This window comes from Pipistrellus hanaki (genome assembly GCF_964339955.1).
Source record: "Pipistrellus hanaki genome assembly, chromosome: X".
Lineage (NCBI taxonomy): Eukaryota > Metazoa > Chordata > Mammalia > Chiroptera > Vespertilionidae > Pipistrellus > Pipistrellus hanaki.
This window is the reverse complement of record NC_140524.1, coordinates 10,347,411-10,399,067: the sequence shown is the minus strand read 5'-3', so window position 1 is coordinate 10,399,067 and position 51,657 is coordinate 10,347,411. Positions and strand designations below refer to the sequence as shown.

General features: G+C 60.1%; 2 protein-coding genes across 6 annotated transcripts; one reads left to right on the top strand and one right to left on the bottom strand.

Moving 5' to 3' along the window:
- Positions 1-3,326: 3,326 nt before the first annotated feature.
- Positions 3,327-5,675, bottom strand: EMD (emerin). Its single transcript, XM_084870425.1, has 6 exons — positions 5,448-5,675; positions 5,192-5,299; positions 4,945-5,022; positions 4,601-4,722; positions 4,115-4,161; positions 3,327-4,032 (listed from the first exon to the last, which is right to left on the bottom strand). Exons 1-6 carry the CDS (start codon positions 5,527-5,529, stop codon positions 3,711-3,713), a joined length of 759 nt encoding a protein of 252 aa, XP_084726551.1. The 5' UTR covers positions 5,530-5,675; the 3' UTR covers positions 3,327-3,710.
- Positions 5,676-10,959: 5,284 nt separating this feature from the next.
- On the top strand, positions 10,960-41,500 carry FLNA (filamin A). 5 transcript variants are annotated; one of them, XM_084870980.1, is made up of 48 exons: positions 10,961-11,095; positions 14,351-14,838; positions 17,916-18,164; positions 18,866-18,963; positions 19,083-19,230; positions 19,731-19,849; positions 20,412-20,489; positions 20,579-20,741; positions 20,849-21,049; positions 21,597-21,734; positions 21,819-21,942; positions 22,063-22,199; positions 22,282-22,475; positions 22,631-22,744; positions 22,829-22,972; positions 24,088-24,211; positions 24,295-24,455; positions 24,536-24,626; positions 24,712-24,881; positions 25,364-25,481; positions 25,577-25,839; positions 26,458-27,055; positions 27,150-27,323; positions 27,405-27,567; positions 27,645-27,805; positions 27,900-28,070; positions 28,493-28,616; positions 28,707-28,863; positions 29,911-30,100; positions 30,255-30,278; positions 32,677-32,924; positions 33,039-33,134; positions 33,311-33,413; positions 33,511-33,651; positions 33,761-33,889; positions 34,077-34,250; positions 35,045-35,206; positions 35,298-35,501; positions 35,578-35,730; positions 35,830-35,952; positions 36,043-36,309; positions 36,426-36,563; positions 36,749-36,864; positions 37,412-37,544; positions 38,932-39,108; positions 39,467-39,685; positions 39,770-39,973; positions 41,006-41,500. In XM_084870980.1, the coding sequence occupies exons 2-48, from the start codon at positions 14,466-14,468 to the stop codon at positions 41,191-41,193; spliced, it is 7,944 nt and encodes a 2,647-aa protein (XP_084727106.1). In that variant the 5' UTR covers positions 10,961-11,095; positions 14,351-14,465; the 3' UTR covers positions 41,194-41,500. The 5 variants fall into 5 exon arrangements, with proteins under 5 accessions (XP_084727104.1, XP_084727106.1, XP_084727107.1 ...); XM_084870978.1 differs by having other exon boundaries at positions 10,960-11,095; positions 14,430-14,838; positions 39,467-39,973; XM_084870981.1 differs by lacking the exon at positions 30,255-30,278.
- Positions 41,501-51,657: the final 10,157 nt, after the last annotated feature.

Genomic DNA, 51,657 nt, shown 5'->3' with positions numbered 1-51,657 from the left:
GCTCAGGCCTGGTGTGTCCTGCAGACGCGGCCCAGGGTGGTCCCGGGGCCTGTTCCCCCAGGTGGGCATTTCCGTCCTTGCTGCCCCAGGTGCCACAGCTGCCTGGGTGTGACAAGGCCTCTGGGGCGGGGACAGGCCCCTGGAGGCTGGGAGCCGTCTCCGTGGGGGGCCCAGGAGGCAGGCATTAGGGAGAGGCTGGGGGGCAGAACTGCCTCCTCTTAGAGCCTGGGAGGAGGCAGGAGGCTGTGGTGTGTCAGGGAAGGGGGTGTGTGCTGTGTGTGTGCAGAGTCCTGGGGTCCCCTGGGCCGAGGGGAGAAGGGCCGCCTGTTCGCCTGCTGGTGCTGCAGATGTGTGGGCCGGGCTCTGCCTCCTCCTGCTCCCCCTCCAGCTGGGTGGCTTCCAGCACCCCCAGATACACCTGCCTCTGAGGACAGCAGGAGGGGAAGTGTGGACCAGGGGTGGGGCCTCCTTCACTCAGGCGTGTCCAGCGTCCCCTGGGGCAGAGTTTAGTGTGGGGACTGGCCACCCAAGCCCAGACAGCAGTCCCGCCCCAGGGCAGTAACAGCGAGGGTCCAGAGCCATTTTTCAGTCCTTTAAGAACCTCAGAGCCCCTGCAGGTCCATCCTTGTGGAGCTGTAGGATGTGCATCCATTGCGTTGTCTTATAGTCTGCCTGCTTGGTGCTGGAACCCACATGCCTCAGTAGGCACATTCTCCAGCTTAACAACTGGCTATTGTGTAGCATGGGGGTCAAGGCAAGGGCACCTCTGTGCCTGTCCAGTGCTTTCTGCCACTCCCCCTGGACCGTCTGAGAGAGGCCAAGGTCATGGTTGAGATCAGGAGTGGTGCTTCTGGGCTCCACCCTTTGCCCCACCAGCAGGGCACTCCTCTCTCAACCTCCCGCCCTCAGGGTGCATCTCAGCTCCTCCCACAGCCACATGTACCGCCCATGCTGTTCTGTCCAAGGCCCCAACAGGACTCAGCTCAGGTGGTACCCCCAAAGGAAGCAGAGACATGGTCTGCTGGACTGTAGGCAACTGCTGCTCCCTGCCGTGTCCCCAGCTCTGGGCGGGAAGAGTGGAGTGGATCAGGGGCCTTAGTCATCCAGTGAATACTGGAGCCCCCAGTTGCTATACAGGGAGGACCCCAGAGCCCTCGGGGGCTGTGGGGAGGTGAGTTCGCAGGGAAGGGAAGTAGTCCCAGCCCTGGAAAATACTAGGTGGAGACCTTCAAGCCTGGGGTTCCCTTGGGGGCCCAGGGAGCACTCAAAAGCCTTTGGGTTGAGGTACCCAGAGTACTAGGGAGCACTCCGGTTCCTTTTGGGTCTCCAGAGTTCTAGGGGTTGGGTGTGGAGAGCCCTTGGGACCACCAGAGGGGTATAAGAGCACTCGGGATCCCACGATGCCCTGGGGAGTGAGCCACGCCCAAGGCGGGTCCTGGGATGGGGATCCAACCTCCTTAGGAGGTATCAGAACTTGGGATGGGAGTGTCCTCAGAACCCCAGGGAAGGAGGCTGGGAGCCCTCAGCAATCCTCCATGTGGCACCTGGGGATGAATGACTATGGTTGCCCATGGGGAGGAAATGAATGAGAAGGGGGAGAGTGTGTCACGTGGGTTTTGCCTCTTTTCTCATCCCAGACACCACAGTGGTTGCCAAGCACACCTACCTAGCCTACCCCTCAGATGGAGGACCAGAGACTTGGAGCCATTCTACCCAGAAGCCATGCCATCCCTCTCCCCTTCCTTGGGATGCCCCTGGCCCAGCTCCCCTTCAAGCTGTCCCTTTCCTCCACCACAGTCAACCTTGCCCTTCGCTAGACTCCACATGCTTTTCGCGTGCAACAGCAGCCCCGGGCAGTGTTTGTGGGGGTTCCCTCCTGACATACTTGAACTTGGGATCAGTTGCTGAAACAAGATGTGTCACTGTGCCCCTCTGGGGTCCTTGTTCTGCCCCTCCGCCTCTTACAGGCTCGTTGATCTGACCATCAGGTTTTATTGTCAGTGATGAGGCAGCATTCCCTGCCCTGTCACTGCCACTCCCCCCATAGAGCATCCGGGTTTAGCCTTGCACTGGGATGGCGAGGGGCAGTGGCTGGAAGTCTGGGGCGTCTGTGCCACAGGTGTCTGTGCACTTGGGGAGGAGCCGGGTGGGAGTGGCTTGCAGCAAACAAGGAAGGCTCTGCAGCTGTGGGAGTGGTGAGAAAAATAGAAGCAATTCATTTCTTTCATTCTTTTGAATATCTTTTTTTTTAATATATTTTATTGATTTTGTACAGAGAGGGAGAGAGATAGTTAGAAACATCGATGAAGAGTAATCGATCAGCTGCCTCTTGCACACCCCCTACCGGGGATGTGCCCGAAACCAATGTACATGCCCTTGACTGGAATCGAACCTGGGACCTTTCAGTCCACAGACCGACGCTCTACCACTGAGCCAAACTGGTTTCGGCTAAAAGTATATTCTTTAAAAATGTGGGGAGGGACTAGGATACAGCAGAGAAATGGCCAGGAGTTGGGGTAGGTGGGTCCCAGTCCCAGCCCTGACCTAAGCTGTCTGTGAGGCCATAGCCAGCCAAGGGCCCCGAAGGCTCAGGAGCCCATGGGTACTTTATGGGCGCTGTGTCAAGAGGCTGACACCTGCTGAGTCCTACCACCTGTGGCCAGGAGCTGGTCAGAGGAGTGATGCCAGGGCCCCGCCTGTCCTGGCAGCCTGGCCTCACCTCTGCTTCCACCTGCCTGCATGGAGCACACGCCTATGTGCTTTCCCAACTTGTGCTGGCAGCGCACCAACAGGATGCACAGCCTCATGGCATTCTACCCTGGGTTCCCTCAGTCCCCACTATAAGTACGTGTACATATTGAAGATTAAATACCCATAGCACAAAACCTGGAGATAAATAAGAACAGTCAGCTGAAGAATCGGATTACCCAGAGATGGCGGGGCATCTCAGATGATGCTGACTGCCCCGTGTCACTAAACGAGCCGCTTTCTGGAAGAAAAGGCCCATTAACACATGCTGCCCCTTAGATGCCAAGGTCAGCGTCAGCTCTTCCTGCTTAAAGCACCTGCAGCCAGCATTGTGCGCGCAGCCTCTCCTGCATTTCCAGCTGGGTTTCCATAACCTATGGCGCCGCAGTTATTTTGAAGAGTAGTTACAAAAGGTCTGGCAGTAGACCCCACGGGCAAAGCACAAATGTGTCTGTGGGTGGATTGTGCCCAAAGCAAAGAAGGAGAGCCAACAAGGCCAGGTGGGGATGTCTGAGACCTAGGGCGGAGGCCCCAGGCAGAGGGGCCCGACCCCTTCCCCAGCAAGAAGAGCCCACACGTTAAAAATAAACTTTTTTATTGTGTGTCCACGAAAACAGAAGTCAGGGTGGCCTTTGGTTAATCCCCCAACAAGGTGACAACAACAGGAGGCATGCAATGACAACAACTAGGTTCTCCTCTCCAGGAGAAGGCGCTTGCCCTCCTGGGCCCTAAGGGTCAGAGGCAAGCAGGGTCGGGAGGAAGGTCAGCCCGGGCCCGCCATGCTGCAGAGAGCCCAAGTCTGCCGCCTCCCAGGCAGGACAAGGTAGGACAAGGCACCCACAAGCTAGAACACACACGAAAAGTCCCCCGCCCCCCGCCCCCCAACAAATACTGCTAAGGCAGTTGGCCAGCACTTCCGTGAGCAGCTGGCCACGGAGCCAGCCGGACCCTCAGGTGTTCCCTTAGAAGGGGTTGCGGTCCTCGGCCTGCATGGAGTAGTAAACCAAGAGCAGGAAGGCAGCAAACACCACAAAAAGGAGCAGCTGGCCCCAGAGTGGGACCTGGCGGTCCTGGCCCAGCCCAGCCCCAGGGGCCTGCTTTTCTGGCCGGATGGCTCGGCGGGCGAGCCACGAGGGGGTGGAAGATGAAGATGAGGACATGGAAGAGGAGGAGGAGCTGGTGGGGTAATAGGACATGCCCAGGGAGCTTCTGGTGATGTTGGAAACTGGGCGGTAGTGCGCGATGCTGTGGTAGGCACTGTCCCGGCCATACACGGGGCGTTCCCTGAGGCAGAGAGGGGAGCAGATGGGCCAGGAGGGTCTGGGCCCAGCCTCAGTCCTGGCCCCTGGCCTTCCCCACTACTCACCTATTCTTGCCATCCTCTTCTGAAGAGTAGAAACTGTCCTCACGCACCTGAAGAAGAGAGTCAAGGTGAAGAGACACTGTCGGGGTCAGCGTGGTCCTTTCCTATCTCAGTCCAAACTCCCCTGGCTGGCCTGTCCCCGCTCCAGAACCCTTCTGAATCCCTGGCCTTATGTCCACGGGGCTTTGCCACTTGCTCAGTAATTGTCCTGACTGCGTGCACCGTACCTTCTGCCCCAGGATTCTCAGAAAGAGCTCAAACCCAGATCCCAGCCCGGGGTGCAAAGCAATGTCCCATGGGCTCTAGTCCAACAGTTCTGACGACACCCCCAAAGGAAGCCCCTGACCACGTAGGTGTCTGCGGATCCCATATCTTCCTGGAGGCTTGAGAGCTACCATTTGCACCCAGGGGCCCCAGCGATTTACCCAAACCCAGCTCTGACCCCCGGAGGTTGTACCGGAAGTACAGGGTGCCCAGCAGCTAGCTCACCTGCTGGTGAAAGGTGTCAGCATCTGCGGACTGGCGGAAGCCCTTGGATGTGCCCGCAAAATCAGGTTCGCCGTAAGTTCTGGTGCTCATGTAGCTCTCCTCATAGTAGTCATCATTATAGCCTTGGGAAAGGGGGGAGGTGGCGGTAGTAGAGGGGGCAGTGGTGTCCCCCACCTGGCCCCATGGTCCTAATTTGAATCCTATCTGGGGCCTGTGACACAGCTGCCCCCCCCCCCCCATGGCTGGTGAGGGACAGTGGGGATTGAGGTCTCAGGTTCTTCCTGCCACTGGGGCCCCCTGAGGGAGTGGAATTGAAGACAGGGCCCATCCCACCGCTGTCTTACCCTTGCTCTGATAAAGTAAGGCATCCTCTTTCTTGGGCAGATCGTACATATCCGAGTCCGCCGAAGCCGAATCTGAGTCTGAATGGGGGGGAGGGGGGAGCAGGACCATTTGCCCCCACGTTCTTTTCCTCACGCCCCTCCCCGCCAGAGTCCCGGCCACACCCGCGCTACCCAATCCTCCCGATGGCGCAAAATACGTCCCCACAGGTGGTCGGGGGGGGGGGGCCTGGGGGGGGGGGGACCTCACCGGTGAGCCGATAGGAGAACGAGGATGTGGACGAGTTGTGGGGCGAGAGCCTTCGCCTCTGAGTCTCGTACTCGAAGATTTTCTTTTCGTAGAGCTTGCGAGTGGAGCCTGGCCAGACATGGAGCGCAGGGGAGGGGGGGTTAAGGGACGGGGGCCCAGAAGCTGGGGAGGGAGTCCCAGGAGGGGGCGCGCAGTGCGGGCTGGTGCCCGGGAGGGGGGGCACAGGAAGGGGAGGGGGCCGCCCGCCGCCGCATACCCACGACAGGCCCGTGCGGGATGTTGTACTGCCGCAGCACAGCGGCCAGCTCAGCGTCCGAGAGGACCGCGTAGTCGTCCATGGCGGGAGGCGGAGGCCTAGCGGCTGCCCGGACCGGGCGACACGGGCCTAGCTACGGTTGCCTCGGAGCTCGGCGGCGGCGGCGGAGTGCCTCGGGAGCGGCAGCACGCGCGTCACGCTCGCGTCACAGTCGCGGGGTGCGCGCGCGCCGCGCAGGGCGGAGCCAGTCCGCTGGGAAGCAGCCAGCGCAAACCGGTCTGGTCTTGGGAGGAGGCGGGGCGGGGCTGGTGAGCCCAGACCTCACAAACGAGCGCGATTGGCTAGAGGCGAAGGAGGGGCGGGGCCTGCGCGGCCCCGCGCGGAGCCGAAGCAGCTCAGACCTGTTGGACCGTGGGAGCTGGCGGGGCTGCGCGCTCAGGGAAAGGGGCGGGGTCGGCGAGCCGGCGTCACGCGCAGTGGAGTTCGGGCTGGACGTGAGGGAGGGGCGGGGTCTGCGCGCGAAGAAAAGGCGAGTAGACCCGCCTGTACAGGGGGCGGGGCGGGGCCGGCGAGCGCAGACGTCACCCACTGGTGTGTTCGGGCGAGAAGTGAGGAGTGGGGCCTCTGCGAGTGGAACCGGCAGAAACCGGCTAGAGCCTGAAAGTGGGGCGGGGCCGGTAGCGCATGGCGTGGCTTGCCTTCTCTGAGTCACGTGGGCTCGCCCCTTCCCCGCAGCCCCTGCTACCCAGAATCGGGGGTTTTCTGGGCCGCCCCTGGCAGGCTGCCCGGGCAGTACCGGGAATGGGCCCATTCTAAGGGTGAGCCCTTGGAAAGCGCAGGTCCCGGACCTAGGGCTGTTGCAATCGCTTTGCGTGCTAGTGCCACACCCCGGAAGCGACCCCAGGCAGAGCCCAGGCCCTAGGTTGCTCCCAGGCCTCCCCCCAACCACCTCCCCCCAGTTCCCTTCCAGCTTTCCTGTCTGCATAGCTCTGGCCTGTGCACCTGCACCCTGCGGTCCCCACCGCTTCCCTCCCTCCCTGCTCCACCCGGGAGGAAATGGGGCACTGGGCCAGGAGGCTGCCAGCACTCCAGGAGCAAGCAGCCTTGGAAGTGGCCGGACGTGCCAATAATGGGCACTGGCATAGGACACCATGTGATGTGTGTCCGCCTGGGGTTGCCATCCACCTGGGGCACTAGGGGTTTCCCTCCTGTGTGAATGGACCCTGTGCCCAGTGTGACCCAGGAGATGGCCAGACAAGAAGCCAATGGGGCCGTTCCAGACCCAGAGTGGCCTGCTCAGGGCTTCCAATAGGCTTGGCAGGCTCTGAGCACCTGGGTGTGCGTGAGTTTCAGTGCCATGAAAGTTTAGCCCAGTGGTCGGCAAACTCATTCGTCAACAGAGCCAAACATCGACAGTACGATTGAAATTTCTTTTGAGAGCCACATTGTTTAAACTTTAACTTCTTCTAACGCCACTTCTTCAACATAGACTCACCCAGGCCGTGGCATTTTGTGGAAGAGCCACACTCAAGGGGCCAAAGAGCCGCATTTGGCTTGCAAGCTGTAGTTTGCCACCCTCAGGGTTAGCCCCCACCCCCACGCCAGGACAGGGGGCCCAGGGACTGAGGGAGGCAAACCACAGAAAGCACCAAGGCCCACTGAGAAGCCTGGACTGTCACTAGGAGTTGGTAAGGGCCTTTGTCAGTCAAGAGCTGTCCCATGGAGATTGGAAAGTGGTCCCATGGAGATTCTAATCAAAGACAGCCAGTGGAGTGTGCGGCCAACTGAGGTGCCTCTCCCTGGGCAGGCCTAGAACTGGGAACATGGGACAATGAGGAACTGTCCCTGGTCTCATAGATGACAGCTGGAGAGGTGGGCTCTGGGTCAGACAGGCTGGCTGGCCTGGCTGGTGCAAGGTCACAGATCAGTTCTCCATGGAGGGGAGAAGGTTCCCAGAAAGAGTGGTAAACACACGGGCCCCTGGACAAAGACTCTCAGAAGAGTCGCTGTTGCCAAAACCTGTTTGGCTCAGTGGTAGAGCGTCGGTCTGCGGACTGAGGGGTCCCAGGTTCGATTCCGGTCAAGGGCATGTATTTTGGTTGCGGGCACATCCCCGGTAGGGGGTGTGCAAGAGGCAGCTAGTCGATGTTTCTCTCTCTTCGACGTTTCTAGCTCATCTCTCTTCCTCTCTGTAAGAAAAATAAATAAAATATATTAAAAAAAAAAAAAAAGAAGAAGAAGAGTCGCTGTTGACTTGGCTTTCAAGTAGAGGTGGGGCCTGCTCTGTCTCCTGAAAGACGCAGAGGAGACGTGTGGCTCCCCAGACACGTGCATGGCCTCCGAGCAGGGAGAGAGATGGCGTTTGGGCTCTGGGCCGCTCAGAGGCTGCCTCGTGGAATTTAGAGTTTTGGCAAGATCAGATTCCCCAGCACCTCTCCAAGCCTTCTTCTGCAATGTTGGCCCTGGTCCCGGAGGCCCAGTCCTCCCCCATGCCACCCCTCCCTGTATGCATCCAAGCTGTTTCCTTATGAGGTCAAGGAATTCTAGGTCTGCCGGCTCCCCAAGGAACACCCCTCCCCCGGCACCTGCCTCGGCACTCGGCCTTTTATGTCCCCCACTGGTGTCCCACTGTGAGGTCCCACCATAGATGGCACCAGGAGTCTGAGCTGTGATGGTCCCCTGCGCCCACCCTGTGGCCTCCTGGAGCCCGAGGACAGCCCCACCGCAGGGCAGACCCATCCCAGACCACCAGAAACCAGGGGAGCCCTTGACCATCAGAGCTGAGAGGCCCCCTGCATCACCCCCATCACATAGGGCAGAAATCTGGAGACCAGAGAGGGAAGAGACTTGCCCAAGGGCCTCAAGTGCAGCGATGCATTCAATGGACTGTTCCCCCAGCAGTTCCTAGTCCTCATGGCAATGACCTGGACATTTGGGGCCTAGCAGGGGTTCTGAGTCCTCAGAGGACTCCTGTTGGAGGCAATCTAGGGCCTCCAAGGAACTACAGCCAGGATGAAAAGGCTAGGAAGCCACCGAGTCCAAGTCCAGAGTAAGAAGGCAGTTTCGCCCTAGCGGGGTTGGCTCAGTGGATAGAGCGCCGGCCTGAGGACTGAAGGGTCTCAGGTTCGATTCCAGTCAAGGGCAAGTACCTCGGTTGCAGGCTCAATCCCTGGTCCTGGTCAGGGCCCGTGCGGGAGGTAACCAATTGATGTGTCTCTCTCACATCGATGTTTCTCTCTCTCTTTCCCCCTCCCTTCCACTCTCTCTAAAAATCAATGGAAGGCTATCCTCAGGTGAGGATTAACAAACAAAAAAAGAAGACAGTTTCTCCTTTAAGGATGGGGAATGGCTTCTAAGCAGTATATCGTACAACATGCAATTCCAGCCAGATTGGAAGTTGTAAGAAAAAATAATAACACGAATACATTTCTCAGCACCCATGTCCAAGGACATACATGTTTTGAGCTATTCGTGTTTTCTGTAAGATCAGAATCCTCTTCAGACTTGAGCACTGGACCAAACTGAACTTTTCAAGGACGTTCGGGAGCCTTTGGCTTTTCCCCAGTGTTTGAATTCTTTGCAACAGCTCCGATAGTAACAAAAGTCTCAAGATGGTGATCACTGTGAAAATGTGTGTGTGGAAGGGAGATTGTAACAAACCGCATAAAACAATGAGTGTTTAGCGAACCAAAAGCGTCTCTCTCAAAGAGTGCCTTGTGCTCCAACCCTGGAACCATTGGCATGGCCAGTTGGAGAGCCAGCCTGCCTTGGCAGCAGGAATGGAGCCGATTCTAATGGTTTTCCAAAACCTTCAACACAAGGAGATGACATTTTTTTAACGCCAGGGAACAGCTAGCTGGTGCTGGACAAACCTTCATTCCCGCGAGACCTGGAAGCAGCAGGTATGGAGAACTGCGTGTGTGGGAGGGGGGATGTGTGGAGGGGGAGGGAGGCAGAAGTGTAGAGAGAGGATTCAAATGGAGTGAGGGTTCGGGGATCCAGCCACTTGGCCACTGCCCCCTTTCTGCCCCCTCACCTACTGTAACCCTGACAATGCCTGTGGGAGGTAAGTTTCCCTCCTTGAAAGACAGCCGTGGCCATGAGCACCATTTCAGCCACCAATGGAGCTGAGGTCAGGCCACTGATCGATCAAGTGATCATCATCCACCTCCCTCCCCAGTGGTAGGGGTGGGGGTCCCGCCAGAGTGAACAGTGAGAGATGAAACCCCTGGCGCTGCTGGGAGACCCCACCATGGGTCTAGGTAGAAAGGTCAAAGGTCAAGGTCAAAGGGAGGCTTGGAGAGTGAGCAACACCTTCCCATTGGCGTTAGGCTGTAGATCGCCACATTCATTTAGCAGGTGTGACCAAGCTTTTCCTTCCTCTGCCTTCCTTTATCCCTTCCTCTCCTTTATTCTCTTTTGAAAATATACTTTTATTCAGAGAGGAATGAAGAGGGAGAGATAGAAATGTCAATGATGAGAGTCATGGATCGGCTGCCTCTTGCACGCCCCCTACTGGGGATCGAGCCCGCATCCCAGGCATGTGCCCTGATTGGGAATCGAACCATGACCTCCTGGTTCCTAGGTCGTCGCTCAATCACTGAGCCCCGTCAGCTGGGCCCCTTCCTCTGTTTTAATGACTGAGAACAGAACAGAAAATACCCAGGTGCTTTACAGGTACGAAGGGAGGGGATTTTCGTGAAATGTTTGTTTCAATTTTTGGTGTCAGTCTGCACGCGCACACCTCCTGACTCAGGATAGAAAAAAGTCATTGTTATTGTGGGCAACATGTGAAAACGACACGGCTCTATGTGGCCTTCCTCGGAAGTGACACAGGCTGAAACTGAAGATACCAGGAAATGGGCATATAGAAGAGGAAGAGGGAGCCTGGCAGAGCCAGGGCGTGGCTGTGCCCACCCAGCTCACAAACACTGGGCTCTTTTCGGCTGCTCCTCACCGGGCACTCCCAGGCTTCGAGGCTGCACCTGATCGCGCTCCTAACAATTCAGAGTGCCCTTCAGAGGGGCCCAATTGGTGGCAGCTGGGCTGCTTGCTTATCACCAGGCTTCCCAGCCCCGCTGGGGCCCTGTGGCTGGTAAGCATTCAGTGGATACCTGCAAAGGCCTGTGGTTCCACTCCACCCCAGAGGACGGAATCCCACTTACTGGCCAGTCCAGGCTTGGGACAAAGGTAGGGACCATGCCTGGGTGGCTCCCTGGAGGAGGTGGCCTTTCTGGCTGTGTGGAGACGTGGGCCCTGCAGACCCCACGGGCTCTTTAGAAGAACCTACCCCCCCCCCCCATCACCCCAGCGGTCCTCGAAGGGCGGTGAGCTCATCGAGGGGGGGCACGTCGCCAGGCAGCCTGGGTGCTTGAGCTCACGGCGCGCCCCCGCCCCCCAGCCCCCCTCCCCCGCTCCTGGGCGATTTTACCAATTAAGGCTTTTTCGCCGGGCCGGGCCGGGCCGGGTGCAGGGCGGGCGCGGGGCGGGGGTGCGGCCAACAAGAAGGCGAGCGGCGGCGGCGGCCCATTCGCGTAGAGGCTCCGGGCGCGCGGCGGACGCCAGCGGAATCCCGAGGCGCCGGCTGCGGGGCGCGCAGGCAAGCCGGGCGCCACCCTGCGGCTGAGGGCCGCCCGCAGGGACCGCAGGTGAGGCCCCCGCGCGGGATGGTCCCCACGCCGTTCACGGACTCGGGGCGGGGGTGGCGAAGGCGCGCGGGGAAGCCCGGGAACGCGGGCGCCGGCGTGCACCCAAGACCCAGCCAAGTGCAGCGGAGGTGCAGGAGCGCGAACGCTGGCGGAGACGCCCCCTGCTCCCGGGAGCGCGCTCCCCAGAGGCTGTCTTCCCTAGCGTCCTCGCAAAGCTGTGGGAGCCCAAGGCCATGGGGGTCCCCGAGAAGGAGCGTGTCTGAGCGCCTGGAAGGATATGGGCTCGTGTGGGTGCCCACGCGCTGGCCACGGCATCACTGTGTGGGTGCCCGTGAGCTGCCCCAAGAGCAGGCAATAGTGTGGGTCGAAGGTGATTGATCGACTGGAAGGACGCTTGGCAGGCAGTGTGCCACCTGGGAAGGCAACAGCGGGCTCTTCGCTGTCACCAGTCCTCAGGGCACCAGCTGGCTTGGGCACAGCGGAGCTGGCCCGGGGCTGGTGCGCTCCATGGGGGCCAGGGCAGGGCTTCAGCCAGGTACAGAAAGCAGGATCGCTTCAGACAGACCAGGTTCCTGGGCTGGGCTCTGTCCCAGGTTGGCTCCGAGGTGGATGTTTCACTGCCAGCCAGGATGTGAGCGGCAATAAACCCAGATTCCCAGGTGCAGGAAAAGTAGGTGAAGGCCGTTGGCAGGCCCGCCTGCACGTGCTCCACGCTGCATGGCCAAGGCGGGAGCTCCGGGAATGAGTGCCCTCACCTGCGGCACCTGGGCAACCCAGGTCTCTTCTCACTGCGCCATTCTCAGGCTTTCCTGGCTAGCTGAGGCGCCCCTGTGGGAGGGCCGGGCCTGGGGTCTCAGGGCCGGGGGCGGGGTGGGGGGCGGGGTGTGTCTAACATCCAAGAATCTACTCCAAATAAGGGAAAATATGAAAGAGCTGGATTTAGGCTTCCAAAGACTGCCTGATCTGGGGGCTCTGTGGTGGGGCGCCATCTGGTGGTGATAAGATGTCCCCTAGGGACAAGAACCTTCTACACCCCCAGCCCCGTCTCCCCCAAATAGGGAAAACCGAGGGCTGGAAGCCAGGACACCTAGCTTCTGCCCACCTTTCTGTTAGCGTTGATTGCTGGCCAGTTACTCTGCCTCAGTTTCTATGCTCTCTGAAGATTAAGGAATGAACACAGACGATCCAGTTGCACGGCATTTAGTGAAAAGAAAATCAATTCTTGATGTAATGCTGTCCTCGGGCTTTCCAGTGGGGCCAGGGGGAGCGGGAGGATAACTTAGCGTGTCTTGAGCGGAGTCTGGCAGGAAGGGGTCCATCCGGGTTCCCCCTTCACAGCTCTCCCTCCCACCTTCACTCCAGTTCACAAGACACTGGTGTGGGGGTTTGTGCAGGTGTGGCGGAAAGTGCTCTGGAGAGGGGAGAGGGCGCAGGAGGCGGGCCTCAGAGTGGGTAATGGCATTTGGAGTCTCTGCCACCACCATTGGTGGGGAAACCAGCCGTGTGACAGTAGCCCCTACAGGAGCACGCTGGCGGGTAGGAAAGATGCCCGCTGGGACCATAGCCCCGCCGTGGGTAACGCAGGCACTTAGTCATGCAAGAGTCAACCATATTTGGACATGACATGCTGGCTGAACCAGGGCTTGCTCCCACTGGTCTTTAGCAGATAACTTAATTATGGCTAGTCGTCAGCTCAATCTAAGAATCCAGTAGGAGGGACGGAGACTAAAGAAGGGAACATACTGGAGAAGGGAGGCACATGGGACTGGGAGGAATAAGCCCACTCTGGGGCTGAAGGCTTCTCTTGATTGAAGAGGATGGCAGTGAGTGTCTCCAACAGGCTTGCTGGTGTCCATGTCCCCACATCAGCCTCCTCACTGTCGCCAGAGTTATCTACTAGAAAATTTTTTAAATATATTTTATTGAATTTTTATAGAGAGGAAGGGAGAGAGCTAGAGAGCTAGAAACGTCGATGAGAGAGAAACATCGACCAGCTGCCTCTTGCACACCCCCTACCGGGGATGTGCCCACAACCAAGGTCCATACCCGGAATCGAACCCGGGACCTTTCAATCCACAGACCGACGCTCTACCACTGAGCCAGACCGGTTTTGGCTAGCTACTAGAAATTTAATTTTGAGTGAATAGTTCCCCATTGCCCTGGCAACACAGTCCAGGCCTAGCAGTCTTCTCTGGTTTGTCCCTCTCAGTCCCCTGCTCCCATCCTGTTCTCAGAAGGACCCCCTCTGCATGGCCACGGCACTGAAGCCCACCCAGACCCAGGTGCTCAGAGCCTGCCAAGCCTTATTGGAAGCCATGAGCCAATGGAGAGCCCTTGGCCCCCTGCCTGGCCACAACGGGGCTCTGGGACCAGTTAGACAAGAGAGGAAACCCCAGTGCTCCAGGTGGACAGCAACCCCAGGCAGATACTCGCTGTCTGTGCTCACATCACATGCACGCGGTGCCCTCTGCCAATGCCCATTGGCACACCGGGCCCCTTCCAAGGCTGCTTGCTCCTGGAGTGCTGGCAGCCTGCTGGCCCAGTGCCCCATTTCCTCCGGAGTGGAGCAGGGAGAGAGGGAAGCGGTAAGGACCTGCAGGCTCAGGTGCACAGACCAGAGATGTGAAGGGCGCAACGCCTGGCCAGGAGCGAGGGTCTAGGGAGCAGCCTGGGAGGCAGGGTAGGGTCCAGGCTCTGCCAGCAGCCACTTCCCAGGTATGGGGCACGTGCTCGCAGCAGTGCCTGGCCCTGACCGCGCTCTCCACGGGCTTAATCTTAGGAGCGGCCCCTTCCCGGCTGCTGCTGGGGCACCGGACAGGGTGTGGCTGGGGAACCCCCAAGCTGGAGCCCCAGGGGGTGGGGTCAGGGTTGTGCTGCTGCGAGGGGGCGGAGCCCATGTGACTCACAGAGGGCAAGCCATCGCTACGGCCCTAGGGGCCAAGGGGAAGGAAAGTCCCTTGTATGGCTTGTTCGCTGGAGACCGAGACCCCGTGGTCCAGGGCCAGAAGCTGCTCAGCCTTTCCTGGCTACAGGGTTTTCTGCAGCACTGGCGTGAGGCCGTCCTGTCCCATTTGGAGTCCAACAAAACTTCCTCGGAGTACAGGGGTCTAGGGGGGTAGGAATGGAGGGGAGCCTTGGGGGGCATTCCAAAGGGCGAGGTGGGGCGGGCCGCCCCCCCCAAAGCCCCACCCCATGACCACGCCCCATCGTGACCCCGCCCCCGGCCCGCATTTAAAGGGCTCGCTCTCTCCACAGCGCAACCTCCGCTGTCTGCATCGCCCCTTGCACGCCGGAGTGCCTGCGACTTTAATTAAAGGGCCGTCCCCTCGCCTAGGCTGCAGCACCGCCCATCGGCTCCTCGCGCCTCAAAATGAGTAGCTCCCACTCCCGAGCGGGCCAGAGCGCGGCGGGCGCGGCTCCGGTTGGCGGTAACGACACGCGAGACGCCGAGATGCCGGCCACCGAGAAGGACCTGGCGGAGGACGCGCCGTGGAAGAAAATCCAGCAGAACACCTTCACGCGCTGGTGCAACGAGCACCTCAAATGCGTGAGCAAGCGCATCGCCAACCTGCAGACGGACCTGAGTGATGGGCTTCGGCTTATCGCGCTGCTCGAGGTGCTGAGCCAGAAAAAGATGCACCGCAAGCACAACCAGAGGCCCACCTTCCGCCAGATGCAGCTGGAGAACGTGTCGGTGGCGCTCGAGTTCCTGGACCGCGAGAACATCAAGCTCGTGTCCATCGGTGAGGGCGCGTGCCGCCCCGTGGCGCCGGGAGGGCGAGGGCGAGGGCGGGGGGGGGGGGCTCCGCATGTCCTTTCATCTCCCCCGGGTCGACCCCTCCTGGCCACCCTCCCCGAGTCGTGGTGCTTTCCCGGCCCTCTCCCCCCGCCCCACCTCGGCCGAGGGGCTCCGCGCGGGGCCGGGCCTCGAGAACAAAGGCGCGCTGGCAGGCTGGCCCCGCCGCTGTGCGGACCGCTACGCGCCCCCGCCCGCCGCGCCCCGGCTGGCCCGCGCCCAGGCTGAGCTCACATCCTCCGCAGGCCGTGCCCCCGCCCCTTCGCCTGCTGTGGGAGAGGGCTGGAGGGTGGGCACTGGCCAGGCTCTTGCCCGGCGCCCAGCGTCCCATCCCTGTGCAGCGGGAGGCCCGGTTTCTCTACCTCCCACCGCAGTTGGGAGAGGGCTTTCTGACTTTTCAGGTTTCCCCGTGGTTCCTGAACAAGGGAGTGAGAGTTTGTGGGTTCCATTGTTTAAGGCGCTCAGCTGTTTCTGGTCTTGGAAGATGCCCCCCCCCCCTCCTCAGAGATGGCTCTCACCCCCAGTTGAGATCTCCCCCAGGGAACTTAGGAGGCCAGAGGAGGGCATGGCTAGCAAAGCAGTACCTGAAATGAGTTCTGGGTGTCAGCCAGTGAAGGGAGCTGGTTTGTCGTCTGCTGGGACACTGAATTACTCTTGAACTTGGGCCAAACTCTTGTTTCCGTGTAGGACTTGGCTTTTCTGCCTCTTGAATGCAGGAGTGGGTTGAGAGGTACTCCAGCGTGCGCTGGGCTCCCTGCCAGCCCAGTGTCCGTGTCACTGGACTGGTGATGCTGGCATTGACCGGGCCTGCTGTAGCATCCCTGGCTCTTAAAGTGGCACCCACTCCGGGACAGGCACCAGAACGGGGAGCTCGGGCGGCATTGTACAACAGGGAGAGAAGGGACGGGCACTTTTTTTTTTCAGAATTGAAAGGGACCTTGAAGTTGGCCCCTTGCCCCGATGCGGGCCACGCTGAGCCTGAGAAAGTGAGAGAAAGACCAAGTTTCAGGTGCCTCCAACCACTCCGAGGGCCGGCCTCTAGGGCCTCACCTCTTTCTTTGGAATGCCTGTGGAGGCTCAGGCCCACCCCCCAGTCCCAGTGTGTGTCTAGCCAAGCTGAGTCATCTCTGAGCCTTGGGTGGGGGGGCAACCGGATGTGGGGAGGCGGGCCACACCCCAGTTGTCTGAGGGGGGGTCTCCTCCTCCCTTCTCTTTTGAGCTGGCTGGAGCAGGCCTAGTTCCCAGAGCTTTGCCATATAAGGCAAAAAAATGTTGGAAAGCAGCAGTGATTAGGGGAGGGAGGGGGCAGGCTGGCCCAGGGGCTGGGGAAAGGGGGTGGGAGGGGGCGGGGCCATCCAACCAGGCACTCTCCCTACGAAGCCTGGCCCTTCCCTCTCTCTTTTCTGAGGGGCATGGGGAGGGCCTAGGCCTGCCTCCTGTGGACCAGGGGGTGGGCCCAGCCTGCCCCACCGGGGCTGGTGAGCTTGGCCCCTCCCGGGTCACAGTGGGCCGCAGGCCTCGTTAGGGCTCTTCTGCTGGACCCAGGACTCTGGGGATGGGGGCCTCCTGGGAAGCTCTGGCTGGTCCTGTGTATTTGGTCTTCTCTGAGTCTTCCAGTCACCACTAGCCTGAAGCCCCCTCTCCACTCTCCCACCATTTGGGGACAGTGCAAGCCAGGGTGCGGGACCCTGACCCATCTCAGTCTGGGGGCAGAGGCCACTCCGCTCTGAGTGGCTCAGCAGCTCCTCAGGGTGCTGCCTACTGGACTCAGAGGCCGCCCGCCATTGATCACCCTTTGATGGCGTCCATCCCCTTCTCCCCACCCCCAAGTTGACTCACTAGACAAGTATTTTGATTGGGGGCTGGGGTAGGTTGGAGGCAGCAGGGGTTTCAAAGATGAGCTCTTAGAAAGCTTGGCCTTGCTCTGAGCCCCACTCCCAGCCCCTCACCCCTTGAAGCCAAGACCCACAAGGGCCTTGGGTGGGTCCCACAGCTCAGAGGGGTTCCCATGGTGACAGGGTGCAGGGTGCCCGCCCTAACCACTTCCCCTGTGGTTAGCTTGGTGGCTGCCCGCCCACAGCCCCACAGCCCGGCAGCCCGTTAGGTGGCAAGGAGGGCAGGCAGCAGCCGGTTGGGCTCTGCTGAGGCAGCGGGACCAAGGACCCCACCCATGGCCTCCGCTACCCCAGTTCTCAAGCTGGGCCCTGGGCGGCGTCCAACCCAGCCTCAGTGGCTCTGCCTTCCTCCTCAGGCTGGGCGAGGGGGCCCCCAGAATGTGTCCTCATCTTCCTGCTGGGCCCCAGTGAGCCACGGCCCATTGGCCCAACTGGTGGTTCCATTGGGCTTCCGGCCCCTCCCCTGTGCCGGGACCATGCCTGACTCCCAGCTTAGTCCTGCGGGGGTTGGGGGACACTAAGGAAGTGCGGGGTGGGGCTTGCACCCTCCACCCAAAGGGTCTTGCCTAACACCTCCACTTCCCTTGCCTCATTGCACCCCCCCTGGGGCAGTAGTTGTATTTCCCAACTGCCCCACCCACCAGCCTTCCTCTTCCCCTTCCTCAGCCCCGGTCAGGGGCCCTGGCATCCTGGCCCACTAGGGCTGCGCCGATCCGCTCCTACCGCTTGTTGCCTGGAAACCCGTGGTGATGAGTGACGGGCCCCTGCTTGTGTTGCTGCAATGCACTCATCCTGCTCACTCCAGGGCCTTCCCCTGGCCCTGCCTGCAGCCTGCAGCTGTCATCAGTCCTTCCTCTTGTCCCCCAGGGCTTCCAGCAACACCCCTAACTACTATATGGGGGGTCATCTGCCCCCAAAAGTCTCCTTCCCTCTGAAACCACCTACATCCCTTCCGGGGGCCTCTCTCTCCATGGGGTGCCCTGTGCTGCCATGCTCCCCACCCCGCCTGGGAGCCACCTGGCACCCTGTGTGTGCCCCCTCCCCACATGCAAGTACATGTGTGCACATGTGCACAGGGACACATGGGTGGGCCCCCTGCTCCCCAACACCGCCACCCTTTCCCCCACAGACAGCAAGGCCATCGTGGATGGGAACCTGAAGCTGATCTTGGGCCTCATCTGGACCCTCATCCTGCACTACTCCATCTCCATGCCCATGTGGGATGAGGAGGAGGATGAAGAAGCCAAGAAGCAAACGCCCAAGCAGAGGCTCCTGGGCTGGATCCAGAACAAGCTGCCGCAGCTGCCCATCACCAACTTCAGCCGGGACTGGCAGAGTGGCAGAGCCCTGGGTGCCCTTGTTGACAGCTGCGCCCCCGGTAAGGAGCGTTGGGAGTAGGAGGCGCGGGGCTGGAGCTGGGGCTGTGCCGTAAGATAGGGGATCCGGCCCTCGTTGGCTTAGCTCAGTGGATAGAGTGTCAGCCTGCGGACTGAAGGGTCCCAGGTTCGATTCCGGCCAAAGGCACATGTCCGGGTTGTGGGCTCGATCCCCAGTGGATCAATGATTCGCTCCCATCATTGATATTTCTATCTCTCTTTCTCCCTCTCTGAAATCAATAAAGAAATACAGTGGTGCCTCACACAACGAACTTAATTCGTTCCAGGAGCAAGCTTGTTATGCGAAAAGTTTGTTATGTGAAACGCGTTTTCCCATAACAATACATGTTTAAAAAAATAATTCGTTCTGTAGCATAAAATATGCTAAGATGACATAAAAAAAATATGCTAAGATGACATATTTTTATTTAGATACATCTAAAAACATAATTTTTTTTTTTAAAAAAAAAACACACATTTTTTAAATTTTAAGACAGACTAAGTAGAGTCTACCGAATCTTGCACATCTTCTTCCATTTTCTGCTTTTTGGCCGATGGTTTCATGAAAAACCTGTCCAAAGTTCGCTGTGCGAGGCGTTCGTTATGCGAGGCACCACTGTATAAGAAATAAAATAAAAAGATAGTGGATACGGCCTGCAGGGGAGTCTGGAGGACCCCAGACTTAGTGGTTCTTGTTCCGCAGGCCTGTGTCCTGACTGGGATTCCTGGGACGCCAGCAAGCCTGTGAACAATGCGCGGGAAGCCATGCAACAGGCTGATGACTGGCTGGGCATCCCTCAGGTACAGCTCCGCCTGGACGGCCAGGGCTGTCCAGGGGCCTAGTCCCAGGGGGGGCGGGGTCCTATCCTGGGAATCCGAGGCCCGGAGGCCAAATGGCTCTTGTCTTTTGACTGTGACAGGTGATCACCCCCGAGGAGATTGTGGACCCCAACGTGGACGAACACTCCGTCATGACCTACCTGTCCCAGTTCCCCAAGGCCAAGCTGAAGCCGGGGGCTCCCCTGAGACCCAAACTGAACCCGAAGAAAGCCCGAGCCTACGGGCCAGGTGAGCGAGACGGGGCCTAGAGCGTCCTTTCGGAATTTGGAGGTCCCCGGGGGTCTTCAGGGGCACGGCAGCCAGGTTCTCAAATGCCCCCCTGAGAGGCAGACGGGAATGGGTCCGAGCTGGTCCAAACTGGCCACTTGCGACTAGCCACCAACCCAAGGTGGGACCAGTTCAAGGAGGGAGCAGCGAACCACTTTACTGTAAGTGGAGACCAAACCCCGCCAGGGTCTCACGCAGGAGCAAGGGCCCAGGCAAACCCAAGTGAGAGTTCTAGAAAACAGGCCCAGGCCTGTCTCCCAGCGAAGGAAATAGCTGGGGCCCAAGGCCAAGCTCCGCGCACCCGTGTTCACGCTGAACTGACTCAGCCAGTTCTGAGTGATCCACGGGGATGGCGGGGAGGGGGCTGAGCTGCGGGAGGAGATGCTGCTGAAGGGTGATGGGGGAGGGGGAAGGCCATGGCCCTAACAGCCAGCCATGCCTTTCTCCTCCTCCCTTGGCAGGCATCGAGCCCACAGGCAATATGGTGAAGAAGCGGGCAGAGTTCACGGTGGAGACCAGAAGCGCCGGCCAGGGAGAGGTGCTGGTGTATGTGGAGGACCCAGCTGGACACCAGGAGGAGGTAGGGCCACCTTCAGGTGGGGCGGGGCACTGCAGTGCCTCCATTTAAAGGGGCTGCTCTTGCCTGGCCGGCCAGTGTCACTCAATGGTTGAGCATCGACCTATGAACCAGGAGGTCATGGTTCGATTCCTGGTCAGGGCACTTGCCTGAGTTGCGGGCTTGGTCCCCAGTGTGGGGTGTGCAGGAGGCAGCCGATCAGTGATTCTCTCTCATCACTGATGTTTCTATTTTTCTCTCCCTCTCCCTTCCTCTCTCTGGAATCAATAAAAGTATATTTAAAAAAAAAAAAAATAAAGGGCCAAAACCAGTTTGGCTCAGTGGTAGAGCATCGGTCTGCGGACTGAAAGGTCCTGGGTTCGATTCCGGTCAGGGGCATGTACCATGGTTGCGGGCACATCCCCGGTAGGGGGTGTGCAAGAGGCAGCTGATCGATGTTTCTCTCTCATCGACACTTCTGGCTATCTATCTCTCTCCCTTCCTCCCTGTAAAAAAATCAATAAAATATATTAAAAAATAAAGATTCTGGTCTTAGCAAAGGCTCACGGGCTCCTTGTTACCACAGGCCAAAGTGACTGCCAATAACGACAAGAACCGTACCTTCTCTGTCTGGTATGTCCCCGAGGTGACGGGGACTCACAAGGTGAGCCCTCAGCCCGGGCGGGAGGCTGGCGGCAGGGACAGTGGCTGTGGGGCCCCGACCCTCTCACAGCCTTCCCCTCCCGGACACAGGTCACCGTGCTCTTCGCTGGCCAGCATATCGCCAAGAGCCCCTTTGAGGTGTACGTGGACAAGTCCCAGGGCGACGCCAGCAAAGTGACTGCCCAGGGCCCCGGCCTGGAGCCCAGCGGCAACATCGCCAACAAGACCACCTACTTCGAGATCTTCACCGCAGGTGAGGGCAGGCGGCTGGGCAGGCGGTACTGGGGTGGCAGACTGTTGCCGGGGTCCGGGCGCAGCCAGCCTGGAGGCTCCGGCAGCTAAGCTGGTACTTTGTGGCAGGAGCTGGCTCGGGTGACGTAGAGGTCACGATCCAGGACCCTACCGGCCAGAAGGGCACTGTGGAGACTCAGCTGGAGGCCAGGGGTGACAGCACCTATCGCTGCAGCTACCAGCCCACCATGGAGGGCACCCACACCGTGCACGTCACCTTCGCCGGCATGCCTATCCCTCGCAGCCCCTACACGGTTACTATTGGCCAAGGTAGGCTGGGCCCGGCCACCTCTGTCCCCCATGGCTGGGGCCTCCCACGGGACGGTCGGTTGGAGGGTCCCACTCCAGCCCTCCCCACCCTGGCACCTGGGGTCTCTGCTTCCACTGTCGGGGTGAGCTCTCTTTCCTCCCCCGCTGGGGCCCCTCTTCCTGCTCCTCTCGCCCTCTCCATCTCTCTTTCTCTTCACGCTTTCACCTTCGGAAGAACTTGCTCGAGCTGTCTAGAATCCTGCTGCTCTCTGCTCTGCCCACAGGGTCAACGGTACTTGGATCTGTCTTCCTTTGGGAGGGGCGGGCTGGGTGGGGCCGGGGAGCTGGGGTGGAGCAGGCGTGGGGAGGCTGTCACATCCTGGGCTGGGCCACAGGTCTGTCCTGGGGTCAGGGTCCCTTTTATTTCTTTCTGGCATGTCCCTCCCTATCTCCTGGGGCCGATTCTGAGGGTCCCCACCCTCCTCCTGATGGCCCAGCCCTGCGGGGAGCAGCAAGGGAGGGGTCGCCGGTGCCAGCCCCGGTGGCTTCATGAGCCCTCTGCCCACAGCTTGTAACCCGAGCGCCTGCCGCGCCGTGGGCCGGGGCCTCCAGCCCAAAGGCGTGCGGGTGAAGGAGACCGCTGACTTCAAGGTGTACACCAAGGGCGCGGGCAGTGGGGAGCTCAAGGTCATTGTGAAGGGTCCAAGTAAGTCAACCCGCAGCCGAGGTGGGCAGTGGGCACCCCAGGGTGCTGCTGGGCAGGCCTGAGGCCCTCCTTTGTCTCTGGCAGAGGGCGAGGAGCGCGTGAAACAGAAGGACCTGGGGGATGGTATTTACGGCTTCGAGTATTACCCCACGGTGCCTGGCACGTACACCGTCACCATCACGTGGGGGGGCCAGAACATCGGGCGCAGGTGAGGCCCCAACCCAGTGCTCAGAACCAATGCAGTGTGACCCCCAGACCCTGCTCAGGGCCGTGTCCCTCCAGGGCCGTGCCCCTCAGCACACACCCCCGTGTGGCTTTCTCTCCACAGCCCCTTCGAGGTGAAGGTGGGCACAGAGTGTGGCAATCAGAAGGTTCGGGCTTGGGGGCCTGGCCTGGAGGGCGGTGTCGTCGGCAAGTCAGCGGACTTCGTGGTGGAGGCCATCGGGGACGACGTAGGCACCCTGGGTGAGTTGGGGGCTACAGCGTGGGCACCCGGGGGCCCCCTGCCAGGCTCCAGGGCGCTGATAGAGTTGGTGGCTGTCGACAGGCTTCTCCGTGGAGGGCCCATCGCAGGCCAAGATCGAATGCGATGACAAGGGTGATGGCTCCTGTGACGTGCGCTACTGGCCCCAGGAGGCCGGCGAGTATGCCGTGCACGTGCTGTGCAACAGTGAGGACATCCGCCTCAGCCCCTTCATGGCTGACATCCGGGAGGCGCCGCAGGACTTCCACCCGGACAGGGTAACGCCCACGTGCCCCTGGCCCGGGTCTTGGCCCCCTGATGCCTCCCCTTGCGGGCCGGGCCCTGGGCTGCTATCCCCAGGGGTGTTTCCCTGCCACCTCGTTTCCTTGGTGACCTGCATTTGGTCCCCTGAGATCTGGGTGGCTTCCATCAGGTGAAGGCACGTGGCCCTGGATTGGAGAAGACAGGCGTGGCCGTCAACAAGCCGGCGGAGTTCACGGTGGACGCCAAGCTCGGCGGGAAGGCCCCTCTCCGGGTTCAAGTGCAGGTGGGGTGCCCACTCATGGCACAGAGGTGGGGGTGGGCAGGCCCCCAGATCTGGGTACTGACCGGTTGGCTACCTACTTTCCAGGACAACGAGGGCTGCCCCGTGGAGGCATCAGTCAAGGACAATGGCAACGGCACTTACAGCTGCTCCTACGTGCCCAGGAAGCCCGTGAAGCACACGGCCATGGTGTCTTGGGGCGGCGTCAGCATCCCGAACAGCCCCTTCCGGGTGAGCCTGCCCTCCCACGGGCCTTGGGCAGCCCTTCATCACATCTTCCTGGGGCACCTGTCCCGGGTTTACCTATAGCTCTCTTAGATCAAACGTGAACCCAGCCCTACCCGGTTTGGCTCAGTGGATAGAGTGTTGGCCTGCGGACTGAAGGGTCCCAGGTTCGATTCTGGTCAAGGGCATGTACCTTGGTTGCAGGCACATCCCCAGTAGGGGGTGTGCAGGAGGCAGCTGATCGATGGTTCTCTCTCATCGATGTTTCTAACTCTCCCTCTCTCTTCCTCTCTGTAAAAAATCAATAAAATATATTAAAATAAAATAAAAATAAAACGTAAATCCTAGACAGCTCACCCATTCCAAGTATATAGCTTGGTAGTCTTGAATCCATTCAGAGTTGTGCGATAGATAACACAATTGAAGACTAGGTAGGGTTTTGTTTTTTTTAATTGATTTCAGGGAAGGGAGAGGGAGAGATTGAAACATCAATGATGACAGAATCATTAATCGCCTGCTTCCTGTACACCCCCTACTGGGGATTGAGCCACACTGACCGGGCAAGACTAGATAGTTTTCATCATCCCCAAACCAAAGCTCCTCTACCCCCCAAAATTCCCCTCCCCCAACCCTGAGCAACCACTATTCTGCTTTCTGCCTGTTCTAGACATTTGCTAGTGATGGAGCCATGCAATGTCTGGCCTTTTGTGTCTGAATGCTTTCACTCAACATAATGTTTTCATTGTGGTTCTCCATGGCTGCCTGAATTGGTACTTCCTGCCTTTTCATGGCTGAATGATAGTCCATTGTATGGATTAGACCGCATTGTATTTACCCAGTTGTTTGTTGATGGGCCTTTGTTATGTTTTTCCCTTTTGGCTGTTGTGAGTGGTGCCACTGGGCACATTTGGGTACAAGTATGCAGACGAGTGATCTCATCTCTCTGGGTAGGCAGATGCATAAGAGCCGAATCACAGCAACATATGGTCATTTTATGGTTAATCATTTGAGGCCACTTCCCAAGTTGGTTACACCATTTTGCGTGACAGCCAGCAGTCGATGAGGGGGTCCCCTGCCTCTCCAGGCTGCTAATGCCCTGGCCCTTTCCTTGTCCTGTGCAGGTGAACGTGGGAGCCGGCAGCCACCCAAACAAGGTCAAGGTGTACGGCCCCGGAGTGGCCAAGACAGGGCTCAAGGCTCATGAGCCCACCTACTTCACCGTGGACTGCACGGAGGCGGGCCAAGGTAAGGCGCCGGCCTCAGGTGGGTGGACATGTGGGTGAGGCATCCACATGAGGTCCCAGCCCTTACTCCCTCCCCTGCTGCAGGCGATGTCAGCATTGGCATCAAGTGTGCCCCTGGTGTGGTGGGCCCCGCTGAGGCCGACATCGATTTTGACATCATTCGCAATGACAACGACACCTTCACGGTCAAGTACACACCGCGTGGGGCTGGCAGCTACACCATCATGGTCCTCTTTGCTGACCAGGTGGGTGTCGCTGCTTCCCATTCCCAACACCGCTGGGCATTGGGTGCTGTTCTCTTAGTCCCCTCCTCCCGCCATTGCAGGCTACACCTACCAGCCCCATCCGGGTCAAGGTGGAACCCTCCCATGATGCCAGCAAGGTGAAGGCTGAGGGCCCTGGCCTCAGCCGCACAGGTGAGGATGACCACCCTCTGGAGAGGTCGGGGACCTCAAGGGGGATCGAGGCAACGTGCCCCTAATGGCTGCCGCGTCTCCTTAGGTGTTGAGCTTGGCAAACCCACCCACTTCACGGTCAATGCGAAAGCCGCTGGCAAGGGCAAACTGGATGTCCAGTTCTCAGGAGCGGCCAAGGGAGAAGCAGTTCGTGATGTGGACATCATCGACCACCACGATAATACCTACACGGTCAAGTACACTCCTATACAGCAGGTACGCCCTTAACCTCTGCAGCTGCACCCCTTCTGCACCCACCACGCCCGTGGTCCTTGAGCGGTGGGCTGGGCGGGGCTGCTCCAGGAGGCTTCCCGCTCACTGCCATTTCCCACCTGGGAGAAAGTGGGCATGAAGGCCAGGGGCGGAAGAGGAGAGCCAGTTGTCTGGCCGGTGTGGCTCAGTGGTTGAGCATCAACCTATGAGCCAACAGGTCATGGTTTGATTCCAAGTCAGGGCACGTGCCCGGGTTGTGGGCTCTATCCCCAGTTGGGGGTATACAGGAGGCAGCCGATCAATGATCCTCTCATCATTGATGTTTCTGTCTCTCTCTCCCTCTCCCTCCCTCTCTGAAATCGGTAGACATTTTTTTAAAAGGAGAGCCAGTGTCTCTCTGACCAGTCCCCAATTCCTAACTGGGGAAGCTGCAGGCCAGGAGACCAGGGTCATGACCTATGACTACCCTTCTGTTCCCCTCCCAGGGCCCAGTGGGCGTCAATGTTACCTACGGAGGGGATCCTATTCCTAAGAGCCCCTTCTCCGTGGGGGTGTCTCCAAGCCTGGACCTCAGCAAGATCAAGGTGTCCGGCCTGGGAGAGAGTAAGTAGTCGGGGCCCGTGTGGTTACCGGGGAGGGCCCAGGAGCTGCCCGGACTCAGCGTCACCGTTCTTCCCCTTCTTCTGTCATCTCAATAGAGGTGGACGTTGGCAAAGACCAGGAGTTCACGGTCAAGTCAAAGGGAGCCGGTGGCCAAGGCAAAGTGGCATCCAAGATCGTGGGCCCATCGGGCGCATCAGTGCCCTGCAAGGTGGAGCCCGGCCTGGGGGCTGACAACAGTGTCGTACGCTTCGTGCCCCGAGAGGAGGGGTCCTACGAGGTTGAGGTGACTTACGACGGTGTGCCTGTGCCCGGCAGCCCCTTCCCTCTGGAAGCCGTGCCTCCCACAAAGCCTAGCAAGGTAACTGAGGTATGGGGGCCGCCCTGTCTTTCCAGACACGCTCTTCCCCTTTATGGTGCCGAGGCCTGCTTATGCCCGTCTCGTGCGGGAGGGAAGCCAGAACGAGAGGAGGTAGATTGTCCTCGCTGATTTGGCTCAGTGGCTAGAGCTTTGGCCTGTGGACTAAAGGGTCCCAGGTTCGATTCCCGGCCTGGGTTGTGGGCTCGATCCCCATTGTGGGGCGTGCAGGAGGCAGCCAATCCATGAGACTCTCTCATCATTGATGTTTCTCTTTTCCTCTCTGAAATAAAAAATATATTTTTGAAAAACATTAAATTTAGCCAAAACCGGTTTGGCTCAGTGGATAGAGCGTCGGCCTGCAGACTGAAGGGTCCCGGGTTCGATTCCGGTCAAGGGCATGGACCTTGGTTGCGGGCACATCTCCAGTGGGGGGGTGTGCAGGAGGCAGCTGATCTATGTTTCTCTCTCATCGATGTTTCTAACTCTCTGTAAACAATCAATAAAATGTATTTTAAAAATTAAATTTAAAAAAGGGGAGATAGATTGAAGTGGGGGCCAGGGGTCAAGGGTCAGGGAGGTGGTGTGGTTTCAGCTCTTGACCTGCCCGTCTCTCCTCAGGTGAAGGCGTTTGGGCCAGGGCTGCAGGGCGGCAGTGCCGGCTCTCCTGCCCGCTTCACCATCGACACCAAGGGTGCCGGCACGGGCGGCTTGGGCCTGACCGTGGAGGGCCCCTGCGAGGCGCAGCTCGAGTGCCTGGACAACGGGGATGGCACATGCTCCGTGTCCTATGTGCCCACCGAGCCCGGAGACTACAACATCAACATCCTCTTCGCCGACACTCACATCCCCGGCTCCCCATTCAAGGCCCACGTGGTGCCCTGTTTTGACGCATCCAAGGTCAAGTGCTCCGGCCCTGGGCTGGAGCGCGCCACGGCTGGGGAGGCGGGCCAGTTCCATGTGGACTGCTCAAGTGCAGGCAGCGCAGAGCTGACCATCGAGATCCGCTCCGAGGCCGGGCTGCCCGCCGAGGTGCACATACAGGACCACGGTGACGGCACGCACACCATCACCTACATCCCCCTTTGCCCCGGCTCCTACACCGTCACCATCAAATACGGTGGCCAGCCTGTGCCCAACTTCCCCAGCAAGCTGCAGGTGGAGCCTGCGGTAGACACTTCCGGTGTCCAGTGCTACGGGCCTGGCATTGATGGTCAAGGTGAGAGGCCCCACTGCGAGGCAAGGGGTCTGGGGGCATCTAGGGTGCCCAGAGCCCTCGGAGCCCATGCCTCCTCCTCATTGCCCCCCTACAGGCGTCTTCCGAGAGGCTACCACCGAGTTCAGCGTGGATGCCCGGGCTCTGACGAAAACTGGAGGGCCCCATGTCAAGGCCCGCGTGGCCAACCCCTCAGGCAACCTGACCGAGACCTACGTGCAGGACTGTGGTGACGGCACGTACAAAGTGGAGTACACGCCTTACGAGGAGGGTATGTGCCAGGGCTCCCCGGGGCTGTGGGGCATGCGTGGGGTGGCCCGGGCTCCTCCTCACCCAGCCCCCCATCCTCCAGGACTCCACTCTGTGGACGTGACCTATGATGGCAGCCCCGTGCCCAGCAGCCCCTTCCAGGTGCCTGTGACCGAGGGCTGCGACCCCTCTCGGGTGCGCGTCCATGGGCCAGGCATCCAAAGTGGCACCACCAACAAGCCCAACAAGTTCACCGTGGAGACGAGGTGAGGAAGTGCCCAGGAGGCAGGGGGCATGATGGGCCATGAAACTCCAGGACTAACTGGCTGTCTGTCTGGACCAGGGGAGCTGGCACAGGGGGCCTGGGCCTGGCTGTAGAGGGCCCCTCCGAGGCGAAGATGTCCTGCATGGATAACAAAGATGGCAGCTGCTCTGTTGAGTACATCCCCTATGAGGCTGGCACCTACAGCCTTAATGTCACCTATGGCGGCCACCAAGTGCCAGGTGAGGAGGCAGGTCGGCTAGGGCTGGGCTGGAGCCACCCGCTTGCCCTCTACCCCGTCTCACACACAATCCATCCCTCTGCCCCCCACCCCAGGCAGTCCTTTCAAAGTGCCTGTGCATGATGTGACAGACGCCACCAAGGTGAAGTGCTCTGGGCCTGGCCTGAGCCCAGGCATGGTGCGTGCCAACCTGCCTCAGTCCTTCCAAGTGGACACGAGCAAGGCCGGTGTGGCCCCACTACAGGTCAAAGTCCAGGGACCCAAAGGTGAGTGGCCAGACGCTTAAGAGCAGGAGGTTGGGTCTGGCCAGTGTGGCTCAGTGGTCGAGCACCAACCCATGAACCAGGAGGTCACAGTTTGATTCCCCATCAGTGCGCATGTGTGGGTTGCAGGCTCCATCCCCAGTGTGGAGCATGCAGGAGGCAGCCTATCAATGTTTCTCTCTCATCATTGATGTTTCTCTCTCTCTCCCTCTCCTTTCCTCTCTGAAATCAATAAAAAAATATATATATACGGTATTTTTTAAAAAGAGCAGGAGGTTGGGAGGATATGATCCTCTATGAGGGGGAAGAGAGCAGAGTCTTGCCCGAGAGGGGGCTGGGCACACAGCTGAGCCCCTGCCGGCCGGGGTGGTGGGGCTGAGGGCTCAGGAGACTGACTGAGGCTCTGTGTTTGGGACTGGGGCCAGGCCTGGTAGAACCAGTGGATGTGGTGGACAACGCTGATGGCACCCAGACCGTCAACTACGTGCCCAGCCGTGAAGGGCCCTACAGCATCTCTGTGATGTATGGGGAAGAGGAGGTGCCCCGCAGGTAAGAGGCAGCTCCCTGCCCAGCTGGGGGCGGCAGGCTGGGCATCGAGAACCTTCCTAACCACTCGCAACGCCCTGGCCTATCAAACAGCCCCTTCAAGGTCAAGGTGTTGCCTACGCACGACGCCAGCAAGGTGAAAGCCAGCGGCCCTGGGCTCAACACCACCGGCGTGCCCGCCAGCCTGCCTGTGGAGTTCACCATTGATGCGAAGGACGCAGGGGAAGGCCTGCTGGCTGTCCAGATCACGGTGAGCTGGCGGCCTGGGCAGCTCCTCGCCCCGCTGGGTGCCACTTCAGGCACAGGGAAGGCCAGGGCAGGTGGGGGCCCAGGCTGGAGCCGTGTGCAGCATAGAGCATGCAGCTGGGGCACTGAGGTCTCCCCTGGGAATGATGCCAGCCCGGGCAGGTGTCCTGTGTCTAGAATAGGGGTGTCGAACTCAATCAGAGAAGGGGCCAAAATCTAAAATCCAGCCTAAATCGCGGGCCGAATGGTTTACTGAACAGTCATAAACTGACAATGTCATAAACTGACAGCGGAGTGCAGTGATGACAGCGCGGTGCGGGCCACATTGCAAGGCCTGGCGGGCTGGATTTGGCCCGCGGGCCTTGTGTTTGACACATGTGGTCTAGAAGATGGTGACGGGCACAGCCTTCCCCACCCACACACCAGCTCATGCCTCACTTTGAGCACATTAGCAAAGCCCTTAGTTCCTCAATTTGCCCACTTGTGACATTAGTGCTGGGAAGGCCCTTGGGTGGAGGATGGGAGCCGAGAGGTACTCATGGGGATAAAGCAGAATGGGTGCCAGGATCCCCGGCCCTGCCTGATGTCATGGGGGGCAGAAGCTTTGGGCATTTGGGGGACCTGTCTTCTGGCCCTTGCTAGTGGAGAAATAACGGACAATGCTGGATGCAGGCAACTATTTGCGGCCGTGACGGCTGAGTGACCTGGAGGCTGTTCCTACAGCAGCAGCACCTGGTGCTGGCTCCTTTAAGAGAACCTGAGCCTGGCCGGTATGGCTCAGTGGTTGAGCATCAACCTATGAACCAGGAGGTCACGGTTCTATTCCTGGTTGGGGCACATGCCCTGGTTGCAGGCTCAATCCCCATTGCGGAGCCTGCAGGAGGCAGCCGATCAATAATTCTCTCTCATCATTGATGTTTCTCTCTCTCTCCCTCTCCCTTCCTCTCTGAAATGAATAAAAATACATATTTTAGCAAAACAGAACCAGAGGTGATCCTGGGCTGGGCAGGCTTATGACAACCACCTCCGTCCCCTGTGCTTTGCCACACAGGACCCCGAGGGCAAGCCCAAGAAGACGCACATCCAAGACAACCACGATGGCACGTACACGGTGGCCTACGTGCCAGATGTGACGGGCCGCTACACCATCCTTATCAAGTATGGCGGCGATGAGATCCCCTTCTCCCCGTACCGTGTCCGCGCCGTGCCCACCGGGGATGCCAGCAAGTGCACGGTCACAGGTGAGCCCGCCCGCCATCGGCCACGGCGCTCAGCACGGGGCTTGGGTGTGCCTGTGTGCAAGGGCTCGCTGCTTGGGGCAGCGTGTGGGAGTGGGGGCCGCCCCCTGAGTGACTCACCTGACCTTTCTCCTTGCTCTCTGCCCTCTCACCTCAGTGTCAATCGGAGGTCACGGGCTAGGTAAGCTGCTTGCGGGGCCACTCCCAATGCCCCTCCTGCCCAGAGGGCAGCTTCCTTTCCTCTTCCGTGCTGATTCCCAGGACAGTTCCAGCTGCAGCTCTTGGCAGGGACAGAGGGGGGGGCCGGAGGGTTAGGGCCCAGGGAGGCCTCTGGAGCTGAGCATGAGCGCTCCGGCCCGTCCCCTCTCTGGGCCTCTGTTTCCCCATCTGAGAAGTCGGGTTGCAGCTGAGAGCTTTGGGGTGAGGTGCATCCTGAGAGGCACCCCACTGGGGCTCTGGGGTCTGGGGATCTCGGCACTCCAGGAAAGCCCAGGAGGCGGGCAGCAGGCCCTTCCTTCGTGCTCCCTCCTTCCATGTCAAGGGCTCCTACATGGGCTAAGGGGACAAGGGGCCTCCCGATGGGCGAGAGTCCCCAGCCCTGGCCAGATCCGCAGACCCTCATCCCCACCTCCCAGGGGCCTCGCGTCCCGGGCCGGGGGAGGCGCAGCCTGCATGAGCGGGTGGGGCTAGCTGGTAGTGCAGTAGCACCAGCGTCGACTGCTTGGGCGGCCAGCATGGCGGGGCCCGGCCCAGCCTCAGAGCCCCAAAGTGCACTCGGTGGCCGATCTGCCCTCCCCGCCTCCTCTCCTACCCCCGCCCCCCCCAGCAGTGACGTTATTCAGAGCCAGCCCCAGGCAGGGATACCAACAAGAGGCGATTGCTACTTAGGAGGTTCCGAGGGCTGCAGGCCTGGAGCTAGGGCAAGGGAGTCAGCTAGGGGGGCTGGGGCTTTGTAGCCCGGGCCCTGGGATCTGAGATGACAGGCATATGTGCCCAGGACAGGGGGACCAGACCTTGGGGACCAGAGGCTGGGTCAGGCCTTGGTTGAGGGAGTGGTCTCAGTTTACCTGGCTACTGTGTGCAGAACACAGATAGCGAGCCCAATGGGGGAGCTGAAGTTACTTTTATTTTTTATTTCTATTTTTAAAATATTTTTTTATTGATTTCAGAGAGAGAGGGAGAGATAGAAACATCAATGATGAGAGAGAATCATTGATGGGCTGCCTCCTCCATGGCCCCAACTGGGGATCGAGCCCGCAACCCGGCATGTGCCCTGACCGGGAATCGAACCATGACCTCCTGGTTCATATGTTAATTTACACTCAACCACTGAGCCACACCGGCCGGGCTGAAGTTCCTTTTCGATCAGCTGGCGGGGGGGGGGGGTGCCAAGTTGGGAGGTGTACTTTGAAGATGGAGCAGCCAAGACTGGCTGATGGGCTGGATGGGAAAAGTGGGGATTCAAGAGTCACTGAATGGGGGCCTAAACCACTAGCTAGATGGCGGGTTCAGTCCCCAGTTGGAGAGAAGGGGTGTTGGATGGGAATGAGGTGAGGCCTTCTAGGGCGGAGTGGGCAGCAGGTGGCCAGGTCGGGACCTCAGGAGAGCCGCAGAAGGCCCGCACAGAGCCCAGGGCAGCCTGAGCCCTCAGCCACATGCTCCTGGGGGCTTTCCCGGGCCTGGCCAGCCTGCCTGTTCCTTTAAGGCCTCACAGCCCACCCTCCCTGAGCCTCCACGGCTAAGTGCAGGTGTAACGGCTAAGCGCAGGTGTAACGTCACTGCCCCCCCCCTTCCCTCAGGCACTCTGGGGCCCTGGAGGCTGCTCAGCTGCTCTGCCCTTGCAACCTAGAGGCGGTGGCTGCGGCTTGGGCCTCCTGTCCCCCTCCCTCCGGGTGCTGCCGCTGCTGTGCGCTGTGCTGCTAGGGCGCTAACCCCGCTGCTCCCCGCTTCCCCGCTCCTAGCTCCCTGCCTGCTCTGGGCTGTGCCCAGCCACCCCTCACCACGAGCCTTCGGTCGAGCGAGCATTCTCAGTTGTCAGGAAACTTTCATTTCCCCTTCAGGCCTGGGTGGGGGGCGGGGGGCGAGTGTCACATCCCCCCACACCGCAGCAGGACCCCGCCTCACCGCGTGCGCACACAGCACTGGGGGCCGGGGCCAGGCCACGGGGCAAAGCCATGGGGCAGAGGCAGCTGTGTGCCAGCCGGAGCACTGGCACTGCTCAGCGCGGTCCACAGCACCAGCTGAGGCTGAGTTGGCACGAGAGGTGGCAGCAAACGCTTGTGCCCCAATGGCAGCAGCGGCCTCACGGGCCTCCAGGCCCGCCCTTCCTCCCAAACGCCTTTCCCACATGGGGGCTGCCCCCAAGACAGGGCTCCCTGGCCTGAGGTGGCTCGAGGGGACCTTTCCTGCCTTCTGAGAAACGACTCACCGTCCCAGCTCGGGGGTCAGGGGCGGGAGGCCTGGCTGTGCTTGGTGGTGGCAGTAAAAGGCCTGGGCGGGCGGCAGGCAGTGGATAGGAGCAGCCTGAACGCCACGCTCATGCCCTGGCCCCCCTCTGGGGACCCGCCCTGCCCCACTAGGTGCTGGCATCGGCCCCACCATCCAGATTGGGGAGGAGACGGTGATCACCGTGGACACCAAGGCTGCCGGCAAAGGCAAGGTTACCTGCACTGTGTGCACACCCGACGGCTCCGAGGTGGACGTGGACGTGGTAGAGAATGAGGATGGCACCTTTGACATCTTCTACACGGCCCCACAGCCGGGCAAATACGTCATCTGTGTGCGCTTTGGCGGCGAGCACGTGCCCAACAGCCCCTTCCAAGTGACGGTCAGAAGGGGCTAGGGGTGAAGGGTCTGGGGGGGACCCATCCTGAATGCCCCCCCACCGCCACCATGGGTTACTCTGATTTCAGAGCCTGCAGCTCTTGTGTTTGCTCTGCAGGCTCTGGCTGGGGACCAGCCCACCGTGCAGTCTCCGTTGCGGCCTCAGCAGCTGGCCCCACCATACACCTACGCTCCCGGCGCCCAGCAGACCTGGGTAGGGCCTGGCCCGCCGCCTCCAGCTTGCCTAGCTCTAAGGGACATAGGGGGACTGGCCAGCTGGGTGTTCCATGAGGCCCGTTCTGGCACATGTGAGGAGGGACCCCAAATCTTCCTGCTTGGGACTCCCTCGACTCCTACCGCCCTCACTTGGGCCCTCTGTCTCTACTGCAGGCCCAGGAGAGACCCATAGTGGGTGTCAACGGGCTGGACGTGACCAGCCTGAGGCCCTTCGACCTTGTCATCCCCTTCACCATCAAGAAGGGCGAGATCACAGGTGAGTGGGAGCAGGAAAGAGCTTGGGAGCCACAAGAGGTGGCTGGAGGGGACCGGGATGTGCCAACGGGCTGCCCTGACCCTGTCACGTCCTGCAGGAGAGGTACGGATGCCCTCCGGCAAGGTGGCACAGCCGTCGATCACCGACAACAAGGACGGCACTGTGACCGTGCGCTACGCCCCCAGCGAAGCTGGTCTGCACGAGATGGACATCCGCTATGACAACATGCACATCCCAGGTGCGCCCTCACAGAATGTCACCCCCGCCTCACAGAGGCCTGGGGCAGCGGGAGGGCTTGGGGGCCAGCGCAAGGCCCCCATTCCACATGGCCCCTCTTCCTGCCTCAGGAAGCCCCCTGCAGTTCTACGTGGATTACGTCAACTGTGGCCACGTCACCGCCTACGGGCCAGGCCTCACCCACGGAGTAGTGAACAAGCCTGCCGTCTTCACAGTCAACACCAAGGACGCAGGAGAGGGTGAGTGGCAGCCGGTTTGGGCCTGTCTGTGCCATGGATGCCCTTAGCCTGTGGGGAGCTGCGTGCAGGAGAGAGACTCCCAAAGGGGGGGTCCCCTACCCTGCCCCCCAGCCTCTGCTTGCCTGTTGGGGCTCTCCCTCATCTCGTACTGGGTCCAGTTCCCGCCCTCACCCACGATTCTCTATAGGGGGCTTGTCCCTGGCCATCGAGGGGCCATCCAAAGCAGAAATCAGCTGCACCGACAATCAGGACGGGACGTGCAGCGTGTCCTACCTGCCAGTGCTGCCCGGCGACTACAGCATCCTCGTCAAGTACAACGAGCAGCACATCCCAGGAAGCCCGTTCACGGCCAGGGTCACAGGTGGGTGCCCGTGGGCAAGTTACAGGGAGAGGCAGGTGGCCTGACTGGCGTGGCTCAGTGGTTGAGCCTCGACCTGTGAACCAGAAGGTCATGGTTCGGTTCCCGATCAGGGCACATGCCCGGGTTGGGGGCTTGACCTGCAGTGTGAGTCATGCAAGAAGCATGACTGGTGATTGGTGATTCTCTCTCATCATGGATGTTTCTATCGCCCTCTCCCTTTCTTTCTTTCTTTTTTTTAAATATATTTTATTGATATTTTACAGAGAGGAAGGGAGAGAGAGAGAGCTAGAAACGTCGATGAGAGAGAAACATCGACCAGCTGCCTCTTGCACACCCTCTACCGGGGATGTGCCTGCAACCAAGGTACATGCCCTTGACCGGAATCGAACCCGGGACCTTTCAGTCCGCAGACTGATGCTCTACCACTGAGCCAAACAGGTTTCAGCCCCTCTCCCTGTCTTTCTGAAGTCAATCAAAATATATTTTAGGCCTTCGCCGGTTTGGCTCAGTGGATAGAGCATCGGCCTGTGGACTAAAGGATCCCGGGTTCGATTCTGGTCAAGGGCACATGCCTGGATGGCAGGCTCGATCCCCAGTAGGGGGTCTTGCAGTAGGCAGCCGATCAATTATTCTCTCTCATCATTGATGTTTCTATCTCTCCCTCTCCCTTCCTCTCTGAAATCAATAACAAATATATATATTTTAAGATATATATATGTTTTTTAAAAAGGCAGGTGGCAGGGTGGGTGCTGTTTCTCTCTGCTTCTGTACACTCAGTGACTGTCCCCTGCCAGGTGATGACTCCATGCGCATGTCCCACCTGAAGGTGGGCTCTGCTGCTGACATCCCCATCAACATCTCCGAGACGGACCTCAGCCTGTTGACGGCCACCGTGGTGCCGCCCTCGGGCCGTGAGGAGCCCTGTCTGCTGAAGCGCCTGCGCAATGGCCATGTGGGTAAGAGGCTGAGGGACAGGGCCTTCTGGAAAGGAGGGGGGTTGGGGCGGGGGCTTCCCTTTCCCTGACTGACAGCCCACTCTGTGCCCAGGGATCTCCTTCGTGCCCAAGGAGACGGGGGAGCACATGGTCCATGTGAAGAAGAGTGGTCAGCACGTGGCCAGCAGCCCCATCCCGGTGATGATCAGCCAATCTGAGATCGGGGATGCCAGCCGCGTGCGCGTCTCTGGTCAGGGCCTCCATGAAGGCCACACCTTTGAGCCCGCAGAGTTTATCATTGACACCCGTGATGCTGGTAAGCGATGGCGGCCTGCCCGCCAGGGGAGCCCCACCGTGCTCGGCTCTCTGGCTCAGGGGTGTCCCCTCCGCAGGCTACGGCGGGCTCAGCCTGTCCATCGAGGGCCCCAGCAAAGTGGACATCAACACGGAGGACCTGGAGGATGGCACGTGCAGGGTCACCTACTGCCCCACGGAGCCTGGCAACTACATCATCAACATCAAGTTTGCTGACCAGCACGTGCCTGGTGAGTGTCGCGCACGCGCATTTCTCCCTGGCCCTCCTGATCGCATCCCAGGGCCCGGATGTAACCTGTGTGGGTGTGGGCCGTGCTTCCCTCCTGCAGGCAGCCCCTTCTCCGTGAAGGTGACAGGCGAAGGCCGAGTGAAAGAGAGCATCACACGCAGGCGACGGGCCCCTTCGGTGGCCAATGTTGGCAGTCATTGTGACCTCAGCCTAAAGATCCCCGGTAGGAGGTGTAGGGGAGTGGGGGAGGGGCTGAGGAGGGCTGGTAATCCCGATCAGAAGTCCCGCTCACCAGGCTGTCCCCTACCTGCAGAAATTAGCATCCAGGACATGACAGCCCAGGTGACCAGCCCCTCAGGCAAGACCCACGAAGCCGAGATTGTGGAAGGGGAAAACCACACGTACTGCATCCGCTTTGTGCCCGCTGAGATGGGCATGCACACGGTCAGCGTCAAGTACAAGGGCCAGCACGTGCCCGGGAGCCCCTTCCAGTTCACCGTGGGGCCCCTAGGGGAAGGGGGCGCCCACAAGGTCCGCGCCGGAGGCCCCGGCCTCGAGAGGGCCGAGGCTGGAGTGCCAGGTAGGCCTGCTTCCTGCCAGCTTCTTGCTTTCCTGGGCAGGGCTGGGGGGTGGAGGGGCTGAGGTCAGGGGAGAGGCGCGCATGCGCTCCACTCACCAGACACTGCTTTGCCACAGCCGAATTCAGCATTTGGACCAGGGAAGCCGGCGCTGGGGGCCTGGCCATTGCCGTCGAGGGCCCCAGCAAGGCCGAGATCTCCTTCGAGGACCGCAAGGATGGCTCCTGCGGTGTGGCCTATGTGGTCCAGGAGCCAGGTACCGAGGGCCGGGCCGGGGTGAGGGGCGGCCATGCCTCAGTGTGGGTGTTGGTCGGGTCTATGCAGACAGTCCTGCTCGGCTCCCCTTCCCACCTTGACCCAGGGCCACTGGGCTGTCCCTGGAGGCAGGAGGCTACAACGCAGCCCTGTGGGGCCTCATCCTCTGCGTCTCTCCCTCTGCAGGTGACTACGAGGTCTCCGTGAAGTTCAACGAGGAGCACATCCCCGACAGCCCCTTCGTGGTGCCTGTGGCTTCTCCGTCTGGCGACGCCCGCCGCCTTACTGTTTCTAGTCTTCAGGTGAGGCACTGAGAGAAACCGCCCGCCGGGGGCTCCTGGCCCGGCCAGACCAGAGCCAGTGCGCGGAGCAGGCCTCGGCCCCGTGTCGAGTGACCCTCCCAGCCCCACTCGGGGCACCGGGCCTCTGCTCTGGCCGGGTGCAGCCCGCGCTTTGGGTTGGCAGGACACACCCCTGGCCACCGCGTGGGGTTTTTCTCGTGTCTCAGGTCTAAAGGCTTTGAACAGAAGCCTGTGCCCCTTGAGCACCAGGGCTGAGGTTTAAAGAGGGACAGCCTGCAGGGGCTGGGTGCTGCCCAGCGGGCGGGGCCGCCCTCCCTTCACCCTGCCCTGGGGGTGTGATTGTGGAGCGCATGCATCTGGGGAAGGGGCGGGGGAGGGGGGCAGGGGGTGTGTCTGAAGCTTGTTGCCGCTCAAGAATCAATGGCTCTCCCTCTTTAAACCAATTTGGACGCCAGATGGGTAAGTGCAACCGTTTGGGCCTCCTGCTCCTGGGACCCCACCCTCCCTCATTCTGCCCACCCTCTAACCGCCTCTGCTGTGCTTCCAGGAGTCAGGGTTAAAGGTCAACCAGCCAGCCTCTTTTGCAGTCAGCTTGAACGGGGCCAAGGGGGCGATCGATGCCAAGGTGCACAGCCCCTCGGGAGCCCTGGAGGAATGCTATGTCACAGAGATCGATCAAGGTGAGGCCCTGTCCCTGCCCTGCCACCCCGCCACCTGCCCTGGCCTCACTGGGAGCAGTGGGCCTGGCCAGCCGGCGGGAAGCAGGCTGAGAGTACGAAAGGAGGTGCAGATTCTGGGAGCAGCCAAGACGGGGCCCACACCCGGGCCCCCTCAGCCAGGCGACCCTGCCACCACTCGTGACCCACGCCCCTGGCATCGGGCTCAGCAGCCACGACTGCTAGAAAGAAGACAACCTCCCGCAGGGTCCCGCGCAGTCTCCTGAAGGAGAGGCCGCAAGTCCAGCCCGAGGGCTCAGGGCCCTTAGCCAGGGCATGGCACCTCCAGACAGGCCTGGGCACCCAGGGCTGGGAGAGGGTGAGGGTGTGCATTGCTGCCGGGTAGAGTTTCACTAGGTGTCACAGCCTAGTCCTGCCCCTTCCCAGCTGTGTGGCCCCGAGCCAGTTGCTCGCTGCCTCTGCGCCCCAGTTAACACCAGGGAGCTTGGCATTCATGGTAATTTCTTTTTGCTGTTATTCATCCTCACCCGAGGCTATTTTTCCATTGATTTTTATTTTATTTTATTTTTAAAATATATTTTATTGATTTTTTTTTAATCGAACCCGGGACCCCTCAGTCCGCAGGCTGACGCTCTACCACTGAGCCAAACCGGTTTCGGCATTTCCATTGATTTTTAAAAATATATATATTTTATTGATTTTGTACAGAGAGGAAGGGGGAGGGATAGAGAGCCAGAAACATTGATGAAAGAGAATCATCGACCAGCTGCCTCCTGTACACCCCCTACTGGGGATGTGCCCGCAACCAATGTACATGCCCTTGACCGGAATCGAACCTGGGACCTTTCAGTGGGCAGACCGACGCTCTACCACTGAGCCAAACCGGTTTCGGCTCCCATTGGCTTTTAGAGAGAGTGGAAGGGACGGGGAGAGACACAGAGAGAGAAACATCGATGTGAGAGAGATGCATGCGCCCTGACTGGGTCAGGGATGAGCCTGCATCAGAGGGACATGCCCTTGACCGGAATCGAAGCCAGGACCCTTCCGTCCATAGGCTGATGCTCTATCCACTTAGCCAAACTGGCTAGGGCCATGGTAACTTTTTTAAAGAGGCAGTGAGATGCGTGTTTTGCTTGTAAAAGATTTCAGTCCAGATGAGCCCCGATAGGCTGCCTGGGCATCTACAGCTTCACCCCTTAAGTTTTAGGGGGTCTGTGCGGGGGGGTGTGGGTGCCCAGCATGATCCATGGAAGAAGCCGTATGGACTTGCTGGGCTCAGGCTGGCGGGCAAGGGTCACTTGCTCGGTTTGTGGGGAGGGACCTCACAGATGTCACTTGCTCGGTTTGTGGGGAGGGACCCAGGTCCACAGCACGCCCCTCTGCTCCTCAGATAAGTACGCCGTGCGTTTTATCCCCCGGGAGAATGGTGTCTACCTGATTGATGTCAAGTTCAATGGCACCCACATCCCCGGAAGCCCCTTCAAGATCCGAGTTGGGGAGCCCGGGCATGGAGGGGACCCGGGGCTGGTGTCTGCCTACGGAGCCGGCCTGGAAGGTGGCGTCACGGGTAAGTCACCTTCTAGGGCACATGTGTCAAACACACGGCCCGCGGGCCAAATCCAGCCCGCCAGGCCTTGCAATGTGGCCCGCACCGCACTGTCATCACTGCACTCCGCTGTCAGTTTATGACATTGTCAGTTTATGACTGTTCAGTAAACCATTCGGCCCGCGATTTAGGCTGGATTTTAGATTTTGGCCCCTTCTCTGATTGAGTTCGACACCCCTATTCTAGGGGGCCCCCATCTAAGATCTCAGTGACAACAGGAGGCACACGAGAATGACAAAGCTGTGCTGCTGGGTGGGCAGTGCGGGGGTTGGCGTGGGGTGGGCCAGACCAGCTCTTGCCTGACCTCCCGTGTCCCCAGGGAGCCCAGCTGAGTTTATCGTGAACACAAGCAATGCGGGAGCCGGTGCCCTGTCGGTCACCATCGACGGGCCCTCCAAGGTGAAGATGGATTGCCAGGAGTGCCCCGAGGGCTACCGCGTCACCTACACCCCCATGGTACCTGGCAGCTACCTCATCTCCATCAAATACGGTGGCCCCTACCACATCGGGGGCAGCCCCTTCAAGGCCAAAGTCACAGGTGAGCCTCCGCAGCCGACTGCTGGCGCCCGCCTCCGCGCCTGGCCCTCAGCTACCTCTCAGCCCCACCTGCTCTGCCCCACAGGCCCCCGCCTCGTCAGCAACCACAGCCTCCATGAGACATCGTCAGTATTTGTAGACTCCCTGACCAAGACGGCCAGCGTCCCCCAGCACGGCGCCCCAGGCCCAGGTCCCACTGACGCCAGCAAGGTGCTGGCGAAAGGCCTGGGGCTGAGCAAGGCCTACGTGGGCCAGAAGAGCAGCTTCACCGTGGACTGCAGCAAAGCAGGTGGGTGCCCGGAGGGAGCACGGGGAGGAGGGTGGAGGGTGGGGATGTGTTTGAGGGTGTGGCCGGCACTTCTAAAGTCACTTCCTATCTCTGCCTTAAGCACCTTGAAGGAGCTGGAGTTTCCTATGCTGGCCTGGCTGGGGGGGCAGGGCTGCTGGCAGGTCTTTAGAAAGGGGTGGCAGCCGAGCCAGTGTGGCTCAGTGGGTATGTCAACCCATGAACCAGGAGGTCATGGTTCGAGTCCCAGGTTGTGAGCTCAGTCCCCAGTGTGGGGAGTGCAAGAGGTAGCCGATCAATCTTTCTCTCATCATTACTGTTTCTATCTCTCTCTCCCTCTCCCTCTCTGTTTGAAACCAATTAAAATGTATATTAAAAAGAAGTAAAAAAAAAAAAATAGAAAAGAAAGGGCTGTTCACTCTGCCCTGGCGGGTTAGGTCAGTGGTTAGAGCATTATCCTGATACACCAAGGTTGCGGGTTTGATCCCCAGTCAGGGCACATACAGGAATCAACCAATGAATGCATAATTAAACGGAACAACAAATCCATGTTTCTCTCTTTCCTCTCCCATTCTCTCCCTTCCCCCCTCTCTCTCTCCCTCCCTCCCTCCCCCCCCTTCTCCCTCCCTCTCTCTCCTTCTCTCCCCGCCTAAGTCAATAAATAATTTTTTAAAAAGAAAGGGCTGCCAAAACTGGTTTGGCTCAGTGGATAGAGCGTCGGCCTGCGGACTGAAAGGTCCCAGGTTCGATTCCGGTCAAGGGCATGTACCTTGGTTGCGGGCACATCCCTGGTGGGGGGTGTGCAGGAGGCAGCTGGTCGATGATTCTCTTTCATCAATGTTTCTAGCTCTCTATCCCTCTCTCCTCTCTGTAAAAAATCAATAAAATATATTTTTTTAAAAAGTGGGGGGTGGGGCTGTCACCCTGGCACAGGTGAGGGGGACAGGAGGAGGGGCTGGGGGGTCAGCATAGTTACAACTGAAAATGGGGGGCTCGGAGCCTGGGACTGAGGCCTTCTCCCCCCCCCCCCTCCAGGCAACAACATGTTGCTAGTGGGGGTGCACGGCCCCCGGACGCCCTGCGAGGAGATCCTGGTGAAGCACGTGGGCAGCCGGCTCTACAGCGTGTCCTACCTCCTCAAGGACAAGGGGGAGTACACGCTGGTCGTCAAGTGGGGCGACGAGCACATCCCGGGCAGCCCCTACCGCGTCCTGGTGCCCTGAGGTCTGTGCCTGTGCCAGCGGCGACTCCAGGACCGGAAGTGTCCCCGTGCCCACCGCCCCCTCCCAAGCAGCCCCCCCTCCCCCCTCCTCAGCCCCGGAGCCCCGGCCAGCCCCGGCCGCCCCGTCACTGCAGCCACCCCCGCCCTGCGCTCACCTGCCTCTGCTTGGGCAAAGGAGAAGGCGAGCAGCGGGAGCCGTTGGTGGCTCCGCCTGTCTTCCTGGGGTGGCGGGTGGGGGCCTGTGCACGACCACCTGCTAGCTCCCTTCCCTAGCCGAGAGGAATAAAGCTCCGCTTTCATTCTCCCGAGAGGGCTCTCGCTTTCTTGCAAGGACGCCGACAGGGTGGGTGGCACACGGGCTGCGGCCACAGGCTGCTGAGCTCCAGGCCTGGCCCTGCCTGCTGACCCCACCCCCTAACTCCAGAGGCCCCCTCTGCGCCGGCCGCCTCTGCCTCTCTGGAGTCAGATCCATGCAGGGCAAGGGGGGTATAGCACCCCCAGAACACGGCCCGGTACACACCGGAAATAGACAGTGTCCTGGGGAAAGGCTGGGCCCTGGCCGGGCAGCGGGATGCCAAGTGCTGGGTGGGAAGACGAGGTAGCCAGCTGGAAATCGCAGCAGAGCCTGGCCATCTAGACCACCCCTGGAGGAAGGGACTGTCGCAAGGTCCTCTGCCCCAACGGGCAGATTGTAGGTCTCTCATGGCTAAGGTGTCCAGACGTCCCGCTTTTGGCGGGACGGTCCCGATTTTTAACAATTTGGGGACGCGGGGCAAATCGTTAAAAATCGGCACGTCTGGTCACCTTACTCATGGCCCCTCAGCAGGCAGGTGGAAATATTCGAGGAAGTGCTGTCAGCTTCAGAGTTTGCCCACTCCCACCCAACCCCAGGTGCCCTTGTCTGGCCTGCCCTCCCTCCATGAGCATGCTTTGCCATGGCTCCTTGGGGCACTCAAACCCACCACTTCCCTGTCCATCGCCTCCCACCCAACCATCTCCCTCTCAAAATAACCAGATCTTCCAGGTCCTCTCCCACTTCAGGGGAAGGGCCCTAAAGCCAGCTTTCAGCCCTGCGTGGCTCAGTGGTTGAGCATCCACCTATGAACCAGGAAGTCACGGTTCGATTCCCGGGTCAGGACACATACCCAGGTTGTGGGCTCCATCTCCAGTGGGGGGCGTGCAGGAGGCAGCCGATCCATGGTTCTCTCATTGATATTTCCACCTCTCCCTCTCCCTCTCCCTCTGTGACATCAATCAAAATGTATTTTAAAAAACATTGAACTTGCCCTAGCCCAGTGGTCGGCAAACTCAGTCAACAGAGCCAAATATTGACAGTACGACGATTGAAATTTCTTTTGAGAGCCAATTTTTTAAACTTAAACTTCTAACACCACTTCTTCATAATAGACTTGCTCAGGCCATGGTATTTTGTGGAAGAGCCACACTCAAGGGGCCAAAAATGCCGCATGTGGCTCTCGAGCCACAGTTTGCCCACCATGGCCCTAACTGGTTTGGCTCAGTGGATACAGCGATAGCCTGAGGATTGAAGGGTCCCAGGTTTGATTCCCATCAAGGGCACATGCCTGGGTTACGGCCTTGATCCCAGTGGGGGATGTGCAGGAGGCAGCCAATCAATGATTCTGTCATCATTGATATTTCTCTTTTCCTCTCTGACATCAATAAAGATATATTTTATTTTTATTTATTTATTTTATATTTTATTGTTTTTGTACAGAGAGGAAGGGAGGGAGATAGAGAGTTAGAAACATCGATGAGAGTCAGCGATCAGCTGCCTCTTGCACACCCCCTACTGGGGATGTGCCCGCAACCAAGGTACATGCCATTGACCGGAATCGAACCCGGGACCCTTCAGTCCCCAAGCCGACGCTCTATCCATTGAGCCATACCGGTTTCGGCCAATAAAGATATATTTTTAAAAATCAGCTTACAGAGCTCTCCCCCAACTTGGTAGCTGCAGGCATGCTGGCCACACCCCTTCCAGAAGGACTTTGGGGCCAGCATGGTCCTGGAGCTCCGGACACAGTTGCTTCTTGGCTCAGGAGAAACCATGAGCTCAGAGGGAGACGGGGGGAACGATGCAGTGGCCAGTGGCCTGCTCCCCAAGCCTGTGCTGGGGTTCCACCCCCCAATTCTACCCTCGATAGCATGTGGTGGACCCTCGCTGTTACTGCCCTGGGGCGGGACTGCTGCCTGGGCTTGGGTGGCCAGTCCCCACACTAAACTCTGCCCCAGGGGACGCTGGACACGCCTGAGTGAAGGAGGCCCCACCCCTGGTCCACACTTCCCCTCCCGCTGTCCTCAGAGGCAGGTGTGTCTGGGGGTGCTGGAAGCCACCCAGCTGGAGGGGGAGCAGGAGGAGGCAGAGCCCGGCCCACACACCTGCAGCACCAGCAGGCGAACAGGCGGCCCCTCTCCCCTCGGCCCAGGGGACCCCAGGACTCTGCACACACACAGCACACACCCCCTTCCCTGACACACCACAGCCTCCTGCCTCCTCCCAGGCTCTAAGAGGAGGCAGTTCTGCCCCCCAGCCTCTCCCTAATGCCTGCCTCCTGGGCCCCCCACAGAGACGGCTCCCAGCCTCCAGGGGCCTGTCCCCGCCCCAGAGGCCTTGTCACACCCAGGCAGCTGTGGCACCTGGGGCAGCAAGGACGGAAATGCCCACCTGGGGTAACAGGCCCAGGGACCACCCTGGGCCGCGTCTGCAGGACACACCAGGCCTGAGCCTGAGCCCTGCCGGGCACGGGCAGGAGGGGCCCAGGGGAGGGCCTGCCGCTGGCACCAGGAACCAGAGCGCCACCAGGACCTCACGCTGCTGGGGCAAAAGGCCCGGGACCCGGCCGAGCCACTGAGCGAACCCAGATGCCATCCGGGCTGCTGGGAGGACACAGGGAGGGAAGGCCAGGCCAGGAGCCGGGTCACACACTGTGAGAGCCACAGGGCGGCCCCCAGCCTCACACGGAGCTGCTCACCGGGAGGGGCGGAGCAGAGGGAGGACCGGCCACAGGCCCTCCCAGGCTCCCCACCTCACCTACCGAATGGGCAGGAGACGGCTGGGCACCCCATTGGGGCCCCGGGCCCCGCCCCGCAGGTCCTGTCTGCCCTGAGTCCAGGCGGGGCAGGGCAGGGGAGGGCTGAGCTGACCCCCACCCCACAGTCAGCTCCACCCCTGCCCCCGCCACACCCCACACCTGCCCTCCCTGCTGCCCTCCCCGCAGGGGCTGGGGCCCAGGAGGGGAAAGGGGAGCACTGGGTCCTCAGGGCAGGGCTGCCACCCCCCCACAGTGAGGGGGTCCAGCGTGTGAACTGGGGAACATTGGTCTGGGGGCTCTTGGGGTTCCCGCTGGGCCCTCCAGCTGGGCAGCCTCACCCCATCCAGGGCCTGGGGCCCCGGTGCTCAGGGCAGCCCCCGGGAACCTGGAGGGAGCAGGGGCCGAGGGGGGCGGACACCAAGTCAGGGCGGCGGGCAAGCGCGGTGCTGGTGTGACCTGGGCCCTCGGTGCACTCGGTGCCCCAGGACGTTCCCGTCCCCGGCCAGGCCCGGCCATCCGGCCGCAGACGGCCCAGAGGCCGTGCACCCACACTCCTCCTCGGCCCAGGCGTGCCCAGGGGGCCGTCCCTGCAGGAGGACACCGAGCCGCTTGGAGGTCAGGCTGCCGCCGCCTCCGTGAGCAGCACGGGGTCAGGGCAGGGCTCCGGGCCCGGCGAGGCCGCAGCCAGGGGGCAGGGGGAGGACACGGCTGAGCAGCCGGCGGGGCAGAGGCTGCCCTGGGGTCAGCACAGCTGCCGGCGACGAGGGGCAGACATCGTGCTCAGGGTCAGGGCTGGGTCCTCCGGCAGAGGGTGAGGCACGGCGGTCACTGAGGGCGGACGGGGTCAGGCCCTGGTTGGGGCTGTGACTGCCCATCCTCAGGGCAGGCCGCCAGGAGGAGCTCCCCAGGAAAGGGCCCTGAGCGGAGAGGGGGGCCCAGTGCCCGCCCAGCACCGCCCAGCCCTCCACAGCTGCCTGGCCCGGAGGCCCCAGGGCAGACCGCAGGGCAGCGCCCTCCTCGCTGTGGCTGCTGCCCAGTGCCAGGGATGGGGAGGGGCTCAGTGTGGCACAGGCCGGTAGCGAGTCAGACATCAGGTGGCCGGGAGCCGGGGCTGCACCAGGCCTGGCATCTCCAGGGGCCCCGCACCCATGTCCCTGCGCCCTGGCGGATGTCCCAGAGTCAGGGCCAGGGTCCCTGAGGCGAGGCCCGCCAGCGTCCCCTGCTGCCAGAGGCGGAGCCCGGCTCCCCGGAAACTCGCTGTCCTGGGTTCAAGAAGCGCACAGCACCCGGGACGGTGCCAGGAGCTGGCACCGAGGGCTCGGGGTTGCCTGGCAGCCAGAGCCAACAAGAAAAGACTCCCCGACCACAGAACCTGTGTGACAAATTCAGAGCCAGCAGATGCGTCACCGGGAAGTCACCTCTGGGCCCCTGCCAGGAACCACGGGGCTGGGCGGGCACGTCTCCAGGGAAACCAGATGCAAAGGGCTCCTTCAGCACAGGGGGAGCTCCTTCCTGGACTAGTGGCCACTCGGCTGCCCGGCCCCTCCCCAGACTGGCACTGCCACCCCCACCCCCCAACCCTGTGCCAGAACCCAGCTCAGGGCCACCTGGCACACCTCCGCTCCCTGCCCCCACCTTCTAGGCTGCTTGGAGGAAGGCTGGAGGGGACAGCAGGGGGAGGGCAATGACCTTCCTGGGTGCAGCCAGAGGTCACCCCTGCCTTAGAGGGCAGCTGCCCCTGCCCCTGCCCCTGCCCCTGCCCTGGAGAAGGAATGGAGGCAAGACTGAGCCAGTGTGGGACACGGGAGGTCAGTACATCCTGTGGCCCAGCCTGGGTGGGGACTGACCGGCGCTGCCCGCGCTGCTGTGAAGAGGAAGAGCTCCCTGCCCTGAGCCCAAGCTCTCCAGGGGCTGGGACCGCCCTCAGGGCTGCCCAGTCCCAGGAAGGGCCGAGAGCACACACCCGGGCACCCGGGCTCCGAGCCCTCTCCTCTCTTTCTCTGTGTGTCTGGCTCAGGGCCCTTTAGAGACAAAGAGCCCCCTGCCCGCACGCCCGGGCCCTGCTGGCTTGGTCCTGGTCCCGGGCTAGCACTGGCCGCCCTCCCTGAGACAAGGCACGCTCTGGAGGGGCCTGCTCTGGGCGGGGCCAGGTCCTCACGCCGGGAGCCCCAGGTTCGGAGCCAGGCCTTCCTCGCAGCCTGCTCGTGGGCTGTGACCAGAGACCTCCAGCCCCGCCTCCCCGCCGGCCCTGATCCGGCGTTGACCCGTGTGACCATGGAGATAGGCAGAGGGAGGCCCGTTCCGGACAGACGGAGTGATAAAGCCTGTGTCTTCCATTCTGGGCCGCTCCCCCCTCTGCCCTGGTCCCGGCAGCCCTGTCTGAGCAGCCGGATGGCCAGGCCCCGTGGGGAGGCACTGAGGCCCGTCACCTTCGCTGAGAGATCTGGGAGGCAGAGCCCCTCCCACCAGGGAGGCCCCGGAGCCAGACCCCCGCCAGGCCCTTTGGCAGCCTGTCCTCAGACACTTGGTCCCACCGGGGAGCTAGGATTGGGGCCCTTTGTTCCCAGCAACAGGGAACTAAGGCCCAGTTTCCAATGGAGACGGGACTCCAATGAGTCAGGAGCAGACCAAGCGACAAGAAGCCCCGGAGCCATAGGAAAAGCCTGGAGCGGCTGATGGCGTGGACTCCGCCGCTGTCTGCCCGACCGAACAGCCCCAAACCACAAGTCAGGAGACGAGTGACAAAACGAGGGGAAAAGTGACAAGATGTGAGTCAGGGCTTCTGTCCTTACCGCAGGGAGAGCTGACCCAGGACCCAGGGCACAGGGCACAGGGCACAGGGCACAGGGCACAGGGCCCAGCCCGACAACCCAACAGGAAGAGGGGTCCCGGAGAGGAAACGTGGAAAACAGAGGCCGAGGGTTCCCCCCCCCTCTGTCTCCCAGCCGGCGTGCGCTCGGTGCTGGGCTCTGAGGGGCCATCGGGGCCAGGCCTGGCCGTGCCCTCACCTGCCGCTCCAGGGAGACCACAGGCCGCCGTGGCCCCAAACAGGCCGGCCTCTGACCCCTGCAGACGGGCCGAGGGAGGAGGGTGCTGCTGGCACTGGCCCAGGCGCTGGGACCCCCTCCCTGTGGGGAGCATTCCGCAGTGAAGCGGGGTTCCCAGCAGCCAGAGGGCCGGCCGCACCCCAGCCCTGCCACCCGTCAGGGGAGTTCCCAGGCAGAAAACCGCTTTCTGGGCTCCTGTGCCCCCACATCACGCTCCTGCTCTCTGGCCCAGGTTCCTCTCCACCTCCGAGCTGGGGTGTGGCCTTCCCTCTGCCTCCTCAGAGAGCTCTATCCAGCCCCACCCCAGCCCAGCCTGGTCTGTCTGTGTCTCCTACAAGCCCGATGTGGTCATCAAACCGGGCATCGCTGAGCACCTGCACACCGACCCCTCTCCCCCCGGGGCTGGGCACGTGCCCTGCAGGCCGCCCAGGCAGGCAGGAAGGCTGATGCCGCTAACAGGCGGCCCCTGGTCTCGGAGGGCGAGGGCCTCCCAGCATCTCCCACACCCTCGGGGGCCATCAGAGGAGCCAGCCCCTCGGAGGGCAGGGGGCACACACCCAGGGGCTTCAGGCCTTCAGGGAAGTGCTTCTCTCCGCGGGATCCCTGCACCAGCAGCAGCAGCATCACAGGGAGGGGGTGAGATCGCTGACTCTCAGGCCCCAGGTCAGATCTGCAACATCAGAGACCCCAGGGCAGGCCAGGGACCTGGGTGTGAGCACGCCCTGCAGGGGCTGCCACGCACCTGCCGCCTCTCCCCCGCCCCCAGCGTGAGCACCCCTGGGATGGGTGTTTCTGAGCACACCTCCTCCAGAGAAGCCGCCAGCTCCCTCTGCAGGGCTCCCCGGGGCCTGTCCAGGTGAGGGGCAGCGGGCACAGCTGATGGCGGCAGCGCAGGGGCTCTGGAGGAGAACGGGCCTGTGTGAGCAGGACTCCCGCCCCCAGGACCACCCTGCCGGGTCCCCGGGGAACACTGTCCCTTCCTGCCTGCTCCCCTCTAGGGCCGGTCAGCCAGGCCCTCTGGCGGGCACACAGTCCCCGTGACTGGCCTCAATGGCGTGCCCCTCCCTGGGTACCCGCTCCTGGGTGGTTTTGTCTGTGGTCCGTGCTTGACACAAACTGCCAGATACACTCGGGAGGCGCTGGAACACAGTGGGCCCGGAAATGAGTGTGTGATTGTGTGGGGGGAGTGGGGGTGGGGATTGGAGGGTGGGTGAGGGGTACATTTGGGGCCCTGGGAGGATGGGAGCTCCCAGGAGCTGGGAGCAAGGCCACTCTCATTGGCCAGGCTGGGCGGGCCCGAGACGAGTGACCCTGCCCTTTGCCATCTGGGGGGGGTCGCCTCCCTCCTTTCCTCAGGCTCCTGGGGGCCCCCAATACACTGTCTCTGGACATTGGGAGGGCCTGGCACCCTCAGGAAGGTGGGCACGTCCTGCAGGGAGCCGGGGATGGGCGCCCGACTAAGACCTCAATATCTCCCAGGGCCTGGACTCAGCTGTTTCTTCTTCTTCTTTTTTTAATCATTTATAGACATTTATTAATTTTAATTATTATTATTATTAGGAATGCATAGATATCAACACTCTAATTTAAAAAAAAAACTTTTGTTCTTTTATTCTGTTAGATTATGATCTATGAGTTTACCATTTAAGTTTCAGATACGGGAATTTACTTATGTTTTTGTTTCTTCTTTCTGGGAGGGGAGGAAGACCGAGTCTGGGGCCAGGGCGTAGTCCGCGCGTGGGGCCCCGCCCAGAGCGCATCTACAGTTCTCAAATCATCTCAGCACGCCCACCGGAAGCTCCGCCCCTTAGGGACTGAGCTCCGCTTTCCTGCCACCTCTTCCGGAAAGATTAGCCAATGACAAAGCTCTTCTTCTGAGGAGACCCGCCCTCAACCCGTCAGAGGATGCTGACAGACACTTCTTTGACCAATCAAAGCGAGACGTTCTCTAGCACCTCCCCCTCTAGCCTCCGCCTTCGGGAGCGCTGGTCTTGGGCGTGGGCTGGGCTGGCTGTGGACAGTGGGGCCTAGAGATCCTCGCGGGGACTGCAGCTACGGGAGTCATCCTGTCTGTACGCTAGTCTGCTTGTGTATTTTTCGTGTGATCTTGTATTTTGAAGCAATTAAGTTCACAGGAAGTTCCATAGAAACGTTCAAGACGCAGGGCCCCTCCCACAGTTCCCTAGTGTTCGCATCTTGCACACTTAATACAGTCGCACACCAGGAAATGGCATTGATGCCAGCCTAGAGCTGCCCCGGGTTACACCCGTGTGCATGCGCTGTGCACTTTGATCACACGTGTAGATTCCTTTATTGATTTTTTACAGAGAGGAAGAGAGAGGGATAGAGAGTTAGAAACATCGATGAGAAAGACTCATCGATCAGCTGCCTCTTGCACACCCCCTACTGGGGCCATGGCGTAGTCCGCGCGCGGGGCCCGGCCCTTGACTGCAATCGAACCTGGGACCTTTCAGTCCGCAGGCCGACGCTCTATCCACTGAGCCAAACCGGTTTTGGCTCCAAGTGACCTTTCGTAGCCACAGCCTCTCACCTCCTCCTCCTGCCAACCCATGCAACCAGTATTCTATTCTTTTTTCTTTCTTCTTTAAAAAAAATATTTTTATTGATTTTTTTTTTAAGAGAGGAAGGGAGAGGGATAGAGAGTTAGAAACATCAATGAGAGAAACATTGATCAGCTCTCTCCTGCACGCCCCCTACTGGGGATCGAGCCTGCAAACAAGGTACAGAATCGAATCTGGGGTCTTTCAGTCCACTGAGCCAAACTGGTTTCGGCCAGTATTCTATTCTTATCCCTACAGGTTTGTCATTGAAAGCCGTTGGTTACATGAGTGGAAGCATGCAGTGTGTAACTGGCTGAGCCTTTCCCACTCGCACGGTGCCTGGAGGGCCATCCTCGCTGCTGCACGCATTGCTAGTGTTTCCTCTGCACACATTGCTGGCTGTAGTCCTTCCTTCCGGCACCCACCCACGGAGGCAGCTTGCTTGTTCCAGTCTCTGGCTTCTACAGACAACCCGCTCTGAACATTGGAGCACAGGTTTTCCTGTGATGACAAGTTTCCCCTTCTTGGGCCTAAGTGCCCAAGCCTGCAATGGCTGGGTCCTGTGCAGATGGGTGTGTAGCTTTAAAAGAAACAGCTGAGCCCTGGCTTGTTTGGCTCAGTGGTTAGAGCCTCAGCCTGTGGACTGAAGGGTCCTGAGTTCGATTCCGATCAAGAACACATGCCCTGGTTGCAGGCTCTATCCCAGTTGGGGACAGGCAAGAGGCAGCCAATCAATGATTCTCTCTCATCATTGATGTTTCTCTTTCTCTTTCCTTCTCCCTTTCTCTCTGAAATATCAATACAAATATATTTTAAGAAAGAAAGAAAGAAAGAAAGAAAGAAAGAAAGAAAGAAAGAAAGGAAGGAACAGCTGAGTTGCCTTCCACACTGGTTATACCATTTTATATTACCATCCTGTACACTTTTAATTTTATAAATATTTTTTATTGATTTCAGAAAGGAAGGGAGAGGGATAGAGAGATGGAAACATTGACGATGAGAGAGAACCACTGATCGGCTGCCTCCTGCATGCCCCCCACTGGGGGGATCAAGCCCCCAACCCCAGCATGGATCAAGCCCCCAACCCCAGCATGTGCCCCTGGCCGGAACCGAACCCAGAACCCTTCATTCCACAGGCTGATGCTCTATCCATTGAGCCAAACCAGCTAGGGTTGCACACTTTTTTTTTTTCCAGAGAGGAAGAGAGAGGGATAGAGAGTTAGAAACATCGATGAGAGAAACATTGATCAGCTGCCTCTTGCGCAACCCCTACTGGGATGTGCCCGCAACCAAGGCACATGCCCTTGACCAGAGTCCAACCTGGGACCTTTCAGTCCGCAGGCCAACGCTCTATCCACTGAGCCAAACCGGTCTCGGCAACAATTTTCTTTTCTAACTACATTTTTCTATGTAATCACCAACATAGTTATTCAGTTTTAGAAACAGAAACTTTAGCCCAGCCAGCATGGCTGAGTGGTTGAGTGACAACCTATGAACCAGGAGGTCACAGTTTGATTCCTCGTCAGGGCACATGCCTGGATTGCAGGCTCGATCCCCAGTGTGGGGCGTGCAGGAGGCAGTCAATCAATGATCCTCCCTCATCATTGACGTTTCCATATCTCTCTCCCTCTCTTTTTCTCTCTGAAATCAATAAAAATTGTTTAAAAAAACAACAACAACATACACTTTAGCCCTAGCTGGTTTGGCTCAGTAGATAGAGCATCGGCCTGCTGACTGAAAGGTCTCAGGTTCGATTCCGGTCAAGGGCATGTTCCTTGGTTGCAGGCACATCCTCAGTAGAAGG

Excerpts from the sequence above, each read along its gene's own strand:
- EMD (XM_084870425.1), bottom strand. The coding sequence starts at position 5,529 with ATGGACGACTACGCGGTCCTCTCGGACGCTGAGCTGGCCGCTGTGCTG. Across the intron at positions 4,723-4,944 it reads CTTACTTTATCAGAGCAAGG|GCTATAATGATGACTACTAT; the intron begins GTAAGACAGCGG and ends CCCTTTCCCAAG. Across the intron at positions 4,162-4,600 it reads CTGACACCTTTCACCAGCAG|GTGCGTGAGGACAGTTTCTA; the intron begins GTGAGCTAGCTG and ends TCTCTTCTTCAG.
- FLNA (XM_084870978.1), top strand. The coding sequence starts at position 14,466 with ATGAGTAGCTCCCACTCCCGAGCGGGCCAGAGCGCGGCGGGCGCGGCT. Across the intron at positions 28,071-28,492 it reads CAAAGTCCAGGGACCCAAAG|GCCTGGTAGAACCAGTGGAT; the intron begins GTGAGTGGCCAG and ends GACTGGGGCCAG. Across the intron at positions 35,502-35,577 it reads CATTGACACCCGTGATGCTG|GCTACGGCGGGCTCAGCCTG; the intron begins GTAAGCGATGGC and ends TCCCCTCCGCAG.